The 71458-nt window shown below is 39.5% G+C and overlaps 4 protein-coding genes across 10 annotated transcripts; 2 read left to right on the top strand and 2 right to left on the bottom strand.

The window, feature by feature from the left end:
• Window positions 1–22909: 22909 nt before the first annotated feature.
• Window positions 22910–24883, bottom strand: LOC148861374 (uncharacterized). The gene is made up of 3 exons (XM_088984358.1): window positions 24038–24883; window positions 23669–23922; window positions 22910–23524 (listed from the first exon to the last, which is right to left on the bottom strand). The coding sequence occupies exons 1-3, from the start codon at window positions 24182–24184 to the stop codon at window positions 23086–23088; spliced, it is 840 nt and encodes a 279-aa protein (XP_088840484.1). The 5' UTR covers window positions 24185–24883; the 3' UTR covers window positions 22910–23085.
• A 260-nt stretch (window positions 24884–25143) lies between these two features.
• Window positions 25144–33894, bottom strand: LOC148861373 (calmodulin-binding protein 60 B-like). Of its 4 annotated transcripts, none has more exons than XM_088984356.1 (8): window positions 32676–33876; window positions 32506–32581; window positions 30232–30284; window positions 29438–29931; window positions 27745–27905; window positions 27446–27640; window positions 26567–26738; window positions 25144–25999 (listed from the first exon to the last, which is right to left on the bottom strand). In XM_088984356.1, exons 1-8 carry the CDS (start codon window positions 32759–32761, stop codon window positions 25476–25478), a joined length of 1761 nt encoding a protein of 586 aa, XP_088840482.1. In that variant the 5' UTR covers window positions 32762–33876; the 3' UTR covers window positions 25144–25475. The 4 variants fall into 4 exon arrangements, with proteins under 4 accessions (XP_088840482.1, XP_088840483.1, XP_088840481.1 ...); XM_088984357.1 differs by having other exon boundaries at window positions 25144–25987; XM_088984355.1 differs by having other exon boundaries at window positions 25144–25987; window positions 32506–33894.
• Window positions 33895–41676: 7782 nt separating this feature from the next.
• Window positions 41677–53591, top strand: LOC148861372 (uncharacterized). 4 transcript variants are annotated; one of them, XR_016113192.1, is made up of 12 exons: window positions 41677–42112; window positions 42256–42386; window positions 42513–42598; window positions 42722–42816; window positions 43854–43950; window positions 44459–44573; window positions 44799–44953; window positions 46003–46128; window positions 49974–50157; window positions 51278–51623; window positions 53108–53251; window positions 53319–53591. XR_016113192.1 is itself a non-coding variant. In XM_088985789.1 (10 exons), exons 1-10 carry the CDS (start codon window positions 41880–41882, stop codon window positions 51286–51288), a joined length of 1233 nt encoding a protein of 410 aa, XP_088841915.1. In that variant the 5' UTR covers window positions 41677–41879; the 3' UTR covers window positions 51289–51667. The 4 variants fall into 4 exon arrangements, 3 of the variants coding, with proteins under 3 accessions (XP_088841915.1, XP_088841914.1, XP_088841916.1); XM_088985789.1 differs by lacking the exons at window positions 53108–53251; window positions 53319–53591 and having other exon boundaries at window positions 51278–51667; XM_088985788.1 differs by lacking the exons at window positions 51278–51623; window positions 53108–53251; window positions 53319–53591 and having other exon boundaries at window positions 49974–50335.
• Window positions 53592–61975: 8384 nt separating this feature from the next.
• On the top strand, window positions 61976–66146 carry LOC148861371 (Ppx-GppA phosphatase). The gene is made up of 7 exons (XM_088940924.1): window positions 61976–63377; window positions 63603–63767; window positions 63952–63993; window positions 64084–64164; window positions 64274–64393; window positions 65656–65760; window positions 65857–66146. The coding sequence occupies exons 1-7, from the start codon at window positions 62277–62279 to the stop codon at window positions 65899–65901; spliced, it is 1659 nt and encodes a 552-aa protein (XP_088797050.1). The 5' UTR covers window positions 61976–62276; the 3' UTR covers window positions 65902–66146.
• Window positions 66147–71458: the final 5312 nt, after the last annotated feature.

The following is a 71458-nucleotide window of genomic DNA, read 5'->3' as shown; positions in this document are numbered from 1 at the left end:
CAACAATCAATCTAGCTCGCCACCAGTCAGCTCGACACTCTAGTAAGCTCGACACTTAATAGGCAGCTCGGCACTCTGGTCAACTCGGCACCTAATAGGCAGCTTGACACTCTGGTCAGCTCGGTGCCTAATAGGCAGCTCGGCCCTCTAGTCAGCTCGGCACCTAATAGGTAGCCTGACACTCTAGTCAACTCAACACCTAATAGGCAGCTCGATCCAGTCAGTTCGACACCTAACCTGCCCAGCTCGACCCAGTTAGTTCGGCACCTAACTTGCCTAGCTCGGTCCAGTCAGTTCGGCACCTAACCTGCCCAGCTTGGCCCAGTCAATTCGGCACCTAACCTGCCCACCTCGGCCCAGCCAGTTCAGCACCTAACCTGCCCAGCTCGGCTCAGTCAGCTCGGCACCTAATCTGCCCCCATCTCGACACCTAATCTGCCCCCAACTCGGCCTGGTCAACCCGTCACCCTGGTCCTCATCCAACAAAAGTTCTCCACTTCGGCCTCTGAGTCATCAACCACTTGGAAGCAGACCAAATGACGAGGTACTTACCATGAAAAATTGATTCATCAGTAACTAGAGGTGGTTGTCCAATATCCATAAAAACACTAGAGCAAACAACAAAAAAAATAAAAGAAATCAGGATTATGAAATATGAACTACCCCAAGAGCTAAACACCAAAAGGAGGGCATGACCCAACATTACCAAAACCAAATAAGGGTACAAGTCGAGCCGGGTTAATTCAGGTTGAGGTCAATCCTAACACAACCGAAGCTCTAGAGCCCTAAACCCTAACTCAACCAAAAAATTTCAGGTTTGGTTGATATCGTTTTGAGTTTAGGTTGGGTTTGAGTTGGTCCAACCTCTAATTCTTTTTGCCAAATGTTCTTATTTCCTATAGTCAAAGGATTGAGATTAATTCAGTTTTATTATTATTATTATTATTATTATTATTATTATTATTATTAAAAGAGACCCGTACAATGTATGGGCTGGTGCTGAAAAGCTGCTCATGTTACATTCAGTTTCTTAATTGAATTGGTTGTGGTGAGCTTAAACAGCCCCATATTTAATTTCTTATTTTAAAAAATTAAAACAAAACACAAAATTCTAAAGTGGTTGGGAAGCAATTTGAGGAATATGGCACGGACAACTATATTTTAGAATATATGTAAAAGGGCATGGTTATCATGCTTTTGAAAAATTTTGACTTTAAATTTAAAATTGTTAGCATACATATATACATACATATCACATGCATATGTACATATATGTGGCATATATATGCATGTTGTATATATGTATATGCGCAACTGTACAACTGTTAATGCATGAATGTAGGTATTTATGTATGTATTTATCTATATACATGTATGTATATGTGTATGTCAACAATTTTAAGGTAATTTTTTTTTCAAAAGCATACTAGGCATGTCTTTTTACATATCTATGCATAAGAGTTTACATACATAAATAAATATTATATAATACTTATGCATATAAGTAGGAAGTTAAAATGGGTTAAATTGGCCAAAGCCTCAACCCAACCTAACCTGACTTTTTTAGGGTTAGGTTTATGCTAACCCAGCCCAAGTTGCAGCCCTACAAATAAACGAAAGGAATATTATTTTGGAACCCAATAAAAAGACAAACTATAGGACATAGTTGCTCATATGTAGGATGAAAAAAAAAATAAAAATACAAGAGTTGCATAAACCAACATTTTAAAAACGACCCAGAAATGGAACTGTTCTGGCCACCGGTTTTTGGGCCGATGGTCTGACCATCCGGTTTGAATGGATGGCCTGTTCTGACAAACAAATTAAAAAAACAAAAAATGATTAAAAATAAAAAATGGTAAAAAACTATTGAACGGGTTGACAGGTTGACAATTCGACAGCCCATACCAACAGGTTGTTGACTTTTTCAATGGTTTTTAGCCAAAACCGGGTTTGAGGTAAAACGGAACTGGTTGCCTGAACGATTCCTAGGCCAAACGGTCCGACAATTCAGGTCAACAGCAGTTCGTAAACGTTGGCATAAATTAGTTGTTTATAGGCAAATTACATGGTATGATAGGCCCTTGGACTGACGTGCATGCTAAATATATTTTTAATTCAAATTAATTAAATGTAACGACTCCGTAATGGGCTGTGAAATCCATGATAACTTGGGAGAATGACTGTTCAGCCTAGGGTCAGAATTTTTAGTCTCAAAGTACAGTCAGGGTGGGTGTCATCTCGGAATGATGCCAATTCACGGGCGGGCATTGATGTATAAAATGCAAGTTTTTGATATTTTAGATGTTTATAGCTCTGCAGTGGAATTCAGAAATCTACATTGTGCCTCTCCCTATTTTTCCGTAACTTTTATGGCAGTGAAAATATATTAGACCTACATAAGGAAGTTGGATAATTATAGGCGAGGTCCCTTCTCCCCGGGTTCTGTTATAGCTAGACTTGGGTTTCACCTAGCAGATTCAGTAGGCAGTTTTTTTTTTTTTCTTTTTTTCTTTTTTCTTTTTTTTTTGTATTACATTGCCAAATACAGATTGGTTCCATTGCTTAATCTCATTTGCCATCTTGTCTGTTTTTTGAAGGAATTAAATTTCCCTTGATCCCCTGGTCTTTTACCATCCAGTTCCTCTCTATAATTTGTCCTGAGATCCTCATTCTCTCCCCACATTCTTTCAAATTTGAACGGTTTAAGTCCAATATTTACTTGATTTTCTATATTGACTAGGATCGAGCTGTGGTCTGAGTTATGGGAGTGCTTCAGCATAAGCACATGAGAATGATGTGGTCCATTCTATATTAGTGAAAATTCTGTCCAGTTTTTCATAGATTTGTTTGTTTGGCCAAGTGAAATGGTTACCTCTCATCTCCATTTCAACTAAGTTACAAACCTCAATCGTATTGTTGAAACTTGCTACTTGGCTTGGGGACTTGGGGTTACTCTCCTCCCCCCTACTTTGTCTCTGGGGGACCTAATAGCATTGAAGTCTCCCACCACCATCCTGGGAGGTTGTTCATATTAGCTATTTCTCTTATACATTGCCATGTTTGGGTTTGTTCATTCTTGTTCAGGTGAGCTTGTACACACGTGCAAACCCAATACAAGTTTAGGATCATTTGAAAATAGGGAAAATTTTACTTTAATACTCTGAACTTTGGGGGTAGTGTTAAGTTGGTACCCAAACTTTCAAACGTGTCATTATAATACTCAAATTTTCAAAAAGTGTCAAGTTGATTCAAAACCGTTAACGGATGTAAAGTATCATGTTAAAGGACAAAAATGCATTTCGCCTATCATCTAACCAGTAAGACAGTAACCACCTCCGATATCAAGCTGGTTATGGATTCAAGTATTCACGTCAACGGTAGAAATACAAAAATGAACAAATAAATTTTTATTGAAAACCATGAAGAAAATCTCATTCACTAAACATAATCTCCTGTGATAACTACACATGGATTCGGGTCATTTGTTCACTGCTAGAGCCGACAAGTAAGGTGTCTCCAGAAGAACGGAGAACAAAAGCTATTGAGCTGGAGAAGCATGCAATGCAGGGATGGAGAGCTGAGTAGCGAAAATTGGGAAGGAGAGAAAGTTTGTAGGATCTGTCACTTAAGTTCAGGTTCTGATCACCCAGCCGAGGTTTCGAATCTTATCATGCTTGGTTGCGGTTGCAAAGACTAACTTGGCATTGCACATCATCACTGTGCGGAGGGTTGGTTTAAGTTAAGAGGCAACAATCTTATCATAATTGTTTCTTTCTTTTGCTCCAAAAGAACCTTGGATTTTATTGGATAAAGTGAATCCCATCTTATTTCAGTCATAAACTCATAATGACCTGAAACTTTTTTTGACATGTTCTTGATTAGAATAATAAGTTTTGAATTTTCAATCCTTAAAATGAAGCTATGCTTCGTCCAATATTTCAATTTCTAAGTTATATGATAGAATCGCGATTGCTCATGTCATGTTGTTCCAGGAAAATCATCAAGGATGAAAACCAGTATCTTCAACTTGAATAGGAGGAAGTCCCTTGATCTCTGGCAAACATCTTGATTAGTAGATCATAAAATCACTCATTTTATTGTGAGCTTGTCAATATTTATCATCTTATTCAGTACACTAAACCTGGTGCCCTTTTTACTTAAAAACAAATTTGCAAATTTTACAACTGCTATTACCATCTGTACAAATTTTGAAAAGGTTCTTAGACATGCCCGATATTAGACTACTATTACTGGGGTGCACCGCATCCATCATTGATCCAAAATGGGTACTGGGGTGCCGCCATGTGTTGTCGTTTCCCCTTCCTTCTTTCCCGTTTTTTTTTTTTTTTTTTTTTTTTTGCAATAAACAGGATTACTTCATACATTACAGGGCAGGTGATCTAAATTTCCAACAAAAACAGATAGAACATCTAGCAACCAAATTTGGGGGTGCCCACCCATTCGCCAATGGGAATACCACTGCTAGGAAGAGCATGGGCTACCGAGTTAAAAGATATGGGAACAAAAGAGCAGATAACTGAATCAAAAGGATTTAATTCCTGCTTCCTTGATAAACCACAGGTCAGTCAAAAGGATTTAATTCCTGCTTCCTTGATAAACCACAGGTCACTCGAACACGGGGTATAGGGGTTGCTTAAACTCTTCACCAACTGCTTGCAGTCGTAGAAAACTTGTAGAGAAGTAAGATTGAGGGATGTAGCTAGTCGAAGACCTTCTAAAAGAGCATTGGCTTCTGCAAAAAGGGCTGAGATCTATGGACTTGTTGAGGCCTTCGCTACTAAGAAGTTTCCAGGATAGTCAATAATAAGGCTGCTAGAACCTGCACAATGCCCTGTGACAAAGCTTCGGCCTGTCCAAAGAGAAGCCACATCGCTATTGCAGCCTCTAGTGATGCCAACTCTTTAAGATTTAAGACTTTGAGACTTGGGAGGGTTCTCCGCTTTCTGCTATGTTTCCAGGATTTCCTTCCATAGGCTTTTTATGAATTCAAGAGAATGGTGGATATCAGTTAGTATATTCTCAAAAACAAACCTGTTCCTACGAAGCCAAATGCTCCAGCAAATTAGGAAGAATTGGGAGCATAACAAGTTCTTCTCTTGTTTGCATAGGCTTTTATTATCAAGCCAGGAAAGGACCCAATTTTTTATAGTTATTGGATTATTTCTTGATGCGGCACGATCCGGGCACTCCTAGCTGGCTGCTGACTGGCTCCTTGTCGGCAACGGACGACACCTGAGAAGATGGAAAGGAAGGATTCCCGGGGTAAGGATTTTACCCAGTGGGAATACTCTGATGCTTAAGTTAGAATGCAAGAAGGAAGGAAAAGAAGAGTTGGTAGCTAAGAGTGCAGGTCCCGCTTTATCACTATATTTGAGAGATTAGAGGTCTCAAGAAGAAGTTTCTCTTCCGCCGTGGGGCCTTTTATAGGGACGTTCTTGTCAGGTCGGGCATAATTGCCACTGGGTCCCTGCCACACCCGTTACTTGCCAGGGCTGCACAGGTGGCTGTTGTGGCGTACTCCTCGCCCGGGTGAGTGACACGTCCCCAAAGTGGCAGGCATGCCTCCACTTGCTAAGAGACGTGGATGCAGACTGTCGAAAGGACAGGGACTGCGCCGTCAGTAAGGGACGTGGCACAATCTGATCGATACAACCTATCAGATAGAAGCTTCCTGAGGAGTGCTCAGGCGGCTCGTTCGCGAGCTACTTTGTGGCGAGCTCGGAATACTTCAGGATTACGTTTAATAGAATTGGTCCTTGGGATGACTTGTTTGCTTGGGAGCTCGGGCGAGCTAGTTCCCCTAGCCCATGAGCTAAAGTTGCCTCGGAGTATCCCTTCAAAGGTAGCTCGGGGAACCCGGAGCTTGCGTTGCGGCGAGCTTCTCCTTTTGTGAGCTACAATGTAGCGAGCTACTTTATGGGCCCGTCACTTAGTTGCACTAGGCTGCAATGTTGAGTTGTTGCTCGTGCTGAGTTAGTGTTCACGTGTCACCGTTTCATAGGTCGGGTCAAATCGTCCTCCATCAATTGCCCCCCACTCCTTGAGTTGAGAGCGTTGCCTTAGTGTGAGGAGTTCATGAAGCATGATGGACTGATTTGACCAAAATTCAAACTTGATTGACTACTCACGTTAAATGGATCCGTGGGAATCAAGAGATTTCCTGATTTTTCTAACTTTTTAGATTCCCAAAACGTGCTAAAGTGGCTCTTAATTTTGAATGTTGTGCAGCCGTCATTACCTTAATCATGGAAGACGTGCCACCAATCACCTTCAGTTTTCAGAAGGCGTGCGGTCAGTGCGCCTGCGAGCCGTTGGATCTGCTTTGATATGGGTCGTTGATTCGAAGCGTGGGGGCTATAAATAGGAGGGCCCTCTGGGCCTCGTTTCCCTTCACGCCATCTTGCTGTCTTCAGATTCTGAGGTCGCGCACGTGTCAAGTCTACTCGAGTTCCTCCCGTCCCCTTTCGGTGAGTCTTACTTATTGTCAGTCATGTTGGGATACCCGTACCATGTCCGTCACCAGGGCAATGACCAGGATGATGATGCTCCCTCGAGCTCGGGGAGAGCTTGGGAGCAGGTTTCGGGGGCCAGGGAGGTCTCCGGCGAAGGAGCTTCCACTTCACGAGGAAGGGAGCCCGATTCTTTCGGCCCTTCCTCCATGACAGAGAGGAGACTTAGGTCTCTGATTAACTATTTCCACCTTCCGAGGGACCTTCTCTACTGCATCCCCACTGGAAACTTTTCGTGGGATCATGGCCCCAACGACATAGTCATTTACCAGGAACAGCTCGAGGATAGCCTACGTCTCTCCCTGCACCCCTTGATAGTGGAGGTGCTAAACCACTTCAACGTCACTATTAACCAACTCCATCCTAATGCCATCCGAAACTTATTGTGACGATATCCTTGTGTTGGGAATATTGTCTTCCCTTGAGTCTGGACATCTTATCCTCTATCCTCTATATAAAGAATGCCACTCTCGGGGCTCTACCGGAGAGGCGTCTCTACTACTTCTCTCCCCGTCGTGGCTACAAGCTCTTGCATGAGCTCCCGAAAAAAATCCCTGCCTGGAAGCGGGATTATTTTTTAGTTCGTAACCCCGAAGGGTGGCCCTTCCCTACTTCTTGAAGGGGCACCATCCAGGACTCTGGGGTCGAGTTGGACCCTGAAACTCAAAAAACGATGTTGTCTTAGGCATCAATAGGCTTCCTCTTTTCGGACTACTTGACCGAAGAGAAGCTAATGCAGGCCGGCCTGAGCCGGGGTAGGTTGTCCTTTTAGGTCACGTGGTTTTTGTCACGACATTGTGTTCATATGCATATATATTTCGTTCTTACCGAACTAATACTGTGGTTTCTTCTTGGCAGCCGTCATGTCTGGTATCGACTCACGCCGTCTTCTTTCAAGCAACTAGAGGCGCAAGGTGAAGAGGTCGCACCCCGACTGGACTCCCCCCTCCGAGGGTACTGAGTTCGGATCTGCTGAGCCAACTTTATCCCCCCCTTCGCTTGAGATCCCGCCACCTCCATTTGAGGGAACTAGTGGGGCTGGTCTCGGAGGGGGTGAGCTCCCACAACAAGGGGTGACTCCCCGTAACCCTCTCTAGCCATTCCTTTACCCTCCATTCCTAGTGGGGAACTGGGAAGGGGTGAACGACTACACCGTGGCTCGCTGGAGGATCCGGAAGGTGATTAACAACGACAAGGTTGCCCATTATGGGAATATGAAGCCTGGGGACCTCGCCACATTTGCCTCCTCCCACTGCATGGTGGTAAGTGATTCCTGTCTTCTCTCATTTTGCCTCCTTTTGCTGTCCTTTGATCTTTCTGTTGACAGGTGAATACCGCCATCCATGCTATGGCCCTCTAGACGCACATCCACCATGTTGACGCCCTCGACCAGTGGGCCACCAATAAGAAGCTCCAGGGCGAGCTCGACCGGATTCGGGGCGAGCTCCATCACACTCGCAAGGGGAGTAAATCTTAGGAGCTCCTCGTCCGCGATCAAGAGGCCCAAATTGCCCGGCTTTTTGAAGAGAGCCCGCATTACCAGGAGGAGTCATCGAGGGTGGTGGCAGAGAGGGAGCTCCTTCGACAGCAGGTATGGGACTTGGAGTCCACTCTTCTAGATCGCACTCGAAATTTCAACCAAATGGTGGAGGTTGAACGAGAGAAGGCGGTCTAGGATTTCAAAGACTCCTAGGAATACCATGACCTCCAGGTGGAATATGGCTTGAGTTTGTACCACTCTGGGTTTAAGCTCTGCTGGTGGTTGGTTCGGAAGTTCTCTGGGCTCAACCTCGACGGCGTCACTATGAAGGGCCTGTCTCCCGAGACTGCGGATCAAGTGGAGGAAGTGGAGCCTGACTCCCCAGAGGATGAGGATGAGGAGGTGGATCCCTGAGGTGGTGTTTTTCCTGGACTTCTGGTGGCTCCCGGGTGCCATAAACCTGGTCTTTCAAAGATCTTTGCTTAGGTCGGTTATTGCCTTGTCATTTTTCTTTTTTCTTTCTTTTTTTGAAATGGTAATGAAAGTTCTTTTTCTTCTAAGTATAGTGTGCACTCTTTATCTTTGCTAAAGCGATCTCAACACCTGAGCTATTAGAACTACATACCCGAAGTAGGACTTCTCGATAATCGTTATTTTGAACTGCCCCTTATATCATTCAAGGCATCTCTATGGTACACGACGAAGTGATTACCATGTGTGCTCGAACCATATACTTGCCGGTTATTCTATAGTTCAATCCACATACCAGAATGAGCTATGCTCGTCGGTGTTTAAACCTGAGCTACTCACGCTTTTCATACTTTACCCCCATCGTCGAAATGGCTAAGTCCTTCTTGATGCCGAGTGTTGGTTAGCTCGGTGCCTTAGCCCGTAAGCTTGGGGGTGACTTGTAGCCCACTCTTGGGGTTCGCCCATGACATAGAGGCAATTGGGTTCTATTGTGCTGCGGTCATGTTAGCTCAGCATTTTTGGCCCTCTGGCTTCGGGAGTGGCTCGTAGCCTACTCAGCTGTTATAGGTAATACTGTCTTAAGTTGACAATATTCTATGCCCGAGGTACCTGTCTTCCTTCGAGAGTTTTGAGCTCGTATGTTCCTTCCCCGAGCACTCGTTTCACTCGGTAAGGTCCTTCCTAGTTGGACCCAAGCTTGCTAGCGTCGAGCTCAGGTACCATAACTTTACGCAGGACCAGGTCGCCGACGCGGAGGTTCCGCTTCTTGACCCCGGTGTTATAGTACCAAGCTACTCCCTGCTGGTAAGCTACAGTCCTGATGTACGCCAGGTCCCTTACTTTGTCGAGGAGATCGAGGTTGGTATGCAACTCATCTTCATTTGTCTGGTCATTGTATGCTTCTAGTCGTAGCGTAGGTACTTTGATCTCTACGGGGATAACTGCTTCGGTGCCATTGGTGAGGTTGAAGGGAGTTTCTCCCGTGGTGGTCTTTTCCATGGTTTGGTAAGCCCATAAAACACTGGGTAGCTCATCTCCCCACAACCCCTTAGCTCGGTCTAGCCGTGCCTTCAATCCGCGAAGGATGGCTCCGTTTGTGACTTCTGCTTGACCGTTTGCTTGAGGGTGTGCGACTGAAGTAAAGTCCTGTCAGATCCCCATGTCTTGGCACCGGTTTTGGAATTTGATGTCCTCGAACTACTTGTCGTTGTCAGAAATCAGTACCCGAGGTAACCCAAAGCGGCACACGATGTTCTTCCAAAAGAAGTTTTGGACGTTCCGGGTTGTGATCATTACAAGGGGTTCAACCTCTACCCACTTGGTGAAGTAATCTACTTCTACTACTAAGAACTTCCTCTCACCCGTTGCTGGTGGGAATGGCCCGAGTAGATCGATGCCCCATTGTGCAAAGGGCCACGGGCTGGTGAGATACTTGAGGTTGGCAGCAGGTTGGTGGTGGATATTGGCGTGCTTCTGGCATTTGTCACATTTTTTAACGAGCTCAATGGCATCTTCCTTCATTGTTGGCCAATAATACCCCTGTTGAAGTGCCTTTTGGGCGAGAGCCCTGCCCCCCAAGTGTCCGCCGTACAAACCCTCATGAGTGCCGCGGAGTACGAGCTTGACATCGGTAGGTCATAATCAACGCAGGTAGGGGAGCGTGTAGGATCTCTAGTATAGTCGTTCGCCTATCATGACGTATTTGGCTGTCTGGCACTACACCCTTCTGGCTGCATTGCAATCTGCAGGGAGGGTCCCGTGTAGCATGAAGCTCGCGAGCGGGTCAATCCAGCTTCGCTCTGCTTGAACGATGGGAGTGACCTCTTCTGCTTCCCCGAGAATGCTAGGCCGAGGCAGTTCCTCTATGTACACGGTTCTCATGGTGATGTCGCTGGTGCTGGATAACCTGGACAGGGCGTCAGCCTCAGCGTTCTCTGACCTAGGGATTTGTCTGATGAAGTGTGATTGGAAGTTGAGCAGGGCTTCTCTGACTTTGGCTAAGTAGGCGACCATGGTCAGCTCGCAAGCTTCGTACTCGCCAGTGATCTGGTTGACCACGAGCTAGGAGTCGCTATAGATAACAATGTGCTTGGCTTTTCCTTCTCTGTCTAAAGCTAGTCCAGCTATCAATGCCTTGTATTCCGCTTCATTGTTAGATTCCTCAAACTCAAAGCGTAGCACGTACTCCAATTTCATGCCACTGGGGCCGTGCAAAACTATTCCAGCTCCGCTGCCCTGTTGGTTCGAGGAGCCATCTACGTGAAGGATCCAGGGCTCCTAATCCCAGCTCGCGCCTGGCCTAGCTAGGAGAGATACCACACTGGCTGCTACCTCACGGGGCTTAGACTGAACCGGCCTGGGAGCTTCCTTGTGCTCAACCGGCCTGGGGACTTCGGAGCTGAACGTGCACTCGGCGATGAAATTTGCTAAGGCTTGAGCCTTAATGGAAGTTTGCAGCTTGTACTAGAGGTCGTACTCACTGAGCTTAACGGCCCACTTCGTCAACCGACCAGAGACCTCGGGCTTAAGTAAGACTTGCCTCAGAGGTTTTTCGGTGATGACGGTAATAGTGTGAGCCTGAAAGTATGGGCGGAGCTTCCAAGTTGCAATTACTAGTGCATATGCTAACTTTTCTATCTCCGGGTATCTCGTCTCTGCTCCCTGCAATAATTTACTAACATAATAGATGGGTCATTGGGCCCGATCTACTTCCTTTATTAGTACCGAACTGACCACTTCGTCGCTTGCCGAGAGATATAGTTCCAAAACATCACCCTCCGAGGGCCAAGTTAAGATCGGCACACTAGCGAGGTATTTCTTAAGCTCGTTAAATGCCAGTTGGCAGTCTTGGGTCCATTTGAACCCTTTGCTCTTAATTGCCTTAAAGAACGATAGACAACGGTCCGCCGACTTGGACATGAAGCGGCTCAGGGTGGCTACGCAGCCATTCAACCTCTGAACCTCCTTCAACTTCCGGGGTGGTCTCATATCTAAGATGGCCTTAATCTTATCCGGGTTGGCCTCAATGTCGCGCCGATTAACGATGTACCCTAGGTAACACTAAAGACACATTTGTTTGGATTCAACTTCATGTTAAACTTACGCAAAATTTCAAAAACAGAATGCAAATCTTGAATTAATTCATGCAAAAATTGGGTTTTGACGACCATGTCGTCTACATAACATTCTACTTTTCTGCCAATTAATGGCTCAAACAATTTATTTACAAGCATTTGAAAGGTTGCCCCTACGTTTTTCAACCCGAAGGGCATAACCTTAGCAGTATAGATCGCACTTTGTGATGAAGGCGGTCTTTTCTTCGTCTGTCGGGTCCATCTTAATTTGGTTATAGTCCGAATAGGCATCTAAGGAACTCAACAACTCGTGCCCTAAGGTCGCGTCCACCAAGTGGTCAATTCTGGGGAGCGGGAAGCAGTCTTTTGGGCAGGCTCGGTTTAGGTCGGTGTAGTCGACACACATGTGCCACTTGCAGTTATCCTTCTTCACCAGAACGGGGTTGGTTACCCAGCTTGGGTAATGGACTTCTCTTATGAAGTCAGCTGTGAGGAGGTTCGCAACCTCCTCGTCGACTGCTTTCCACCGCTCCAGGGCTAGGTTGCATTTCTTCTGTCTAACAGGCCTAACTACATGATCAATATTGAGCTTTTGAGTTATAAGGCTAGGGTCTATACCGGGCATCTCTACCGCGGACCATGCAAAAATATCTAAATTTTGAAGTAAGAAACTTACCAATTCGGATCGTAGAGGTTCCTGGACGGAGGCAACGATCTGAAGTGTCCAAGCTGGGTCTGCTACCGAAGTTGGAACAATGACAATTTCTTCCGTGGGTGAAGCTCGTTCTTTGCTTGGCTCCGTAGGCCACTCCAGCTTGAGGTCATCGGCCACCTTGGTCTTTCCCTTTAGGGCAGCGACATAGCACTTGCGGGACTCGAGCTGGTCGCCTCACGCTACTCCCACACTGGTCTGTAGAAAACTTCATTGCCAAATGATAAGTGGAGACCACTGCCCGTAGGACATGGGTGATCGACTGACCTATTATGGCGTAGTAGGGGGAGGGGGTCGCGACCACCAGGAAGTCGTGGTTGAGTCTAACTACGTAGGGCCATGTGCTGACTTCCATAGGTACTGTCACTTTCCCAAGGGGTCTGACTTCTTCTTCGCTGAAGCCCACCAAAGGAGTGTTCGCAGGCCTCAAGTCACTTCCCTGCAACTGAAGCTGGTCAAACACGGCTTTGAAGAGAATATCTGTCGAGCTACCTGAATCAACGAGGACGCGCCTGACCTCGAAGTCGTTGATCCTTAGCTTTATCACAAGCGTGCCGTCGTGGGGGTACTGGACCCCTCACGCGTCGTCCTCCATGAAGAAAATTGGTTTTTCTATCTTTGGCCGCTTTGGAGGATTTTTCTCTTCCCGGGCAGCTTCACGAACTGACGTCCAAGCTACTGCTAAAGTACAACCCGCGACGATTGATTCTCCCACTATCACGTGGATGGTGACCCGAAACAACCTCTCTTTCGGAGGTCACCTCTGTGATTGTTCGGTCGGCCTTCTACTGGACTCGGGAGCATCCTTACCGTGCTCCCCTTGCCGACCTACCTTATTATTATTATTATTATTATTATTATTATTATTATTATTATTATTATTATTATTATTATTATTATTATTATTATGTACAAAAATTAAATATCCGCGACGGATGAGCTCCTCTATCTCGTCGCGGAGGTTTTTACAACTCTTGGTACTATGACCGTAATCTATGTGAAAACTACAATACAGGTTCTTATTTCTTTCATTGGGATTCCCCCTCAGGCAGGGTGGCCACTTCACGTACGGGGCATCCTTGATTGCCATCAGGATTTCGGCCCGCTTTGCGTTCAGTGGGGTGTAATCAGTTCGGTCCACTCTAGGAGCTCGGAACGGCTGACCCGGCTTTGCCCCTCGAGCTACATCTTTTTTCTTTCGATTGTCCCCCTGGCTGGAATGCTCTCCTTCCCTTTTCCTCTTCTTCGGTGCGCTTTCGCCCTTCTGGTTGATCACTTCCTCCATGGCTATAAACCTGTCTGTGAGCTTAAGGAATTCGGTTATGGTTGCCGGTTGGTTGACGACCATGTGCCATTTGAACTCTTTATGCGTCATGCCTTTCTTGGCTGCTGCGAGGTGCACGGCAGGGTCCAGACGCGGTATCTGCATGCACACATCGTTGAACCGCTTGATATAGCCTCAGATGGACTCTCCCTCTCTCTGCACTATGTTGAAGAGGCTTTCTTCAGTTCACGGGCACTGCTTACTGGTGCTAGGTTTCGGTACCATGTGCGGGCCACTCCTCTGAAAGTGGTGGAGAAGGCCACGCACATGCACGACTCACTAGCCCTCGCCAGGTGCATCTACGACTAGAAGGCGTCTACGTGATCATTTGGGTCAAATGACCCATCATACTTGTCGAGAGGGGGGAGCTTGAAGTCTTTAGGCATTGGAACTGCTAGGAGCTCGGGAGATAGGGGATGGAACTGAAAGGAGGGGAGCCTTGGCTTTGCCCGAGCTTACTTTTTCTTTGCCACCGAGCTTGGGCAGGTTGTGGGTGGTAGATCGACGAGCTCGGCGGCGTCTCTACTTTTTGGCGAGCTCCACATTCGTGCTGCTCACCTTCGTGCTGTTAGGAATGGTTTGTGCAAGAAGTAGCTTGGGCCACTGGTGATGGCTACAGACAGAGGGATCCTGCTTGGAGTCAGCAACCAAAATCTCGAACCAGTTCTCCAAGAGCGGGGTTTCAAACTTTGACTACTGAGGCGATGTAGACCTGGCGAGCTGGGGTCCTCCCAACCTGACCGCCCGCGGCGAGACCTGGGTAGCTGGTCTCTCTTGTCTGCCACAGGAGGAGGCCTGGCTCTTTTGGGGGTTCTGAGAGGCTAGGTGCCGAGGAGGGAGCTGCGGTTACTGAAGTTGAGGTTGAGGTAGCTGAGGGAATTGTTGTTGGTAGTGGTACTGGGAGACGTGGTGCAGCCCTTGCTGCTGGTAAAGCTAGTGTTGCTGGAGTTGCTGCACTTGGGCTTGCATGGCCTGCATGCACTGCATCCGATCATCGAGCTAGTTCTGGCTGGTCGCCAAAGGGAGAGGAAGGAAGAAACACCCACAGGCATCGTTGGTTGCGGCACGTTCAGACTGGGGACTCCGTCCACCAAGAGGGGAATGGTGAATTGCCCAATTGTCTCAAAGTTTCTCCTCTCAGGTGACAACCACAATTCCTTCCTCTGGATCAATTTCTTTGCCACCCTAATTGTTTGTCCACCGAAGAGAATGTGTCTTGGTTTCTTCGAGGGGTTGTGGGTTGACTTGGAGCGAATAGCCAGGGTCCGTAGACTTGCAGTCTCAATTTTGAAGCTACTTCGAACCTAAATGGTTTACCTTCAGCTTTTGTCCATTCTTCATCCTCAAACTTCTTGAGGCATCGATGTTCCTCATGACCTAATTTGCCACAGTAGAAGCAGAGGGGTTCCTGCAGCTAGCAGTTTTGTGATGTCCACTTCGACCTGGATTCTCAAAAATATCCCCCATTGGTGTTTGTTCTCCCTGTCCTCGTCGAGAGGGGTTCCTGCAGCTTCTACTAGGCGTCTCCCTGTTCTAAAGTTCATACAATTAACTAGGAGATCCAAGATGTACATCCAGAAGTTGCATTTGTCAAAGTTTAGAAGGATAACTGGGATATTCGGGCTCCATTCCTTCAGAACAAAGGGGAAGCCTTTGATGGACCACGGTCTCTCCTCCCAGATCGTCTTTTTATCAAGTCCATGTTTGAACTTGATCATTATTTCATCGGTAAGGTCATGATGGATGGTGAATCTTCTCACCGTGTTCTTGTTAGACAGTTTTGTATGCTCTTAGCTTCAATCAGAAAGATGCACTTTATGAGTTTTATGTAAATGAATAAAAGTGCATATTTGATTCATGTTCCCTTGGTATGTTTCTGCGTAATACCCTTAAATTGGACACTTAATGAGACTCGTGTTAGTTTAGAATGTTCACAGCCAATGTGTCGGTCTGGGGAGACCTATCCTGACAAGGCTGACACTTTGGTGCCACCAAGTCGGTCGGGGTGGCATGTCTTAGTTGCCAAGGTGAGACCCTAGGCACATATAGTGTAGGATTAATTGAATCTTTGAACTGGACCAGATTTCCAGTATTGCCCTAGACCTTGAAGATTGATGGGCAAAACTATAAAGTTACACTTGACCCCTAGACTCGATTATGATATTGCACTAGGTGTCGGATTGGGATGTCTTTGATATACCAATCAGTGAGATCCTTAGCAGGGGTCAAAACCTTGGTATGTTGGGACAGTCTGAGAATTCATCTAAGTGGGTGATCATAGTGACAGGATCAGCCCATTTGTCAGGCAAAGGTAATGATTGGGGGTGCACTCTCACTCATGGAAACCAAGACTGCCGGCAGCCGATTTCAATCGTTGAGATTTGTTTTGCAAAATATATTTTATATAAGATATAAAGGTATATATATCATGGTTTCGAAATGATTTGCAAAAGATTTTAAATTCCCGGGATCCATATAAAAAGAGAGTGCAACATTGTTCCTTGCAGTCGAGGGAAAGGTCCTCTTTTGTCGGGCAGTGTATGATCATTATAGGCTAAGAGGTTAAGTGTAAGACCATTGAGGATAATACCTGATGGGCTAATTTTGCATCTACCTATAGTCCCTGGGTGTTACAAGGTGGCTTGGCCCATGGACCACTTAGGGTAAGTGTTGGGCCCATAGAGCCCATAAGATGGATTTTAGGGGGTGCACTGTCCATAATAGTGTATCCAGTCAGGCCTTGTAACAAAGGTTGGGCTGAACCCATGTGGCTGATGTGTAGATCAATGTTTGGGTCCCATGCCATACAAGGAAGCCCAGTTGGATAGCAGTTTGGAAGGCTAAGTGAGTATATAACCTTAAATGGGCCTTAAGCCCATTTCGAACTGGGCTTATTTGATCAATCAATTAAAAAGAGGGTGAATTCTGAGATAGATCAGCTGATAGGATTGGGCCTAGACCCTATCCACTTAAAGGGTCCAACATCTAAATAAGATTTAGATCTAGAAGCCTCTTAATTAGATTAGGAGATGGCTGATCTAATCTGCAGATAAGATAAGGGTTATCCTTTATCACTTAAAGGGACTTCTAATCCAAATATGATTTGGATCAGCAACTCTTAATGGGATTAGGATCTGATCCCTTTAAGGTTATGAATGGAGAAAGGGGTGGCAACTATTATTGGTTGATGTTCAATTCTCTTCTGAGCTGAAATCACAAGAAGAGAGAATTCTGCACCCTGCGAATACTCTCTTGCCACCTCCTTCCTACAGCCGCCACCTCTAGTAGTTCGATCTCCTACTCTCTACAGGAGTAATCAAGATTTGATCTTTATACCAATCTTTTGGGGAAAAGATTGATTGGAGCTGTATTCACAAGCCATCATGTTGATTCTTGCAAAGGGCCAAGTTCTTTTGGAAGAACATTGCTGATTCTGCTTCATCCTGCACTGTGCCATCTTTAGTTGGAGCAGATTTTGGATCATTCCTTGGGCGTGAACACCTCCATTGGGAGATATTATTTCTCTGTATAAGGTACTTCCTCCCTTTTACTCCTTTTGGTTCAGATCTGGTTTGGTTAATGGTTCAAGATTGATCTTTGAAAAATATATTTTTCTAAAATAGGGAATACGATTCCCTACAAAGATGGGAGAAATTTTTGAAATTCGCTCAGTCCATTCCGCAAGATTTGGGCGTCCATGTGATGGATATCCTATCCCTTCAGTAGTATCATAGCCATAGTTCAAATCTTGAACCAATTTGCTTCAGATCTAAACTTGCGCAAATGGGTAGAAGGCGTTCTACCCGATTTGCGCAGATATGGGTTTTGGGAAATTTGTTTCCAAAATTAATGGGTGAATAATCTGAAATTAATTTTATATAAATCTGATTATTATTTATAACTATTCTTTATGATTTTCTTGATTTATGGGCTGTTGATACAAGAGGAGATCAAAATCTTGATTTGCGCAAGGAACCTGCGATTTTGCAGTCTTTGGATTATTTTGTTACATTTGGTGTGTAAAATATATATATATTTTTTATTTTAAGACTGAATGTATAGGTATTCGATCTGATGTAATCATTAATAGAAATATGATTTCTATTTATTTTTATTTTTGGATCGAAGATGGCAGTGCAGAAAAGGAGATTTCGCAGATGGGAGAACTAGAATCTGTAAAGTACAGTATATGAAACTGCAAACTGTGATTTAACCTCTGTTTTGCAGGATGGATTGTGCAAACAACCCTGATTGACTGATTCTTGATTTTCTTTTATTAGTATTTAATTTCAGATTATTTTCTTGAATGAAAGATTTAATTAAAGTTCAAAACCTAAACCCATTCGTACCAAGATTGGTTCAAACTGTTTGGACCGAATCTAGGATTTAATCAAGGCTAAAAGTCAGCCCTTTTTTTCCCACTAATGGGCCTGAGGATTGATATTTAATTAAATGGTTAATTTGGCCCAACCTGTAAAGGCCCAGTTTTAAATAGTTAAAACTGCTAAAAGCCCACTTAACACTTAAAACTATATGGGCTGAACCATTCTGCCCATATACCTAAATAATATTAATGGTTAATATTATGGATTTAAAACGGGCCTCAAATGGGCCTTACAGATGATTAATTGATTGGATCAATTTATCCCTGCATGAGATGTATGGATGTGTGATGTGCTATGTACATGGGCCATAAGTGTTTGGCCCATACTCAATCGACAAGGGCTCTTGCGCACACCATGGCTCAATGCACATCATTGCCATGGTGTCCCTTTTGGTCATTGGATGACCTCCCTCAGTGGTGGGCCCCACACCTCATCAAGAGTTTTCGTGTGGAACCCTAGCTGACTTAGGCCCACTGAAAACTGACTTTATGAAAGTCAATGGGAGCCACTTGGGTTTGACCTAGATCAAACTAGGGCGTAATTAATTGTTCCCTCCAGCTAATATGAGTGCATGTGATAGGGAGATTCATATGATGAATTCTCTAAAGGCCTTCCATCATTAGCATGAGGATGGGTCTTTCAGCAATGAGGAAATGCACCAGAAAATGGGCTATCCATTTGCTATTGGGCTTGTCTAAGTGTTTCATAAGATGATAGGGGTGTCATAGACCGATGTGGGAGGGGCTTCACCAGAAAATGAGAACTCTCTCATGGTACCTTGGTGTTCACGAATATGATGGGTAGGCACTCACTGGATAGAAAGGTTTACCTAAAAACGGCTCTGAACCTTGTCTGACAGAGGCCAAAGGGAAAACTCATATGATGAGTGGATGTGATCATTCACAGAAAGGTGGTGGGGTTATGCAGCTGAAACAGTTGGCTCCATGCACCCTATGTGATTTCCCACATTTCCAGAGACAACCCGTAGTCTCCGTCACTGAGAAAGGAGGGGAAATTCAGAGATGAATAAATGGAAATGGAACGTAGATTAAAATCCATATCTATGTAATGAACATGAATCAAATTAGGTTGTGGACTGATGTTTGCTCTTTTATCGGAAAATGGCAAACGGATCATTTGCAAAGTTTCTTGACGACAACAAGCTTAAGGGCCCAAACTATGCCGACTGGTACAAGAACCTTATGCTAGTCCTAACTTCTGAAAAGATAGACAAAGTGGCAAAGAATCCTGTCCCAGAGCGCCCGGGTGATAGGTCTTCTAAGGTTTGAAGGAGAGACTATCAAGAATGGGAGGAGAAAAACTCCCTTGCCTGGTGTTACATCATTACCTCCTTGGACAACCGATACAGAGGCAGTTCGATCAGATCGAACTTGCCAAGGACATATTGGACAGTCTTAGGACGATGTATGAAGAGCAGAATCGTTCTACTCGACAAAAGGTCTTGAAACAGTTCATGACCGCACAAATGACCAAGGGCCAATAAGTTCATGACCATTGTCTTCGGATGAAGGGATCAACGAACTGAAGGCTCTTGGATCTGGGCTGGACCTTGCGACCCAGATAGATGCTATCCTTAATTCTTTGCCTCCTTCCTTTAATCCGTTCATTATGAACTGTAACATGAACAAACTGAATGTCAGCTTGCAAGAGCTCAGCAATATGTTGCAAAGAGCTAAAGAACTGATTAGAAAGGATGAGCATGTAGTTATGCTTGTTGAAGCTAGCAAAACAGGCAAGAGAAAGAGGAAGGCAAAGAAGCCTAAGAAGAAAACCACTAAGGGCAAGAAACAGAAGAAAGATAAAGCATCGGATGCCTGTCACTTCTACAAGAAGACTGACAATTGGAAAAAGGAACTGTCCTACCTACCTAGAATCCAAGAAAGGTAATTTCAAAACTTGTGTTATAAAAACCAATCTGTTGGTAGCTTTTGCATCCTAGTGTATTGACTCTGGGGCTTCAATTCATGCGTGTAACTCACTATAGGGGTTCAAGGTAAGCAGAAAACTGAGTGAAGAAGAAGTCACACTCTACTTAGGGACTACTGCAACTGTTGTAGCTGCGGCCATAGGAACCGTGGAGTTACTTTTTAGAGAATGGACTATTGTACTGAGAAATTGTTCTTATGTACAAAATTTAAGGAGAATTTTGATTTCTATCTCAAAACTGTGTGCAGATGGTTATTCTGTATTCTTTAGTAGTACGATTACTATTTAAAGAAATAACAGATTCATCGCATACGGGGAACTAGAGATTGGTCTCTATGTTCTACATCATTCTCTAGAAACTATCCTTAAAATGACCAGGATAGTTACCTGGTGGAAACCTTGACTAGTGAGGAGGATCCCGTGACTTACGTAGAAGCTATGTTGGACATAGATTCCCAGAAGTGGGTGGAGGCTATGAGAGCAGAGATAGACTCAAGGGAGACCAATGGAGTTTGGACTCTAGTAGATCCACCCTCTGGGGGAAAAAGCAATCGATTGCAAATGGATTTACAAGAGGAAGAATGGTCCCGATGGTAGGGTTGAGACCTTCAAAGCTCGTCTAGTGGCAAAATGGTACACTTAGAAAGAGGGCATCGATTATGAGGAAACCTTTTCGCATGTGGCCATGCTTAAATCCATTAAGATCCTGCTAGCTGTAGCAGCATACCATGATTATGAGATTTGGCAGATGGATGTCAAAACTGCATTCCTGAATGAAGATCTTACTGAAGATATCTATATGCAGCAGCTGCAAGGCTTTATTGCTGCAGGTCAGGAAAACATGGTATGTAAACTTAATAGATCCATTTATGGACTTAAGCAAGCTCCTAGAAGTTGGAACATCCGTTTTGACTCTGCTGTCAAATCGTTTGTCTTCGTGTAGAATCCGGATGAACCCTGTGTCTATAGGAAGTACAGTGGAGATAAGGTTACCTTCTTGGTTCTATATATAGATGACATTCTACTCATTGGGAATGGTGTAGGAATGTTAACTACGGTGAAAGTATGGCTTTCACAACAATTCTCCATGAAAGATCTTGGAGAAGCCTCCTATATACTAGGTCTTCGACTCTATAGAGATAGATCGAAGCGGATAATAGGATTATCCCAATCTGCTTACATTGACAAAATAGTCAAAAGATACAGCATTGAGAACTCCATGAAAGAAAATGTTCTTTTCAGGCACGGAGTCACTCTCCCCAAGAAGATGTCTCCCAAGACTTCTGAGGAAATTGATGGCATGAAAGACGTTCCATATGCTTCTACCGTAGGAAGCATCATGTATGTCATGTTGTGCACTCGTCCTGACATTGCTCACGCAGTGAGTGTAGTAAGCAGATTTCAGGCCATCTAGGACATGAGCACTAGACTGCTGTGAAAAAGATACTTAAGTACATTCGAAAGACAAAAGAGTTTTGTCTAATATTCGGTGGTAGCTCACTATAGATCCAATGGTATATAAATGCCGATTTTCAGTCGGATCCAGATGATAGAAATTCTACATCTGGATATGTTTTCACGATAGGATTGTGTATTGTTTGTTGGAAAAGCAGCAAACAGGGGTCCACTGCAGATTCCATGACCGAGGCCGAGTACATTGCTGCAAGTGAGGCTGCCAAAGAAGCCGTGTGGATGAAGAAGTTTGTTCACGAGTTGGGAGTAATTTCGTCCAACACATCACCCATCCCATTGTTGTGTGACAACAATGGAGCCATTGCTCAAGCTAAGGAGTTACTATCCCACTCGAAGTTGAAGCACATCAAGAGGAAGTACCACGTACTGCGGGAGATTATTGGTAGAGGAGACATCTTGATTCAGAAGGTAGCGTCAGCGGAAAATGTAGCAGACCCATTGACGAAGCCACTATCACAGAAAGTATTTGAGAAATACGTGGAAAGCGTGAGACTCCGGCTTGTACCTGATTGGACTTAAGTGCAAGTGGGAGCTGTTAGACAATTTTGTATGCCTTGAGCTTCAATCAGAATGATGCACTTTATGAATTGTAAATGAATAAAAGTGCATATTTGGTTCATGTTCCCTTGGTATATTTCTGTGTAATACCGTTAAACTGGACACTTAATGAGACTCGTGTTAGTTTAGAATGTTCATAGCTAGTGGGTCGGTCTGGGGAGACCTATTTTGACAAGGCTGACACTTTGGTGCCACGAAATCGGCTGGGGTGGCCTGTCTCAGTTGCCAGAGTGAGATCCTAGGCACATATAGTGTAGAATTAATTGAATCTTTGAACTGAACCAGATTTCCAGTAACGCCCTGGACCTTAGAGATTGATGGGAAAAACTGAAAAATTACACCCGACCCCTAAACTTGATTATGATACTGCACTAGGTGTCGGATTGGGATGTCTTTGATATACCAATCAGTGAGATCCTTAACGGGGTCAAAACGTGGGTATATTGGGACAATCTGAGAATTCATCTAAGTGGGTAATCATAGTGACAGGATCAGAGCTGAGTTCACCTTCTTCTTCTTCATCCAGCGGGACTTTGTGAGTTGGGATGTTTAGATTTTATTGAATCATACTCTCAATCTCTAAAATGTCAGAGTTGGGTTCACCTTCCTCCATAAGTAGCAATCACGATGGCAAAAAACACCTACATAGTGGAGCAACGAATTCAATCGACAAAGAAACCTTCACGGCAAAGAAACAAGAATTTCAGACAAAAACCCTACTGATTCTCCCCGTTTTAGTTAGAGGTGGGCCTACCATCTAAAAATAGAAGATAATGAATGATATTTTTATCAATCTAAAATCTCAATACCTTAACTGATTCATTTAGAAGAAGACAATAAACAATATCATTCTTTTCAATGATAGTTTTAACATTTTAAAAAATTTTAAATTGCACATGTCATCATATGACCAAATAACTAATATTGAGACCAACTTGACACCTTTTGAAAATTTAGGATATTAAAGTAAAATTTTTCCTTAGAAACGTAAACCCAATAGTGCTATTTAAACTCTGGTCCAAAATGGAAGGGTAGTATTACAAACTATATATACAAGTTTCAAGGGCATTATACAGTGCATGTCGTGCGCATTGTGCAATGTTCAGTTCGAATCACCACCTTACAAGTCTATACTGCTGGAACTGGATTCGTAGTTTTATTGGTGGAGGGTTGTGGGTCCCGCTGTAAAGGACGATGATGATCATGCTGTTCTTGCCTGACGTGAGGGTTCCCAGCACCAGCACCAGCAGCAATGGCAATGCTGCTCGCAGCAGCGATTCCGATTCGATTACGAGGCGACCTTGGGGGAGACGCATAAAGAAACGATGCGTTCAGTACCTCCCGGCGCACGTTATCTTCCTGTTCTCGAAACCATTGGGCCCGTAGGGCCGTCAAATATAAGCCGGAAGCGAGGAGTACGGTGGTTAGTCCCAGAACTCCGGCGGCCGAAAACAAGCCTTCACGGATAATCAGGCAACTGGTCCTCGGTCGCCTCCACTGCTCCAGATGCTCCGATTCAACTCCCAGCCCTATCAGCAATAGCACCTCCGCCACCGCGAAACATATCCTGTACATAGTCGTTGCCATTCCATTGTCTGAATAAAACCTTCTATAGTTTTCACAATTTGGGAACTGAAACGTAAGAGCCAAAAAGAGAAAGGGAACTCTGAGAGTACTGAATCGATAGATTCAATGACAAACAAAAACTTACCAAGTTGTAAGAAAGAAAAATCCGGCTTGCCATGAAAGGGACTTAGCTAAACGAGAGTCCGACTCGCTCAAACCAATCAAGACTGGGGGTGTGTACTTGCTAACTGCAACCAGAATATATGCATGTTGCACGATCATGGCGATCGCTAGGCTCAGAAACGCACCGCCCGCGCACAACAGCGTGGTTCTTCCGCTACCACTGTAAATACATACGTATCTGTGTCTTTTATCACTGCTTGAGGGAACCCATGTCACCTGCAAGGAAAAACGTCCATTGCCATAAGATAAGAATGAATACAGTTCTAACGTAGAATTGGAATCACAGGAGCCGGAGCTTCTTTGCTAATGATATGAATCAAAAATCGCGTACATCCGATCTAGTGGTTTCTGCAAGGAGGCACAGAATGAAACACACAAGTCCGCAGAGTATAGAGACGATCAAGAAGAAAGCACCGGTTTTGCTACCGAGGTCGGTGCTTGGGCGACTTGGAGCGAGATCAGCATGCGTAATCGCCATTATCCGGAAACTGTGTCGAAATTTGGAAACTGTCAGAGTTCAGGCAGGTTCAACATGGAGGATGGGCGTGGGAGTATTCCGAACGCTCTGGTGGGGGAATAAAGAGTGGGAAAAGGATAATGAGACAGAGGTGAAGAAGGAAAGACAGAATCGAATTGCTTGCAAGTTGCGACAAAGGAAGGAGTAGAAAGTTGCTTCAAGAGTACAGATTCGTGGCATTTTTTCTCACAACTCGCATGGAAGGTCGTGTATTAAAAATTAAAACTTTCTTTTCTGTGTGAACTATGGAGATGGAGAGGCATATTGAAGGAAGGAAAAGAATGAAAAAAAAAAAGATTTAGGAGAAAAAGGTTGATTTTATAATTTTAGTATATGTTACTTTGTGGTGGGGTCACAGACATCAGTACTACTCCTGAGGAAGGTTTCGCATCTTCACGAGAACGATCGAGAGAGAAGCTGACTTCAGCTACAGACCAGAGATTCTACCTTTAGACTAGATTTTAGCCCAGATGATCTACAAACGGTTGATCCTGATTCTATAGCTTCAAACAAGAGACGGAAGAAAGGCAATTTATAGTCTATCTTTTGATAATGCTGTGTCCCCAAATCCAAGAATCAGAAGGTGAAGGATCCCGTGACATACGTCGGTTGGTTGGTGGAACGTGCAGAGGAAGATATCGTGATGCTCTTCACCTGTTTGGTAATTGGCTTAGACGGAGGAAGATTTAAATGCAGAGGACGGTAATGTACAACCTTTACAGAATTACAGTACAGCCCAAAGGTAAGGTACCATAGCAGGAAAGGTATTTCTGTACCATTCAAACGTTAAAGCTCAACAATAACAAAACTTGAAAGTGATGAATTGGGATAACAGTAGATTGTTAATATGGCCTTAAAGCAAGATCCCTGCAAGACAATCCAATGCATACACGATATAAGTTGGGTTTTTGCACCATACATTCTCAGCGACCAGACAATCAACCTTTCATTTATTTATTGTCAAATCAGAATTCCACAGGCGGAATAAACCGACTCCAATACACGGAGTTCAGAAGCACACAACACAAGATACTTTGCACCTGAAACTATGGATACCAAAGGAAAATGAAACTTTCACTCTATCAGTGACTCATCAACTATTTACACTTTATAAAGAGTTTGCATTTGGTACAACAGTGGAAGGGCCACTCAAAAAAACAAAGCAAAACAAAACAAACCATTTATTCTAAACTAGATGAACGAATTTACAGGTTCTGTCCTTAAATTGTAGAAACATTGGTTACTGCTACGCTTAGTAACCAAGTTGCAAAAGCCTTGCCCTCCTTTTAGCAGCTAAGTCTCGCCTCACTGATATTCCCCACTTAACTGCAGCCCTAAGCTTAAACCACCCCATGTTGGGTTTGCAACTCCTAGAAACATGAACACTTAAATCAGGTAGAGATGAAAGAAAACTGATGCCCGTTTCATCACCTGAGCCAAGAAACAACCCATTCCCTTGATCCCATGTTGCAGAAAGTGGAAACCAATTCTGAAACTGAAATTTAGGATTGCCTTCCCCTACTAAGTGCCCCCCTGGCATAACAGGCCCAGATGATCCACCTGTCGCCCAGTCACTCATGTCACTTCTATATGGTCCAGTGGAAACATCTGTCGTGCTCAGATCATTCCTTTCAATTGGAGTGAACAATTGTGTTGGATGACACTCCTGCATATCACCAACTCCTTTTGACTGACCATGATCTTCCTGAATGAATGTTGCTGGATTAGGTAGATTATTGAACCCAGACTGTTTTACCAGTTGATCTGCAGCAAGTTCTGACCACATAAAAATTTAAAAAGGCAGAAACGGAGAAAAAAATGAAAAGAATATAAAAAAAAAAAAGAATCCAGAACTTGAAGGCATCATGAAATAAGACACACGATGTACCAGTCTGGGAACATTGTAAGAGATTCCACAGCACATCAGCCCGGACAGAGTATTTACAATTAAAGAGAGAATCCAGGACGAGTAAACACTACCCGCTAAGTCAAATTAGGTGCATATTGATGAACCAACTAGAATCAACAAGAATGCTTACCAAAAAAAAACAAAAACGAAACTAAAATCAACAAGAAAATTAGTCCTTTATGTGCATGTTAAACGAAGCAAATGCCTAACATCAAGTTTTCCCAGGCAGTCTACTGCCTATCCTCGAGAAGGGCAGAGGATCTCTTGTAGGGATAACCTGAAAGAGGCTTACTTTATGGCCTTCCACAAGTCAACCATTCATAAACAGCAAACAGCTGGATGTACCCCTGCATCCATAGTAATGCTAGGCCAATGGTGGAATAGGCTTACTTTTCTACCTAATGGGTACCTAAGATGTCATCTTCTGGAAGTACCTTGAAGTGAAAATGGGAGGTCAGGATGCTGGACATCCAAACTCGATCCTTGAATGGCCCCAACTTGCAGCAGGGGCAGAGGCCTCATAGGACCATCAGCTGGTGTTTCCTTCATCTCAACTATATCATTGACATTCCTGTATGCTTGTCGCTTCAAACCCTCCACCAAAATCTGCCAATAAAAGGTGGGGTTAAAATGTTAAATTAGTCTCAGATCAAGGCAGCAACATCCCCACAAGGGCCACAACAGAATGTCCCAGGAATAGATGAATGAAAAATATAAATAAATCATGTTCACATGGATAGAGGCCATTGCCTGGTGGAACTGTAAATTCTTGGGATGACAAGTGTGGGTTAGTTGGGACCAACATTGGATAATAGCCTTTTTATCATATTCAAAAGGATCCTTAAAATGATAGGCTCAGATTAAGAGTATAAAAATATTGGCATTCAGAATGAACAGCTTATTCAGATGTACCCTTGGATTTCTAATTATAATAGAATTTTTTTCTGCACGCAGCAGCGGTTCTTAGATTCAAACCCACATTCTCATACTCATCAGCCTGAGATTTTATATTTTATCAGTGCACCAACCAACAGCCCATTCTTGTATTCTCATATTATAAATTTCAAGCTGTCACTGATCAAGAGATAACATGTACAGGTTTGAAAGTTGAAACTTATCCACCAGGTTCAATGATCTGTAGCCAAAAGAATACAATTTAAACATATTTGGAAAGAAACAAATTTCTGCTAGTAATGCTAACTCATTGAGACCAAATCAGGCAGATGAATGATAACACTTCATCCAACAACACTGTTGGAATATAGGTCATTAATTGGTTTTATAGAAAGATTTCCTGGATTAGAGGTACATACCATCTGCGATGTGTTGAGGTTAGCTAGAGAATGGTAATGACCTTCAAATGTTGCACCAATAACCTCATAGATAGAATTAAAAAATAGCTCAACCTTCTGACTGTAGTACGTATAAAATTTATCATCCAAAATACATGCTGTAGCATGTTGCACAATGGTCTCCCAGGTCTTGTTTGACATCCCACTGCCAAGGATCTGCAATTTTCACAATGGGTGACACTCATTAGAAGAAGCCTACTTGATGAAAAAAGAGGACTTTTTTCAGTGTTGTGGTTAAACCAAAAGGAATTGTTTCTTACACTGCGCAACAAGGACTGGTCAATGACATACAACCGGAGGAAATCCTGCACTGTTTTGACTCCCTTAGAAGCAAGCCGGGTGTGAAATGCACCATCTTTCCCTATCCTCTCTAAACGCCAGACTTCATCATTGAAGCTTGGAGGATGATGTTTTTTGTACACTGAATAAACAGACTAAGCTTCAGTCTTGGAGTGCTAGTTACAAGTATCTATAGGCAAAAAGGGATGCTCAACAAATAAGACATCGCAACAACAAAATGTACTAAAATATAATGCAACAACTCAGGAGAGAACAAATATGGACTTTGAATTCTATACCCCTCTCCAAATAGGTAAATAGAAGTCCAAATTTAAGAGAAGTTGCAGTATCAGTTGAATGGACAATAGTTATCTTCTCTTTCTTCATTCTTATACCTTTCTTTTTGATGGGTAACAATGAGACTTCATTACATTTAATTAAATGATATACAAGTACATATAAGTCTATAAACCCCCTTTGTTTGGACTTACCTCAACCACCCACCCAATTTATACCTGTTATCTACAGGTTCACCCCCCCTCCTCCTCCCAACACAAATGAGATCTTTGACCCCTTATCTTGTAAGATGTCAGCCACATCATTGGCTGATCTCAGTATCTAATGTAACTGACTGTCAGTTCCCTCACCAACTGCTTTACCTCCCTAATTACATGTCTATGTCTCCACAAGTTCCCACTATCTATTTTGAGCGATTCCACAAATCCTTATAGGATTTAAGTCATCCACAATAGTCCAACTCTTTATTTCTACCTTTCATGTGAAGAAACTCCTACCAAATTCTAGACAAGGATACGGAATGCCTAAACAAAAGTAAACTCAATAATTGGAAAGTGATCATAGAAGCTAAATCATTGGCATCTAATCTTAGCTGCTTGTTAGATGGGCAGCTCAAGCAGTTGATACAATAGCAGATACCCTTGCAAGGAATGGTGTAAGTAGGGACAATTTTTTTTGGGGTATTAATGTAACAAAAAGAGCTCTTCAAATCATTCCACAAAATTAGTGCTTCTTGCAGTCTTTGTGTTGTTTGTATTGTCTCCTCTATAATTTCATGATTACTGATAAAAAAGTAAACTCATCATGCCATATCGTGGATATACATAAAAGCAAAATTAACAGAACCTGATGGTCCTGATACATTATTTGAAAGACCTAAAATGTTCTAATTAAACTCACCAGATTTCTACTATGCTCATTAGCATTGAGAAACCAATATTTGACTAAAAACTAGGGGTCAATGTTCTTAAATAGGCATACAGTACTGCAAAGGTTTGAGAAGAATGGGATTAGCAAACAAAGGTAATCTTAATGGAAAAAAAAAAAAGGTTTTGGCACGCTTTTGTACACATTTCATTCTGTCTTTCACAGTCAATAGAAGGTTGACGTAAAAAGATAATAATAATAATAATACAAGGGTAAAACAACCCAAGTAATGATAACAAAAAAGTATTGTGGCATTTTATTCAAAGAAATGCATACAAACTTTTCATAAAAAACAAGTCTCTTTTTTTTTCTTTTGAATTTGGGAGAATACAGATTTATCAAAAAATGGCTTACTATAAGCAATATCCTAAATAAATCAACTCAATACTTATCTATTCATCTTATAATGGTTTGAGGTTAAAGTTGATCCTAGAAAAAGATTGAACTTACACTCTCCACGGTGATCTTTTACAATAAAAGCTGCACTTCTTGCTTCCCTAATTCTTTCTTCACCACAAGTGCTTTGCACAGCTCTAGCTCCTAATCTGAATTTTCGACTTCGTATCCAGCTGGAGTTATCTGTAAAGGCAATTTCACCAAGAAGGCCAACCCCATCCTTCATTGTAATTACCAGATCTCCTGTCACTAATGGCCTTTTCCCCTCTCTTTCATGGATTACACTATTATCAAATTCCTTCTCAGTCCAATCTTCTTCTTCATCAGCACCAAAATCACCATCGAGGACAAGAATCTCTATCTTGATTGAAGATAGAGGGCCATATGTGATTATACTCTTAGAACTAGCATCAACAATTACTATCTTAAGTGGTTCACCGTTCTCTGCTTCTATCCGGCTGCCCGTGAAAAGTGTACCAGGCAACCTGTTGATGAAATGCAACTGCCAGCCTCTTGATCCAGATTCTTCAATCTGATTAAGTGAAGGCCTAGAATAAAGGCATAGTTAAAACAGAGATTATTTTTTAAACTAATAGATTTGAAAATCTGAAGAGAGAGAGAGAGAGAGAGAGAGAGAGAGATGACAATGGATTATGGATAAGGAGAACACATAGACCTAAAGGTGCAAAATATAATGTTTCCCAGGATTCAGCTCAACAGATGAACCTTAGAAGGATCATGGATATGAAGTACATGATCCTTACAGTTTGTTGTGTTCATATAAACAAACAAAATCAACAGGGATGCCCTGTAAGTAACATCATTGAAATTTGACATTAAACACTTACTTCGGAGATGATTGCATATAAAGCAGCATTCCCCGTTCCACCTCTTCCCGTACCTGGTAAGCAGAAAAAAGTATAGTAGATTTAAGTCATAGACTTCAGAAAAATGGTTCAACAATCAGTTTACTAGAGTTTTCTGACGCAATAGCAACAACCAATTAGAAGATCACCATAGACACCAAATTAATTTAGTAACAGAAAGGTCATTTTCATATATTGGTAAGGAAAGATTGAAGCAAAATACAGAGACCATGTAACAATGCATAAACTCATAAATGATTATCCTGCTTTATTCAATTTCAAACAACTTTAACTTCTTTAATACCATCTTGGATTGCATATAATCAAATAAAATACAACACGAAAGAGCTTTCCTTTGGAAGGAACCTATTTAATGTCTACAAAGGTGTACAACTAATTAAGTGGCTAAAAAAAAGTATATGATTAAGGCTGTTTATAGTCAGAAGAATTGATTTGCTGATTCCAATTAAGGTTATCTGTCATAAGACAAATCACTCTAAGAAATGAGTTTTGTAAGAAAATTTTCTCAAAGATTAGTGAAGGAACCGGTCTCTCAAGATTCTTGTGTTTAGGGGCAATTCTTAAAGCTGAAGGAGATAGCTTCTATCGATCAGGGGAAAATCTCAAAGTGATTTCTAACATGGAAGTAGTATGTACATGCTAATAATGTGCAAATCACTAATTTGGTAATAATGTATTTTTTTTGAGAAATTGCCATGTTAGCCCTATTTTTACCAAATGTGTCTTTTATAGAAATGGGTCATTAACCGTATGCCTCAAAATTGGTGATTCCTGAGGGAGTGATTTGGAGGAATGAATTCCTTTTTCCAAAATATAATTTGTTCAGAAAAAGTAGTGCACGGTATGTATATAAAGTTAAAACAAAGAAGCTAAATGTCAATGGCTTTTAATAAGAATTTATAATAGATCCAGTATGCAATATTTCTTTACTAAAAAAGCTGCAGAAAAGGTGAATTCTAAACATAAACCAATAAATATGATTGCTGTACATAAGATTAGTAAATATAGAGTATAGGAGAAACCATCTCACAAGCATTTTAGTCAGAACATTACCTAGGTGGTCAACTAGGTATTCTAAGGGGTGTTGCTGATAAAAAATAAATAAATAAATAAACTAGGCAAGCATACTTTGTAGGGACAAGGCTTTGGCTGTCCATGTTCAACAGCCTGTACTGTCCATAGGCTCTCTCCATGTGAAATGTTAGTCCACACAGCCATGCCTCCAGTACTGTTATGGTTGCATGGAGTCCATATTGATTAACATGTCACATCACACAGGGAGAACCCTGGTGACAGTGCAGGCTGCCGAACATAGACAACCAAAATTTTCTCCTTCCTAGGTAATCATCCGGTCATTACCTGGATGACTAAGTAACTTTAACTAGATGATTCCTTGAACATTGAATTATGTAAATTTAAGAAAGGTAGGTGACCATTTCAATAAGGGAGCAAATAAGTAATTGTGCCTTTTTATATGTTTAACACAACTGAACAGATATGTGCTCAATGGAAACTCTTCCTGGCCCAAAAAAATAGGGTATCCTAACTTTTTGGGCCCTGAACACTTCAAGAAAGGAAGAATCAAATAGGAGAGAAGAAAGTAGTACCTGCTTAATGACTAAACGTCTCATTCAAGTAGTAGGTATTCTTTGATTTGTTTCTTGGGTTGGATGTTTTCTATTTTCCCACTTCCTCAATGGAATGGAACTCAGCTATGACCAATGTTGTTTCCAAACCACAGCAAACTGTTGCGTTCTTATTTTTTTCTACTTTTATTTTGATTTTATCAAACCCCATTCTCTCTCTCTCTCTCTCTCTCTCTCTCTCGGAAAGAAAAGGGAGGGAGAGCATAAATAGTCAACCTTACACAAGAACAAGACAAGAGTACACTACTTGGTTGAAATTTTTGGAATGAAAGAGCTCAACTTTGAACTTTAAACTTTAACTGGATGGAAAACAAAGAGCCAAGTACAAGGATGCTTCATTTCTATAGACAACTAAATAATTGTAAAACACAACTTCTACATTTATAATCAGCAGTCGGAGCAACTACAGCCTCCTGTCAGATGGAGAAAAATGAAGGTTGGGTTCAGGCATTCAGCTGAGTTGCATCAAGATACTAACACCCTTTAAACTGCAATTTTATCTGTACTCTTGAATACTCTAATATATAGACTTACGACAATAATAACATTGGTTCAATGAACACTGGAATAACATGAAGAATTGTCCTACCACACTTCTCAGAAAAGGTTCCAGTTTGGATAAGAAATCATGCATGGAGAGACCCCTCATCACCTCAACCCCAGCACTGCCAAATAGCACAAATAATTTAAGGAACAAACTTAAAGAGCTAAAAGACATAACAGAAATACTTATTGACCAACTGCCAAACAAGTACAGACGTTGGAAGCGTATGCGGACGCTTTGGTGCCTGCACTGGTACTTCCAAGGCGTCGTTCTCCCCATGAAAATATCTTTTGGGCACCATGAGATAACTCAAGATAAGACAACTGAATCAACTAGAAAGCAACCTAGGCTCTGAAACTCTAATCCTACCAACTCAAAACTTCCACACTCGAACCAGCCAACCCACCAACGAACATATAAACGACTCAACTGTAGCGAAGGTGCATGGAAGCCTCACTTGAGGCGTAAGTAACACGCTCATAAAAGTCTAGTAAAGATAAGTTAAGTAGTAAACCAACAAGAATCCTAAGACATAAATCAATTTTCTATAGCCAAGTAAAGCAAATATACAGGGATACGAATATACGATACATAGATTTATCATCATATATACTTGGGACATTGAACGAATAATCCCAGTCAATGATTTTCCGATCCCGAATTAAGAATCAAAATTAACCCCTCAAAAAAAGAAGTTAAAATTCAGAAAGGGTTCTTGGGGAGTAGAAATTCAGAAAATTGACCAAAAAAGAATGAAATGTATAAGCAGGTCATAACTACAACTACACGAAAATGGAAACTAGAAGAAGCCCAGGTGATTCTGGATTTGAATTTATGCAAGTCCAGGTGATTCTGGATTTGAAGCCCTAAATCAAAATACAAAACCTAAAATAAAATGGAAAATATTTAATGATGTAATAATTAAGTGGAAAAAAGAAGAAGCCCAGATTCCAGCTCCCGATAGCTTTGTTCGTTCTTGAGGTCATAATCCATGTCTCCCGCTTCCTTTTGCTGTAAAAAAGCGACTACACTAGGTTTTCAACCCTCCACTGCTGGCTGCTGCGCATAGAGGATATGAGATGCTGAAACTGAGAGAATAATCCTCCCTTCTTTCTGATAGAAAGGCAAAGCTTCTGTAAAAGAAAGAAGAGAAAGAAGGATTCCCCTTCTGCGCACCAGCCACGTGCTACGAATATGCCTTCCAGTTGACAAAATCTTTGGTGCATCAGTCAGTGCCTTTGCAGGCGCCTCTTGCTTTGGCCTTTCAGAATTTCTGTAAAAGCAATTGTTTTTCTGTCTGCGTTTCCAGCCTTGCACACCTCTCAGACAACACCGGACGCAGAGGTGTCTGGTTCAGTAGTTCTATATCTGCTTCATTTACTAACTGGTTAATTGAATTAGAACTGCAAATTGCATACCCTTCCACTAAAACCCTCCAAACTTTACAGAATTACAATACTTATCATTACCGCAGTTTATACCTCGCAGATTGAAATATTTCAATCAAAAATCTGTTTGGATGAATTCAGACTTTTTTCTATGATGAATTCATAAAAAAAAATGAAAATATAATTGGCTCTTTATTTATTCTTGATATTTTAAATGAAATAATTTTAAACTGAAAACTGTATTTAAATATATCAATCATAAACTAAAGATTTTATTCTACTGTGTAAGTCCAGTCAAACAATGACTTGAAGAAAAAAGTCAAGTCCACGTGGCAAATCTTAACATGTATTTAAAATGCATATACAACATTTCTCAAGGCAAACTAAGCTTGCACAAAATGTATTTGTTGTTTTTAATTCTGGGGGATGAGTTATTTAAATAAGTCTGAATCAGTTTAGAGTATTGTTTGTATAATTTGAAAACCAAAACGAGCAATCGGAAAGAGGATCACTAGGAGGAAGCAGGAACCACCCTTAAATTAGTTGACCGATCTTGATATAGTAGAAGTCGAACCTGTTTTTGACTCCATTGAACATGTTCTCTTTCTAGTTGATGTTCAATCCTTTTCTAGTAGTTTTTTTTTTTTTTTATTTGATGAGGACCCAACGACCTTACACGGCTCCTCCCTATCATGATGTTCAACCAATTGAAGTGCCAAGATTTAAGACTTCAGTTTGATATATACCTTGTCAACAGTGGTTGTTCTCCGGAGTCCGGATCTGCTGACCATGATACATTGCTGTCCACCTTCACGCAGCCACGTATGGAATATTGGTTATGTTGTGATCACTGATATTATAATGTGTTGTGGTCACTGATCAATAAATCCGAACTTTGTGCTTCAATATTCCAATAGGATGGTCCGGCCCAGTCCGTTCTTTGTCGAGTTTGGATATAATTTTAGGCCGATGGGCACAGGTTTGGGCCCAAAGATGTAATGTGGGTCGTGACAATCCTGCAAGGTTCACTTTTTTGGACCTCAACACGAGCCTAGGCCCATGGGCCACCATGATTTTTCTTTTTTTTTTTAAGAAAGCTTGAAAAAAAAACAAGATAGACAATGAATTGAAAAAAAAAGAAATTTATTTCATATGATTTTTAATGTATATAATTGTTTATATATAAAATGATAAAATAAAATTGAAAATTTACAAAAAGATTGGAAGAAATATTATAATAAAATTGAAAACAAAAATTTATTATTTATGTATAAATAAATAATATATGTGGATCATGCTAGCTCAATCCAGGTTTATGGGCCATGCCTGGCACAGCCTGATATTTGTAGCACATGGACCATGTTGGGCATGACCCCAGTAGTGTCGACCCGGCCCACATTACACCTTGACTCAAAATATTAGGCCCAACTTTTTTTAGGCTATGCTTAGGCTATCTCAAAAAAACTTGGACCGAGCCCAAGCCTCGTCCATAATATTTTATATAATAAAAAGTATACAAAAAAAAATGAACAGGCCCAATGCAGATTTCTGAATTCCACTGCAAAGTTATAAACATTCAAAGTGTCAAAAACCCCCACTCTATACACCAATGCCCGCCCATGAATTGGCATCAATTCCGAGTTAGCACCTACCCCAACTGTACTTTAGGTCTAAAAATTCTGACCCTGGGCTGAACCGTCATTCTTCCCAAAATATATAATATATTTGTTCTTTTTTTTTCTCTTCTCTTTTATCAAGCCATAATAAGATCTTTCAATATTTGTTAAGTTTTGAGGCCATTTAATATAAATAAATCAGTTTTGCTATTGAGTAAAAAAATCTTGTCCAATTTTCATGGAGGGCCTTGGGCTTTACATGAGGGTTGGGCTCGAGCTCAAGACCTAAACCCAATGGTCGAGCTAAGCTCAGGCTCAGGCCTGAAAGGCTTTTGTTAATATAGAGGCAAAGCCTAGCCAAAAACCTGTCCCAACTTGGCCCATTAACAGGTTTAGTAGTCAATAATAAAACCATTAATTAGGAGTGCAAATAGATTGAGTTGATTTAAACAGATACAAAACTGATTTGTTTGTATTTGAATTTGAATATGATCTTATCCATGGGTTTATATAAAGATTTGAATTGAATTTAAATTGCAATAGGATACTTAATAGTAGGATTCGACTATTATACATGGAAAGAAGGTTCAAAATTTGACAACATATCAGACCATATTCATCGATATGTATCAGTCCAGCAAGGTATTGATATGTGGAACGCATTGAGAAGGTGAGTTTCGTTCTTTTTCATTGTTTTAAGATGTGTACCGGAATACGTATAGTGTGCATTGGGCCTATATTAACCGTATCAATATTTGTATTGATGGTGTATCAGTCGATATAGTACAAAAGACAGGGAGGCAAAAATAGATTTTTAAGATTTAGCAAAATTGGGGTTTTAACCCTCTTTAGAAGTCTTCTTTCATGCCCAAGCTTTCTAAACACTCCCAACCACCAAATTTACAAAAAATAAATGAAAAAAAAAGATTAAAATTCAAAAAAGTTTTCAACATAAAGGTGCAAACATATATATGATTTTTTATTTCGTTTATTATATGTACAGTTTTTTTACCTTTTCTTTTGCTCGAATGCATGAAAATACTTGAATATGAATTTATATACTCTTTTTATCTTAAGAATCTATTCTTTTTTGTGCTATAAGTAAATCCATGTGACATTGTAGGGAAAAATGGGGAAAATTTAAAATAATAGAAAACAATTATATTTTTGGTATGATCTAATAATAAAGAGTAGTATATTGTGAATCTATAGATGGTCAATCATATCATGGATCCATTAAAAGTTCTTGTTAAAAATTGAATTTTTGGAATAAAAATATAGAAATAATTATTTTAATAACAAAAAAAAATATTAATTATATATCCACTTAAAAGTTGCATCAATGTATCTTGGATGGTTGTATAGGATAATTGGACTCTTCTCCTAGTTATAATTAGACATAAGATTTGTTTCATGAAAAATTGGAAAATAAATAAAATTCCATAAAACCACTAAAAATTTATTTATTTTTGAATATTTTGTTATTTTAAATAAAAGTAAATACAAGATAATTACTTTAATACCAAAATAATTACCAACTTGAAAACTGAAGGTACAAGTTTGGTGAATAATTTATCAACATATAAGCTTGTAGTTATAGCTTTGTTAGAAAATATTAATGTATTCCCATATGTTAATTATGATGTATTTCTTCATGAAACCATTAGAGTATGTGATTCTTATATATGTATACCTCATTTAAGATTTATATTTAATGTTATTAATGTATATTTATGATTTATTTGAGTGTTTTTAGCTTTCCATGTGTTTATATATATATATATATATATCTTGATTTCTTTTCTTTGCATCCATGTGTATTCAAAATATATCACAATACACCTTTTAAAATTGTTTTTCCATACACATTGTGTTTCTGATACTTAAAATCTTGCATGGAAAGGTGGATGTTGGAAAAACTTATAACCAATCGAATAGTATCATAAAAGTGGTAACCAATCAAGTAGTACCACTAATCAAAATTCATAGATTTTTTGATTGATCAAAGCCCTTCAAATATCATGTTCTTTTTCTCTAGCAACATAGGTTTTTCATTAATAATAATTAATAAATAAAACTGAAAATGTTCCAAATACTATATATTATTATAAAAAATATAAAATAAATTAAAAAAATACTTAAATATTGTATTTCATTAACAAAAAAACTCGGACCTACTACAATCTAGTAAAAATACAACATTTAGTCATTTAAACCAACTTTACGATAGAGACAATATAAAGTTTTAATATATATGATATGAGCATATATGTTTAAATCAAATCCAATTGGGTATTATAAAGATCGGATAGGGGTAGTCTATATTCGATCCAGTTATAAATGGACTGAATTCACAACGTCCATCATGGATTGAAATTGAAATTTGGACACTATTCGTAGCCCTACCTACAAAGTGCTACCTTTATTTTTATTTGTCCAGCTTTCAAGTCTGTGGCTCATAGATTACCAAAACTTTGCTTGTAATATTCTCGATATCTTATCATTATCATTTGAACCACCTTTTATGTATTTATCATCTGATTGACTAAAAGATGCTTTTACTGTTAATCCAATGTGTTTTGCTTTTGGATGTTTTTTTTTATGAAAAAAACAAAGAAAAACATTAGGCTTCAGGCCCCCCCTTACTTTTTTTCTTTCACCCACGTAAATGGATGATGGACCAAGGTTTTAAACTGCCAGCTAGGCCATATTTGGAAACCCGTGTATTGTTTGAGAAGAAACCAATGGAGTATAGCGCTGGCCCAAAGCCGTGATATCAGGGCCCTTGATGCATTGTGGTGGCCCCATTTTACGTCGCTTCATCCAATTCAAGGTGCCATGGGCTACAATGGCTTTGATATCTCTTCCCCAAAGCCGTGATATCAGAGCCATTTAAATTATGGTTTAAATTCGGAGCTTCAATTTTAAACGGTTGAACCACGCTTTTAATGTGATTTTGGATAAAATAAAGGGTAAAATACAAAAATCTCCAAAAAACGAACCCTTGAATTTTTAAAGATTTTGACAAAAACCTCCCTTTCATCAGTGGTTTAGATGAAAAATTAATAAATTTACAAAATTACCCCTGATTAATTGTTAGGGAGTCAATAAAATATTTCGAAGTGTTAACGTGATATCCTTCCCCCGATCTCCCCTCACTGGTTTTCTCGTTGATTTTTTCTTCTTCTTTTCCACTGTCCCCACTCTCTTCCATCGAGTCAATTGAGTTGGAGCAACCCAAAAGGCACTGTTTATCTTCTTTACGGTGGCGGCAAATAGAATTTCGACAACTATCAACAGCATCCTCCTTCAAGCTCACTCATTCTCTGAACTTCAGGATTTAGCTAAACCTATGAAAAATCAGTTTCAAGCTGCCGCTGAGTACAAAGCAACAAAAATGAGTAGCGAATGAAAAAAAACCTACAATTGGAAACAATGGCAATGAGTCCATCAGTAGTGAAACCTTCACAAGACGAGAGGACTAAAACTTAGCCTACTAGAAACCTTTGCCCAAGGCCCTCCCAACTTCTTAACAATATACGAGTCCTCATTCCCAAGACTCTGTTAACTCCTAAAGCATTTCGGCTACAGGCTTCAGAAATCCTTTAACCTAATCCTTTAGGTTCTCTACTTGAGCACCGTCACCTTCGATCCCCTCGACACCTATAAAATCCGCCCTTCTCGTTTCCTAAGTAGCTGGAGTGGTTCCAGTTCCATCGCTTTAACTTCTGACATTTATACAACATATACCCACAAACACCTAATTACAGGATCACAACATCAGGTTCTTAGAATCCGCTTCCATGAATTTAACATAGAGACGAGGCAGAGATGCAAAATCGATCTCTAAAACTCATTTTAAAGCAGAAGTTGTACATCAATCATCGTAGTAGTTCCATTGGCGTGATCCAAAAATACATATAGCAGAAACCCTAGCCGACCAACAATTAATTAACAGTCTAGATCCCTCCAAGTAAGTCAATACAAAATGGCTAAAAGGCAAAAGTATCGACACTCTTTTTCTCCCCTTTGGACAGACAGACAGGGTCTATTTGCATAGAATATCGATACGAATGGGCACTTTAACCGTCATCGTCATTAATGGTCATTTAATCTCTTCAATACTCTGATGATCAATTATTGAAATTCTATTCAATGCCACGAAGAAGAAGAAGAAGAAATCAACGAGAAAAACCAGTGAGGGGAGATCAGGGGAAGGATTTCATGCCATTCCCTTCTATTGCGAGAGTAAGGGGAAGCGGGGGCAAGTCCGACATTTTGAAATATTTTATTGACTTCTTAACAATTAATTAGGGGTAGTTTTGTAATTTTGTTGATTTTTCATCTGAATAACTGACGGGCGGGAGGTTTTTGTCAAGATCATTAAAAATTCAAGGGAGGTTTTTGCCAAAATAGAACTATAGGGAAGGTTTTTATATTTTACCCTAAAATAAATAGTAAGTTGGTGGGGTGGAAGAAGAAGACTCTCACATTTGTTGGCAGTGACTCTCCTGAATTCAACAATTAGTTCCATGCCTCAATTTATCATGAGGTTTTTCAATATTCCAAATAGTGTTATAAAGAATATCGATAAGAGTCAAAGAGATTTTTTGTGGTCAAAGAATAATGGCAAAAATCCATTCCATTTAATGAGGTGTGACAAAATATGCTTACCCAAAAGTTGGGGTGGGCTTGACCTAAAAAATTTATCGTGGGTGAATGAAGCTGGCTACCCATAAATATTTGGAATACCCCTATTAAGAAAGGTATTTCTTGGGCTTGGAGAGTAATTCTTAATGCTAGAAACCTACTTAAGAAAGTGTTTTTCTGAAAAGATAAATAGATCGATCTTGGCTTTATTGAGGAGATAGTGAGTAGTGATTCTCCTAATTTTAGTAATAATATCAAAGTCGAGGAATTTATAGATCACGAGAGAAAGGTGTGGAAAGAAGATAGGATCCGTAGTATTGTTCCAAATCATGTTTAGAACAATATTACGCCTATTTTGATTCCTTCAAAGTCAAAGGATGATACCATTAAGTCAACTTATAAGGAGGTCTATTGCATGGCAAGAGGTAGTGGGGGTGTAAATCAGGTTCTCAATAAGGTATGTGGGGCCTTAGGATTCCCCCAAAATTGAAAATATTTATATATTTTTTCTTAAATAATCACCTTCCGACAAAGGCTATGCTCATATCTAAGGGCTTACCCATTAATGATTCCCATTGTTTTTGCAGTGAAATCGAGTATTCTGAGCATATCTTTCTTAAGTGTACCTTTTCTCTACAAGTGTGGCAAATGTTCAACCCTTCTCTGGTTGGTGCAATTTAAGTAATAATCCAAATATTGTGGACCATGTGCCCTATGAAAAAATTTGTTTTATGGTTTTTATGGAAGAATAGAAATGAAAGAATGTTCAATAATAGGTCCCCCCTGGCTATTATCGAAAAAGCTCATCAAAATTTCAAGGAATTTCAGTTAAGCTCTTCCTTTGATGTTAAATAAGATAATCCAAGAATCTGGAAAGTAGTCATGTGGAAAGGGCCAAAGGAGGGTATGATTAAGATAAATTTCAATGCCTCAAGAAAGAATGATGGTTCTTACGCTATTGCTTGTATTACCATAAATTTTGGTGAGGAAGTTTTGGATTACAAAACGTACTCAGTGGGCTGTACTACAATCAATGTGACTGAAGTTTGGGCTGCATGGGAAGCCCATAATATGGCCCAAAACTTCAAGTCTTTTCTTATCAACTTTTATAGTTTTCTCATGCTTGAAGAACCGTGCATCCTTTCGTGGAGACTAAAGAACATTCTTTTTTCTTATCAAAAAACTAAATAAATGAACCATTTGAGAATCATTCTTTTTCACGTGACCCATTAATAACAAAATATGAATATAAATATATTTATTAAGACCCACCAACCTATGAGCTATACTCCCAATTAAGACATTAGAATTAAGTCGTTCTTAATTAATCAATAACAGTAACAGTCAAACGTTGGGTCCAAGCTCCTGTTACCATTGTGACGGGATCTGTTTCTCACAAATGGACGCCTCACAGGCACATCTCCCGTGAATAATAGCTCAAAAGTACAGGAGATGTTTCGATGTGCGTGTGAGGCGCCAGGAGGTCTTTCGGCCACGTTATTAACAGGTGTCCCATTACATGTGTATGGATATTATACGTAAGCGGGCATCTGTCACAGACTGTATAGAAGGTGTAAATCTATGATACGGCAATAACCTTGACCAATCAAAACCCTCCCTGAATTTTGATGAATTCCAACTGATCGGATATCACTTCTATGATACCAGTTGATGATTGGTTATAACTCATGAATTCCAACTGTTCAGCCATTGTGCTCCTGTTACTCCAATTTTGAGTATAGATTTGAATTGAAATGAAACAATCATGCATCCGGATAAGCTTTTAGTCGCTTTAGACTTTGGGAACAGAGTAGAAATGGAGGAGAAGCTGTCCAGAGTTGCTCGGACTCTCAATCCTTCCCCCATTCAACAGATATCACTCCTTGCCCAGTCATCCAATGCAATCAACCTTGCCGAGGGCTTTCCAGATTTTCCTGCACCTCCGCATATCAAAGATGCAGCCATTTCAGCTATTAACTCCGACTTCAACCAGTACAGGTTTGCTGCAGCCAGCTGCCTCATATCTTGTAATCCAGTTCAAATTCCACAAGAAAGAACAAAAAAATTCCCTCTCTTTCTGTGTTTTTCTTTAATGTCAGTCTAATTATTAACTTTGATATATTTCTACTTGTAATCAATAGGCATGTGCAGGGAATTTGTGACTGCTTGGCAATAAAGATGAAGAAAGAGCATGGTCTGGATGTAGACGCTCTTACTGATATTGCTATTTGCTGTGGTCAGACTGGGGCCTTTGCAGCTGCGGTGTTGGCCAGTAATTCTCTGTTTTGTTTGTTCGATTTTTCTTTTTTTGAAAGCCAGTTTTGATAGCTTGATTAGGGATGCAGTTTTTTATGTGATTTTATGTATATTATTTCTTGCTTAAATTGTTTTGTCGCAGCAATAGATCGAGGCGATGAAGTTTTGCTTTTCGATCCTTCCTATGAAACATATGAAACTTGTATCGCTTTGGCTGGAGGTGTCCCAGTAAGCCAGTGTATTCTCGTTTACCAAGAGCAATGAACCTTTGTTTTATTTCATTTGTGTATTTTCAATTGACTACTTGTATTCTAAAGTCTAATTCCCCTTGCAATAAATTTAATTGATCAGGTCCGTGTTCCTCTGGATCCACCTCACTGGACTTTAGATCCAGACAAACTCATGAAGGCTGCTACAGATAGAACGAAGGCTATAGTATTGAACAGGTTTGAAACAGTCAATGAATCTCTTAGCAAATCGAGTTATGAATTTAAAAAGTTCTTGTTTTAAAGGCATTGTTGATGTGTTATAAATTCAGAGGAGTTGAAACCCAGAAAAAAAATGTATAAAGTCTAGTATAACTATGGACAATTTACTTGGATAGACTTTTACACACAAAAAAGGTCATCCAGTTATGGTTAAGGAGAAAACTCCATCTGATTATCACAGGATGATGCTGATTGGATTGGAACCGACAAGCAAACTTGCCTTTTAAATCAAATTATAGTATTATTAGCCATCCTTAGTATAAATTTCTTTCTTATATTTGAAACTGAAGTAAAAATTGAGCTAAATATGCATAAAACATGCTAAGTAATGTATATATAGTTCAATCATACTTTTAGAATAACATTGGACCATGATAATAAATGTGCACTGTTTCTCGTCATCTAGTTTCATGATGTGAATCGTGTGCTTGTCAACTCATGTTGCCTTTTCCTTGGTTCATTACCTGCAGAAGTAGGGTATTGCTCAGAGGAATGATTTGTTCTTTTATCTGTTTTCTTTGTATAGGGGCCATTACTTGGTGTAATGATAAAATTTAATGCGGGTTCAAGTCTGAGAGTAGATACTTCGTGCAAAAAATGCCAAAGGTCATGTTTATATCCAATCCAGCTCTTCCAAGACCACAGATAGCTGGAAATGGCCTCTTTTTATCTGTTATATTTGTATATTGATTGAGTGGTTGAGATTTGTTTGGTTGTAGCAATTTAAGTTTTCATGATGACATGATCAAATATTCCTGTATTCTGTTTGAACTTTATATGGCATCTAAAACACACTACTTACAAAAAAAGGGGGTAAAAAGCACTTCTTAAACTATAATCAACTTGTGAAGATTATCAGGTTGCCATTGCAGTTATATAATTACATATATTTCGTATTGCTTCTGAATCTCAAGTTATGCTTTCGGGATTATCTGTATCAACAAATTGCTATCTATTTTTCCAAACATTTCAAGTATACTTATATTAAATGGCAGTCCCCACAATCCAACTGGAAAAGTTTTTAGCAAAGACGAGCTTGAAGCCATTGCTGGAGCTTGCTGTGACATGGATTGGTTAGCTATAACAGATGAGGTATGGATATCCTTTTCCATGGTGTCTTATGTCTAAGATGAATATCATCAGCTTGACTCATCCGTGGAGTCTTACAAGCTTATCTAATTTGGTGGCTCAGTTGGTAAGGTCCCTGGCTCGTTGTAGCAGAGGCTTGGGATCAAATTCCACTGCCACCGGGGTTTTGGGAGTTATGGGTATGGGGGATGGGCTACCCCCTGTAGTGTATCCCCATGAAGGCATGGACAAAAACAAGTGCTACAGACAAATGTTACTTGTTCCCTTTTTGTTTTTATTGGAGTTGAATTGAGAATATCAAAGTGTTGTTCTTAGTAGCCACTAATTTTTCACCAGATCATGTAATATTGGTTGTATTGCATACTGAGAAACAAATCCAATTGAAGTTCCTTTTTTGGGGGGGGGGGGGGGTATTCTATTATGATCTTCATCGTCATCATTATTATTGTTTGGGTTAACTCTAATTTTATTCGGTTGTTTCAGCTGTCTGAGGTTAGAGGCTTAATTGCAGGTATACGAGCATATAACTTTTGACATGGAAAAACATACATCCCTTGCCTCTCTTCCTGGAATGCAAGAGCGAACCATTATCACTTCATCATTATCTAAAACTTTTAGTGTTACAGGTAAGCATGACATCATCCATACCTGGGCTTAAAATAACTTAGTACAAGAAGATCTATATGATATTTTTTCCCCAAAATAAACTGTTAACTTTTCTACTTGTCTTTTCTCTCTTTTTTTATTATATCAAATGATCCTTTTTTGCCCTTGCAACTGGTTCAGAGTTGATGTCTATATTTTCAGTTTTTGGATGTCTGTTGTTTTACTGTTGTTGCAAAGCCTTACAGGTTGGAGACTTGGATGGGCCATTGCTCCAGCCTGCATTGCCTCTGCAATCAGAAACATTCATATAAAAATCACAGATTCTGCTCCTGCACCTTTCCAAGAAGCTGCTGTAACTGCTTTAAGAAGTCCGTCAACATACTTTGAATCCTTGAGAAGAGTATGCTTTTCCATGATCTGAATGGATTTCGCATATGATAGTTTAATTATTATTAGTTATTACTATTATCAAGTATCAATGATTTAAAAAGGTGCGCCTAGACACACAGGCGAGGCGCATTTTAGTCCTAGATGCAGCCCTTTCAAAAGGCGCATGCCTAGTGCGCCTAGGCGTGTGCCTGATGTGCCTTGTGCCTTAGCCCTGGCGTGCGTCTTTTTAAAATTCTGCGCTTTTTGCTTTTTTGATCCTAACGGCTGGGAGCCCCCGGCTCCCCGTGCCACGCTCTCGAGGCAAGCCCAAACAAGTCCATGTTAGGGTCTTAAATTCTTAGTTCTCACACAAAAAATAATGATTTTTATAGTTTTTGTTCATTCATTCATCCTACTAAAATATCTTCTTAAAAGCAATTAAAATTATAAAATCATTATTTTTTGTGCGAGAACTAAGAATTTAAGACCCTAACATGAACTTGTTTGGGCTTGCCTTGAGGGGCGTGTCACAAAGTCGGCTCGTAGAATCAGGAATGTAATATGTTTTACGTCACATTAGCTACTTTAAGTAATGCAACTGAGGAAGAAAAAGAGGTTGTGGGGTTTACATGCTTGAAAATGTTTTATATGTTTGATTTTATTTTTAAATTCACATTTGAATATGCTTTACATGTTATGTTTATGTATTTTAATTTTAGATAATAGGTTTTTTAAAACATTAATTTTAAAATTTAAAGTTTACATTTTTAATAATTATTAATATTATGCTTAATATATTTTTATTTTTTGCATTTTTTATTTTTCTGACATTTTTTTTATTTTTTAGCTTTTTATTTTTTTTAAATTTTTGAGCCTTGATTCAAAAAGGTGTGTGCCTCGCCTTGCGCCTTGTGCCTCAGGCGCAAATTGACCCCTGCGCCTTGTGCTTTTAAAACACTGACTATTATTGCTAAGCTGGTATTCTTAGTAAAGTTGTTAACATTTTCACCCACTGATATTCTTTTTGCCTGAAAATAAAGTTGTCATCATCATAATCACTGTATCTCCTTGATGTTCAAGGAGTATGAAATAAAGCGGGACTACATTGTCAAGATGCTGGTTGGGCTTGGTTTTCAGATACATTTCAAACCCCAGGGCTCGATTTTTGTGTTTGCAGAGCTTCCCAAGAAGTGCCTACTTTCTGATGTATGTACCTTCTCAAACTGCCTTTGTTTCCTATGGTTATTTTCATCATGAAGCAAATTTATAATAGAAGTAAATGAACCTTTTATATATGGTCCCGCTTGGGATGACTTTTGTCTCATTATAACGATACAAAACGTAACATCTCTAGGAAATAATTTGGGCCCCTGATGTTACATGGAATTTTATTAATGAGATTGCATTTTCAAGTCAATTTTTCTTAAAATAAATTATGGATATTTCCTGATTTTGAAGGTTCCTGCATGGCTGTATGCTATATTGGTAAAATATGCAGCATCACAAACCTAAGCAAAATACTTCACCTGTAACTCATTATTCATTTTCCTTTACCCACTAATGCTATTTTTTTTTCCAGATAAACCACACTATTGTTTCATGGAGTTGGAGTGTAATAAGCCTTGTTTAACTTGAAATAACGATCTTTCTTAGCATGGTGCATAACTGATTCCAACTAGCATGTTACTTCACTCACGGGATGCTTAAATTACTTCTGTTTCTCATGAATAGTAGTTATGCTACACCCTTAATGACAATTTTCATTTGGCACATCTGATCCACCATCATGAACGGATGTTCTTTTGAACATACTGCTTTGCATTAAATCCTTATTTTGTATGTATATGGCAGAAATTTCCAGTTGTGATTTATCTGTCTCCATCATTCATTTACATTCATTAAGCATGGCTCGTCTAGACATTAAAACTGTCAATTTTCATTTTCTATGTTGATGCTTCCATTTTTTTTTTATCTCATACTAATTAATTTCCAGTTTGAACTTGTATCTTTGGGTTTCGATTTCCAACTGTTATCATGTAATTGAAAATGTCCCACGGGTATGTGGTTGCCCAAAAAAGTACCATTTTGAATTTCAAGCATGATGATAGTTATGTCAACATAATAGTACAGTATGCCTTAATCTCTTTATGAAAATGGTTAGCAAGTTTCTTTGATTTTTCTAGTATTTACATCCTATACAGTCCTGTATGGGCATCTTAATAGGAAAAATAAATTCATATATATGATTAAAAATATTTTCCAAATAATCATCTATTCTATTTTTTTTTCTAAAACAATGACTAAAAGAAATGGATTCAAAATAGCGAACAGGAGCCATAATCATCCTTGACAAGAACCTTGGTTCCCATGACCAAGCAATCACCATTCAGAAAGCCCATAGCTAGTGATAAAGCAGACTGAACCACCCACAGTGTCACACTCTTATGAGCCATATTCTCAATTCCACAATAGATTTTTGAAAATTCCTGAATTAGAATAGAGGATAAAAGGAGAAAACCACTTGTGGGACCAACCTAACAATCACCAAGTAAAGTTGAACTTTGATAGAAGTAGCATTGGAGATTTGGGACCTCCTGAGAGGACTGAACTTGTATTTAGGTCCAGTTGGTTATGGAGACTTTAAGAGCTGAGTTACTAGCAGTCCTGCAAGGACTGATATGGGCAAATCACTTAAAAAATAACAATATCCAAGCATTATGGCAGTACAGACACACCGTGGGGGAAATTGGATATTTGGCGAGGGAACCAGATGCAACATTTCACTGGGGTGCAATATGCAACTCAATCAATGGTTTAGCTGTTGCATCGGCTAAACAAAGGGTAATATATTTGCTAAGAGTGGGTTAGGTGGAAGGATTTCCATCTTATACCTAGGGATATTTAGCATATTGTACATACATCATTCTTTTTAGGATCTAATAAAGCTTAAAAGCTATTGATCAGAGAGAGACTGATGCAGGAGCTGAAGAGTTAAAATTGGAATTTGGTGATATTTTATGTATTTCTGTATTTTTGGACAGTAGGGGTATTTTTGTCATTTTACAATTTTCTGTGGGGTCCAATGATAGGGCTTAAATTGTCTAGTTATAGTTAGGTTATATTTAAAATTTCAATCATTGCATAAGTAGGATTAGAGTTATTGAGTCTTCTTTAAATTGAAATAGGATATGACAGCTTAGTTTGAGTCCTACTAGGATTATTGAGTCTAACAGTTTGACTCCTAAGACTATTATGAGTCTAACAGTTTGACTCTTAGGAATATTATGTGTTTAGAGTCTATAAATATGTATGGACGTTTTACACAAAGGCAATGAATTATATCGAGTTTTCTTCAGCTTATGCTAACTATGATGAGTGATTCCCATGCCCTAGAGTGATCACCCTGTGAGTGATTTCAGGTATTTTCTCTCTTCTTTCTCTCCCTATTTTCTCGCTTATTCCTTCAAGAAGGCAGTACAGCCATTGACAGCCATAAAACTCTGATCAAGAAGACCATTCAAAATTATCCAAGGACTATGGGCTGGTCCTACATCAGAGACCCTGCTATTTCCCGTGAAGAGGTTGATCACAGAGCTGGCTGAATAAAAAGAAAGTTGAATTTATTATGCCAACTGTCAAGATATTCTTTAGCTTCAGTGAAACCAACATGATGCTCTTGTGCCTTTTTGTCCCTTTGGTCATTTTGATAAATTCTTCTGGCAAACAAAAGTTTTCAAACACCCATAGTTTCCTTCCTTCCATATACAATGCAGCCAGCTTAAGTGACACTCCCTTAGCTTTGCTACATAAAGCCAAATTCACAAAAGTGATTACATAAACACCTAATTTCATCTAGCCAAGAGATACTTGAAGAAACTTTCAAAATAGAGTAGACTTGAAATGGAAGTATAGGTGATTATAATCTTCAGGTGCGAAATGACAAAATAGGCAAATAGATCTAGACAATTAGACATCATCAGTCCAACACCAACTACTTAGCTGATAATTGAGTAGGATCCTTCAGGTGAAGGAATCTAACTACTTAATCCCTTATTTGATCTGCATACAACCAAATAGGCGCTGACTAAGATCCAGGACAGTGACATGCCAATTTCCATATTGGATTAAAGACTGAATCACACTATTGCGAGGTTGATAGGTAAAATAACATATACACATTTTAGGTGTCATGAATCTAACCAGAGCTTTATTTTACTACCATTAGCAATAAGATGAAGAACTGCACCCTCGGCTAACTCCCATGGACACCATACTCTTGCACGGATTGCAATTATCCTTACCAGCCAACCTGTCGCACCTGGGGGGATATGTACGATGGATCCAGCTACCTCATTGACATTATGAGATTTTCTTAGCATCTAGGTGCAAAACATGGCAAAGAAGAGCAGAATTTCCAATCTACATTTCTGAAAAAAGGTCAAGACAACGTTCATCTTTCAGAGTGCAGACTTGGCTACTCAGCACCATGGATCTTCCCAGTCAGATAAGCTTTTTGGGTATCACGCAATATAGGGGATTCAAGGGTGGGGATAGATCAGGATGCAGTTCCGTGGATTTGATCCTGTGCCTCCATTTTTGGGAGGGACACCGAGTAGCCATCTCACTTCTGGTTCATTGGTCATTCAGATCAACTCAAGCCCATAGAAATCAACCAAACCTTTTCAATACTTACAGATGTTAGCCATAGATTGTGTATCAATTATTACCTTCTATAATTTTCAAAGCAAATTTCTAAGAACTTATTATCTTACATCACTCAAGTACAACTTACTGAGTTATTCTGACATACTGTACAATATATGTATTGTCAACTTAGCTGGTGGTTTGCTATATTCTTCTCCAGAATGATTGAACTCTTTGCTTAGTATTTAAATCTTGATTTAGTGATATATCTGATGTTGAGCTACTTGCTATTCTAGCTTCTGTTTTAATGTGTTGTGGGATTTTAATTGATTATGAGATAACCTCTTTTCTTAACATTTGCCAACGTTTTTTTCTTATGGATTTAAAATACATTTTGTGCTTTTCAGATTGATTTCGCTTCAGAACTAATAAAACAAACAGGGGTGGCAGCTGTACCTGGATGTGGATTTTTCCATAAGAATTTGCATTCAAATGAATTATCTGAGGATAATCAATCATATCAGAATAGATACATTAGGTTTGCTTTCTGCAAAAGTGATGCTACCTTGAGAGATGCTGCAGAAAAAATGGGTGAGTTTGTGGATCACAACGGGCATCTCAAGCTCTTTCATTCTCTTTGATTCCTTATTTTTCCTTTTTGAAAAGTCTCTTTGGTTCCACTGAAGGACAAAGATAGTCTCTTTGACTCTTATATGACAATTTGTTCCTTGAAGCACATATGAAATTTACCCTTTTTGTTTCTGTTTCACCTTTTATTAGAACATTGTGTTAATTGTGCACTAGACAACTAAATAACAAAGTCACGGAACACAAGTTGGCATTGAATGGTAGTGCTAACGTGCTTAAGAGGAATATATAGTGGTTAAAGACTTAAAGTATATATACTATATCTCAATGGAGACTGACAAATTGCTGGTTAATTTGTTGGGTTTACATAGAAAAGATTGCACAAATATCAGAGAATAAAAATAATGTTTTGAAAACCAGACAGGAAATGGTAGTTAAACTTAAATCAGAAACCAGAAACCAAAGGGGTCCTCGGCAAGGTTCAATGTGTTAATACCAATATCGCAAAGAGTATAGGAAGGAAACTGTAAATCCAACAAATGCTCAGAGCACTAAATCTAAGGTTCAAATGACTATAAATGAGGTTGAATGCATATGATACACATTTAATAGTTTCTGTGAAGTATGAATTACCAAGACATACTTGGAAAAGATTGGGGAAATGGTGAAATGATCAAGTACGTGAAGATCCATTTTCTTTCTACATTCCTTTTCTGGTTGATATGACACATTGACACTAAATTTTTAAATACCAATTAGTAGCTATATGAACTGACATATATGAACATTTAGACGGAAAGAGAAAGTTCAAAAATATAAGAACATCATACTAGATTTATGTTTGGTGGATTGTGTTGTTTAAATTGAAGGTGGCTAAGCAGTTAAAACCTATGTTGTTTCTACATGTAGTATAATTTAGTGGTAATTCTTCCTACTTGCCACGTGAAGAGCTTCGGTTTGATTCCTAACAACATCATAATTGAATTTGAATTTGTAGGTGGACTTCAAATTGAGGCTTTAGTTTGTTTGCAATGCTGATTTCATCTGCACTGGTGCATAAAATTGGAATGCAAATTAAAATATATTGACGATTCAAAGTTTACTTTGTTTTGCTTGGTTGCAGTGTTAGCGTAAATGAAGTAAAAAGAAGTAAAACTCGAAGCAAAAAGTGAATCTCTCTTGACGTACACTCTTATGCAATTTGTACTGGTGCAAATGAAATTTCACTACAAGCAAATGGAGTTCGAGTATCAATATTGGTTTTTATGGGCCAATACAAATTGATACGTTGCTGATACTGTTGATAATCAAACGTACGAGTGGAGTGGTATTGAAATTGAACTACTACAAAGCTGAATCACACGTCTCAATTTCTTGTCTATTCCTCTCATTTGATTTTTCAAAAGGGTAGAGGACTGTGTGGTTGTTCAAAACTTCAAATGGTGGATGGTGATGTTTTATATATAAGGGTAAATTACAGTTTACTACCCTGAACTTTTCATTTGTGAGGAAACCCTGAACTTTCAAATGTGTCTGTGATGGTGGAGGGGAGGCGGGACTGGACCGGTGCCGGACTGAACACAAAACCTGACTCCATCAAGCTGTAGTTGGGATTTGATAAGCAATGTGAGGACTGGACAGAGAGAGATGATTTGGACAACTGCAGCCCTAATTCTCTCCCTCCGGGTGTATTTTCTTTTTTATTTTTTTATTTTTTTTTTGGGGTGGGGTGGGGAACCTGAGCCCATATCCATTGATAGAGTGTAGAGGTGTAAATTGGGCCATGCTGGGCTTGGGGTTTTAGGTCCCTGGCTGGGCCGGCACAGCCTGCATTCATGGCCAGCGGGCTAGTATGGCTCATATATATTTTATATATTTATATATAATACATAATATATTATATAAATTATAATTATATAATAATATATAGTATAGAATATATTAATAGGGCAAATTTCTTAAACTACCCTTAAGATTTAGGAAATTGATTAACTTTATTCCTACTGTTTCACTTTGTCTTAAACTACCCTTAAGATTTAGGAAATTGATCGTAAATGCCCCTTATAGATAGAGAGGTGACAGCCAAAAGATGTTATGGTGGTCTTGTTTGGTGCACCCACACCAAGGAGCCATGTGAATAGCATTTTGGTCTCTGGTCTGATGTAGATTAAGGGCATGGGAGTGACTGTGGAAACCATGGGTTGGGAACAATGAGATTTGCAGTGTGAAAAGACATGTTGGGTATTGACGTCCCTAAATAAGGAGTAGGGAGGACAGGAGGAAGGAGGAGGGAGGAAGTAGATTTCCCATGTGAACATGCATTAGACCATCAAACCCCAACAAAAAAGAAAGAAACCAAGGAGGGAGAAGGAAATAAGGCTATTTTGGGTTGGGAATAATGATGGAAAGGAGGAAGAAATAGGGTTGGAAAGGAGAAGGAAGTAAGAAGGAGGAAGGAGGAAGGAGGAAGGAGGAGAAAGGAGAATTTCGACTTGCAGATGTTCGATGAAATGCGTCACCATGCTCATGCACACACCCAGCCCCGCCTCTAGCATAGCATGCCCAATCTCATGCCTACCCATGCCCATGCCTATGCACACACCTGCCTAGCCTCGCGCCAGCCCACACCCACACCCACGCCCACCCAGCCTTGTGCCTGCACGCACATGCCCATGTCCACACCTGCACCCACACGCGCATGCCCACCCTGCCCCACCCCACCCCATGCACCTTGCACATCATCCCCATGCACTTGAGCACCCCTCTAATACCACAGAGGTTTTTTTATCATGTGGTGGTGGAAAGTGTGTACTTGTCGTGGCACTGAATGGGAAGATTGAGAATATTGGGCGGAAGTTCTATGGTTGTCGCTACTACGTAGGTTTTACATTGTGTTGTGATTTTTCCGATTTGATAACATATCATCTAACCCAATTCTTGGTTATTGTTGTAGTTTATCCCTGATAGAAGATGTAATTTCTTCTATTGGAAGGATGAGACAAAGAGTTGTCCATGTGGAAATGGGTTTTGTAGGGTCTTCACTTCTAAACGGCCCGATCCACAAGGGAGACGATTTTGGGTTTATGCAAAGCCCCAAGTAAGATTTATTTGTTTCTATAATTTAGTTGAATCTTCAATCGCTTAGTCCACAATATTTTTTGTAGGATGCAAGTGGGTGTAGGTTCTTTGCATGGATACCAGGGAGATCACATGTCCAACATAGCATAGAGTGCATAACCATCAAAGGAGATGTGGTAGGGCCTTCTAAAGACCCACTAGATGATGTTGAACTAGTTGTCGAGTCAGAGAAGGATAACTTCGATCGAATGTCTAAGTTTTGTGATAAATTGTTGGGTCGTATAAAAAGTTTGTGAATCAAAGATGTATAATGCACTATTATGTAATCTTGGTATTTGGAAAATTTAGTTGAATTAAAAGCCATGTTGATGGTCTACTATCTATTATATATATTAAAACAGGAAGGGCTGGGGTCTAGGCAACGTGGTCATTTTTACGTGCAGGAAATGGTATCCACATGTAAATTTGATTCAATTGTGCCAATTTTGCTCAAATGAAGGTCCATTTTATCTTTCACTTCTCCCTTAAACAATCTAATTACGTATTGCCTACTCTTTCATCTATTAGTACGTGTTGCCCATTCAAAGTTCTACCGCGCTACCAAATCAGTGTTGATTAGGTTAAGGAGTATCAGTACGTGTTGCCCTCTTTCACCTGCAAATTTACCATCCAAGCAATGCCCTTCTATGATGGGGGGATATGTTGGCACACACTAGACCCAACAGTGTAAATCCACTTCAACTGCCACCATTACTTCCACTGCCTTCGCCCACAGTTATGAGAGTGTTGCTTCTGATCTCTGTGCCAATGGACGATAATACTACAACTCATTGAACCAGAATTTATGGATTGACGTGGAGAATTCAGCAGCTCCAATGCCTCCACCTGTGCGTGGGCTCATAGTTGGCCGAGCTGTTTGTACCGCTAGTCTAGACGGGCAAAATCAAGGGACCCCGTTGGTCTTCAACTTGGATTTAGAAGTTTCAGCAAACAAGCTTAAAGAAATTTCCAAAGCTTTTAGTATGAATTACCAATGAATAACCAATTACCTACCCTTAGTATTTACTTGAAATTTGCCTATTTCTGGGTTTTGATTGATTTAATGTTCTCTTTCTCTAAATGTTTTAACATATCTTTTTCAATGGAAAAACAAAGCAAGAGTTAATCTTTTTCGTTGGTTGATGGTGATAGGGTGGCTTATTTATTTATTTATTTTTAATTCACAATTTTCTTATTGAATGATTTTGTAATAATTTAGGGCTGGGAAGAAATTGAGAGAGATGACATCCAAACGGTTCATGGAATTCTTTGATGTTAGAGATGCAGTTAAAGCTCCTTTGTTCTGTTGGTCATGGAAGAAGGTTATTGAACGTTGTTGCTACCAGCACCACCAGCAACAACAAAACTACCACCACTTCTAATATTAACACAAAAAGCTCCAACCACACAAGAAGTAGGAATTACTCTCAAGCACCAACACCTCCACCATTGCCCCCTACATTTTTGGGTCAGTAAACCTCCGATTCTTCTCTAATACAGCCTTCTCAAACTCAACACTCGAATAAGAAACAAGGTTTTACTAGTACAAATATTTCTAATTGAAATAGCAACTCGAGATCAAATTATGGAGCTCTAGAAGCCTTAGTTGGTCCCATGGGTCCATAGATTGATTCAATCGATGAGAATCTTGGACAGATAAGGGTTTCAAACAACCAACTTACAGGTTCTTTTCGATGATCCATTGACAACTTTTTTGTCATTCAGAAGCTCCTCCTGGATGCGGATTGGTTCTCCAATAACATTCCGACTGAGATAGATAGGTAGGAACAATTTTATGTTGGAGTTGGGCCTAGGGACTTTTATTCATTGTAGTCCTTGAAAAAGGCAACAACGAAGAAATTTCAGCAATTAGTGTCACTCCCATGCTCAACACGGGTTACTTTGCTAGTTTAGTTGAATTCAAATACCTCAATTTCTTGCTTTTTCGTTGGGGTTTGATAAGTTTACAAAAAACACAAGTCCGGTGCATCATTCAGCTCCACAGTTTTCCTTGTACGAAGCTTGGTGGTGCATAATTCCATGGGATGTGAATCCAATGGTGGCTATCCAAATTCAAGTGCCAAAAGGGGAGACTCAATAGTTGTCAAAGATTTGGTGCCATGTTGGATCATGTCAGGTACTGGAAAATCATATGATCTATCAATGGTAACATAAAAGAGGTGACCAATTAGGTGGTATTCATCAAAGTTATGGGTTCCTTTGATTGGTTAGTTCTTTTGAGTTTTTTCCCCTCTTCAAGCCTATTGTAGTCAATCAATTCAGAGGAGAGAGTACTAAGAAGGAATTTAGGGGAGAGAGTACATGGTTCATATTATGTGCGTAACAACTGCACTAGCTAGACATCCTTATCGCTTACTCTTGTATCATTTTGAAGATTCTCAACACCTGAGAATCTTCACTCAATTAGATGGTTAGAATCAATGTACAATTAACAAAAACTAGATTGAATTCTATGGCCAATTCCAATTCTACTTAGTCCTAGATTTGCTGAAAACCCAAAAGCTAAACCTTACACAGAATAACCAGTTAAGAATTACTGGGCTAAACCTTACACACAGAACACTAGGGGCCAGTCATGAGAAGCCAATTCGATAGGTCAGTTTCTAAATTTCAATTTATATTCTTTCAGTTGAATAAGACTTACTAAAAAACCATAATCTAGTGATGTCTAAGCTATGTTGTTTTTTCAAAACAAAAATAGTTGTTCCAACAACAAAACTATATATGGTGAATTTAGTGATGTCCAAGCTATTTTAGTGTGAGTTTTTTTCTCCTCCTTAGGCATATTGCAGTCAACCAATTCAGAAGAGAGTACTAAGAAGGAATTCAAGGGAGATAGTGCATGGTTCATATTATGTGCATAACAACTGCACTAGCTAGACAGTCTTATGGTTTACTCTTGTATCATCTCTTGAGCCCTAAGTCATTAGATCACTTCTTTTAGATCATAAGATAGTTCTTCAAAAAAAAAAAAAAAAAACAAGGGTGGATCTATAGTCCACTGGTTTGTTCATCTACATGTACAAAAAACATGTTTCCTACACTAAAAAGTGTTGATCATACTAAAAAGTTAAGTGTTGTGTGGGATATTATCCACACAGTCCAAAAAAATATCAGCATATAAAATAAATACATAAAATTTTGTGTGTGTGTTGATCATCCACATGGTTCATACACCAAAAGTGGGATTTGTGTCCATGCACATAGTAGTTAATATGATGGGATATGTGTCCAAATGCACACTTTCCAAGTGTACTATCAACAAAAAAAATGATCATTCTTAGGCTCCCATGCATCTATCAAGGTTGGGAATATCTGATCTCTTGGCTACTTTGTTCTTCAACCTACACACATCAAGAAAATAATGTCAGTTTTCTATTCATGGCACAACATATATTAGAGAGCAATGTGCATATGGGTATTATTACCTGTCTAACTGGTGGGCTAGTGTGAGTATGGTACAACCTCCCCTACTTGATGAAGAACATGCTATATATGCTGGTATCACCTCATAAGTCCTTTGAACAACATGAGTAGTTGCACCACCCCTCCTAGGATTCAATAATTTCCTCCTAACAACCTAGAACTTCCAGTCTGATCAAGATTAGGCCTCTACAACTGCAAAATCAACTTTAGACATTAGAGCTCATCAATAAGGGAATTAACATTAGTGGGGGGTGACTCAATATTACCTCTGCATTAACATTAGTGGCACTGGGGGGTGGAGCACGACAGTTCTTTCACATATGTGTCCTTGTGAAATACTTTGTCACAGAACTCCTCCACTCTACCCCTAGTATAGATTAGCACTACAAGAGCGTGAGCACATGGGATGCCATTGATGTCCCAAACCCCACACATGCATGTCTTGGCATCCATCTTTGTGACATTCTCCACCAAGTCACTCCTTAAAGTCTAATACTCATATTGCCCACACCGGAAAACTCTCATTGATTTGCAAATATAATATACAATAAGTATCATGACAAAAGACATAAAAGATGGAATTAGTGAACTTGTCATCATTACCTAGCTTCCCTCCTCCTTTTATCAATGATGGACTGCACCTTTGGAAGTAGCTCACCCCCCAATGATCTAGCTATATCAAACCTTTCGAATATTTTCTACATCCATCTCTTATATCCTCGAACATGTCAACAATTGGCATTGCTCTAGCCTCCCCTATCCATTTGTTAAATAATTCACTCCAATTGTTAGTGATGTCATTTGACTTAACAATCGGATCAAACCCATGCGTAGACCAGGTGTTAGGGGGGATTTTGCATATCCAATCATAGGCATCTCTAGAGTTCCTCTTGACTACTTCCATGTGGTAATTAAGATCATCTTGTGTATATGACTTCCCGACAGTCCATACATCTTTCAATGTCTTTCCCTTGTATTCTTTCTTGAAGTTGCTATACAGGTGCTACAAACAGAAGCAATGGTTTGACTAGGCATGCATATTGAAACATTATTGAATATACCTTGCCAACAATCAAATGGGTTTGTCAGAGATCAATATAATACAATCCATTAATATAACAAATATAATGAAATTATAGCTCAAGGCATCCTTTAGTTCATTCAAAAACCTATCCAAATCTCCTTGTTCTTAGCCTCTACTATAGAATAGGCAATTGGGAATATACTATTATTCCCATATAGTTCCATTGCTGATAGTATCACCCCTCCTATAGCATCAGCTTTCGTGTGACACCCATCCAATCCAACAAGTTTCCTACAACCCTCTAGGAAACCAATTTGGTTATCCAAGGCATATGAACACTATCTTGAAAGTTCCAAACCTATCCTTTGCTATAGCCATTGGAGCATGCAACTTAACAATTGACTCAAGATTGTTGTTGAATAATGATGTGCAATGTTGGGTTAGCTTTGCATATGATTTGGCCAAAGATCCCCTAATCCTATCAATAACTTTGATACGGGCTCTATTAACCTTCCTCCATGAAGATTCTATCCCATAGAGTTAAGGTTCTAAATATTGATACATGTCAATATGCCGGTAGGGCATATCAACCTGTATTGGTGCTCTTTTTATGTTTTATTTACTTTTTTTCAAAACTGGTTCAGAGGGGTCGATTTAAGTCCCATGTATACTTTGAACCATGGCCTTACCCGATACACCCCCTATAGGGGCGTATTGGGAAGGCCCTGATATAGACCGATACGTAACAATATTTTGAACCTTGCATAGAGCCGTCTGATCTTAGATCTAAGTACTTGGACTGACATGCTAGGATCAACCCTTAAAAGACCCTCTAACTTGGTGGATTGCCAAGTATTTGTTGCCTCCTATTTGTGGTCACCCTTAAACAAGTATTGTGTCATTCAGGGTTTTCACTATGAAACTACCCCCATCATGATTGAAGGAGGCATGTATCCTCCAATTACATGAATCACTAGCACAAACACCGGTTAACCTACACTTCTCATTATTCTTTCTTTGGATTTCAACGCCCTCCACCACACAGTATAGCCTCAAAGCCTCCCTAAACTCCTTAACATTTGCAAATGTCATGCCCACCAAGAATTTTGGATTGGAGAAGTCAAACTCATGCGGACTATCATTGTCAAACGGACTATCATACTCACTTGATGGTTCATAGTCTAATAGGTCAGTTGTAACCCCATTCCCACCTCTGTTCCCTTCTCCATCCACAGATGTACCACATTTTACACCAACACCTTGTATAACCCCACCATCATCGTTAGGTACATCCTCAACATCCAAGTCATCACACTCCTCACCATATTCATCACCATGAGCACCATCATCTGAACAAGAATCAATAAGACAACAGTCATCACCATACTCAAAATTTTCCTTCTCCTTTCCACTGCTACTAGCACTTACTTTTTACATATTACCCCTATCATCCACACTTAGACATTTTGCATCAACATATGTAACATAGAACACCATCTCACGTAGACCACCATGAATAGAAAACATTTCCAACATGTCATTTTCACAACCCAACAACCCAATTTGTTCCTCTAATTCACACCCTGGTATCTTATAATTGATATTCACCACATTGCCATTAGGTACCTCGGTCAATTTGCAAATGTCCTCAATAATGTCTAGGAAACATATCCCATCACTATCAATGTTTTCTACATATCCCACCTCACCATCCACATATAACAACTTCCAATTGATGGTCTTCCATTGACCACCATGATTCACAATGAACAAATACCTACCTTTATACATTTCCTGCATCAAAACCCATTAAATAGTACACAATATTTACATATCAGATGCCAACGAAATGGTACTTAGTCAATTGAAAGTTATTCATGAAAACCCATTCAAGTGTAAAGTATTCACATGTGGGCACTGTCTAAACATCTAGGCCCTGGGATTCCTAGTCTAGGGTTAGTGTAGGACATGTTGGGGCTAGGGAAATCTGAGCAAGGCTTGCCAGCATGGCAGCTACCCATTAGCACTTATCTATTGTCCTTTGGAGGCATTGGTTAAATGCTATACAAATATACATGTAAACTTGGTGGTTTAGGCATTAAACCGAACACCTGATGTTGTGTACACCAACAAATGTGTTTCTTTGAGCTACCCACGTGTGGAACCCATGTGTGCATTGTAGCAAACACATGGGTTGCCACTTGTAACCCTCTGAAACACTGATGAAGTGGTCAGTCCCCTAACCCTAGCCACTTTGTCCAAACCAAAACATGAGGTTTGAAAAAGACAGGCACCCATGTCTATGAAATGGTTCCCTTAAGAATGAACTTCAGAACTAGACGTGTCAGATAAAGAATGTACAAGAATCTCTCTGCATACCTTACTGTTTGAATATTGCAAGAGAAATATATATGATTGTTGACTTCTAAATAAAAGAGACAAAACTCATATTTAACTAAGTTGGTTTTAGGGTTTAGCGCCATTGAATATAATTTTAGGGTTTAAATAACATCATGGATAGAAGTTGTGCCATTGATAGGTCAGTTTTAGGGTTTCAAACAACATAAATTTAGGGTTCCTCATTGTTGAACCGCCAAAGGGAAGTTCTAGCGGTGTCCATTGCAGGCGACGAAGACCGACCTTCTCTACTCCAACAGGTGGGCTTAGCTTCTCTATCTAATCGGAGTTTTGGCGCATCTTGTTATTAGATAAATGGCCAAAATAGTAATTTACTATTTCATGACCTTTCTTATCATAAGGGAAAAACAAACTTTTCGTATGCCTCAGTATTTAACAATTGTGGCAATTTTTATGAACATTAGGGATACTTTAAGAATTAAGACCATAGTGGAACAATAGGGGTAGAGTTGGTCAATTTCCTAAACCTTAAGGGTAGTTTAAAAAATTTGTCCTAAAATGACCAATTGTTTTCAATTTTATTATACTATTTTATTTAATTATTGTATATTAAATAATTGTATACATCAAAATTCATATAAAATAAAAGTTTTAAGATTTTTTTTTCAATTTTTTTAAATAAATAGCTTTGTCCAGTCCACGGCTCGGCTTGGCCTAAGGCTCGGCCCACAGATCAGCCTGGCCCGTGGCACGACATGACACAACACGGGCTCGAGCTATGGGCCGTGCCGGGCCTACCTCCCAAAATATCCCAATGAAGGGAAGCATGGCCCGGGACAACCTGCACTTTGCGCATACTGCACAGCTCAACACGACTCATTTTATAGCTCTACCCATTCGTCTAAACTTTTATACGGGTTGGGTTTGGGCCTATTTCATAAATATTCCAAACTAGAGTTGACCTCAATGCATCAAATTATGGTACGAGTTGGGTTTGAGTTAGAAAGATCGAATTTAACCTTAGGCTTTGTTTGGACTTAGACCTTAAACTCAAATCCTAAGATTGGGCTTGGATTGAACATAAACCCGACCTAACCCCCCCACTTCACGTGTGGTGCATAGATGTCAATCTTCGCGCAGAAGTTTATTCTTTTTTGGAAAATTGTCTAAAACTCATCATGAGTTTTCAATATTTCTCTTAAACTCATCACAACTTTTCAAAATGTCTAAAACTCTCTATGTCAGTAAATTTTTATTTTCCAAAACTCACCTTATTTTAGTGCACCGTTAATGCTTCTTAACAGAGGTGTCCATGTTAGCATAAATAACTTCCATGACCAAATTACCCTTAAATGGTGAGTTAGAGGAAAAATAGTTTTTTTTAGTTTTCAATTTTCTTGTTTTTTCATTTTTAATGTTTTGTTATAATTCCCAATTTTTTTTATAATTTCCAATGTTTTTATAATTTATTTATTTTTTATTTTCTAAAATCTATAAGTTTTTGGCGTTTTTTCTACAATTTTTATTTTCTGATTTTGTTTTTCAATTTCTATAGTTTCTATAATTTGAAAATAATATTTTATTTTGTTTGCAATCTCTATAATTTTTATATTTTTGTAATTTCTATGTTTTTACGTACTTTATATTTGAAAATATTTTTTTGAACTTTTTACTTTTTTCATGTCTAAATATTAAAATGATAATATATTAATACCCATCAATTTATTTAATATTTTTTTATGAAAGTTAAAAGGATAATATATTGATACCCGTTAGTCTGTTTAAAGTCAAGTTAGTGACATAGTAAATTTTAGATATTTTGAAAAGTTATAGTGAATTTAAGAAAAATGCTGAATTTTTTGGACTGCAAAGTGCAAACTGAAACAGTAGACAGTAGAGTGCAAACTGGAACAATAGAGTCACAAACCCAAACCGTTTTCCGGACTGCAACAAAGTGCAAACTGGAACAATAGAGTCACAGACCCAAACCGTTTTCCGGACTGCAACAAAGTGCAAACTGGAACAGTATAGTCACAATCACAAACCGGTCGGCATCAGCTATGCTTATTTTTCTTGGTTTTCTTCACCACAATCCACAATCTCACAATGAAGATTCAAGAATAACAAAGGCATAAAACTGGGGCTAGCCAAGCCGAGCCCCATACCAACAAAATCAATGGCGATCGACCTTCCAAATCCTATGAATTCCTCAAAGGTTCTTGCTGCAGTCGACATGGGAACCAATTCATTTAAGATGTTGGTCGTTCGAGCAGAACCCAGTGGCAAATTCCTCGCAATCGATCGCCTTAAGGAGCCCGTCGTCCTAGGCCAGGGAATGCTCGCCGGTGGCGGTACAATCTCTCTCGACGCCCAACGCCGAGCCATTACAGCGTTACAGAAATTTGGGCAGGTCTTTCAGAGGCAGAAAGTCGACCAGACCAGGATCGTCGCCACCTCGGCAGTAAGAGAAGCAGCCAACAGAGGTGAGTTTCTGTCTAGGGTTCGAGAGGAACTAGGATTCGAGGTAGATGTTTTATCAGGGGAAGAAGAAGCTAGGCTTGTGTATCTTGGCGTTCTTCAGTTCCTAACGGTTTATGACAAAAATGTTCTCACTGTTGATATTGGAGGGGGTTCAACCGAATTCGTTATAGGAAAGCAAGGGAAGGTGATTTTTGGGATCTCGTTGAAGCTAGGCCATGTTTCTTTGACAGAAGCATTTATTAGGAATGATAAAATCGTAGATATGCAGAACCATATTCGCTCTGTCCTGCGCCAATCTGGATTGGTTAAGAAGGTTAGGGAGATAGATTTTGAGATTGCCATTGGTTCTTCAGGTACGATCCGGTCTATTGAGAAAGCCGTTTTCCTTGGTTATGCTCGTGATCTGATGAATGCCGTCACATCCTTTGGGGAGTTCCGAAGGGATTGGAAGTTCCGTAAAGATGAATTGCGTGATGTAGTCAAGAGGCTGGTGAGTCCGGATAAAGGAGGAGAAGAAGAAGAGGCAAGGAGAGTTGGGTTTTTCAAGAGACGTTCAGAATATATTCTTGCTGGTGCAGTTTTGTTGTTGGAAATATTTGAGATTCTTAGCATTGATGAGATGGCCGTTTCTGGGTATGCATTGGGAGAAGGGGTTATCACGGAAATTCTTTCAATGACTTGTCAGGGCTACAATGTCAGGGTGAATGCGAGGTGGCGATCAGTTGTTCACTTAGCCACAAGGTTTAACAGTGAGAAGAAGATGAAAATGGCTGGATGCTGTGCGTGTATTGCAAAGGTATTGCTACTTCATATAATAGTTTCTCCAGTTGCATTGCATATGGTTCTTTTTCGAGTTTTCGTCCTTATCCTGTGTTCTGCTTAAAAAAATATGGGATTACTTTGAAATTGCATCTTATTTTCTGGTAAGTTGCATGTAAGAAAATTGGGTTTTATTAAACTATTATATTACCATGTAAAAAGTAGAAACACAGGATGTCTCATAATTAGTGTCTTCCAACAGGAGATTTTTGAAGGTCTCAGATTATCTGCTGATCCTGCTGCTGAACAATGTATCTCTTTGGATGAGAAAGATCTTGAATATCTTGAAGCTGCATGTTTACTCCACAATATTGGAATGTTTGTTGGGAAAAAAGGATATCATAAACAGTCATACCATATTATCAAGGTATGTGCTCTTACATTGAAGGATATTTGAATATCCATGCTCTTAAGTGGGTATGGGTTTAGAATTATCTTGACAGCCAAAAATTTGGTGTTTTGCATTCATAAAAAATCTAGTTAGTCTGTGCTTCTACTTATGGTTCTATTTCCTGTCCTTTGTTCCTGATGATATTTCTTTTCTTGTATAGAATGGTGAACATCTCCATGGTTACAATGCTGATGAGGTCGAGGTACGTCTGTTTCCCCGTGGCTGAGCTTTATCCATAATTGTGGATATTTTCAGCATGAACCCAATGCTGATGACTTTTTGAAGCCTGCAGCTGATAGCCCTCCTTGCAAGATATCACAGGAAGAAGTTCCCAAAATTGGGTCATGCTTCTCTTCAGGACTTTCCAAAGGAGGTAATTTAAAGTTAAAACTTATGCTTTGCAAGATATTGTTATTATTTTTCCTAATACATGTATAAAATATATATAGGTGTTTCTTAATGTCTTCCTCCCATTTTTCTAGGTAAAACAAAAATTTAGAATCCTCTGTGCAATTATAAGAATTTCTGTTGCGGTACAGCAGTGCCAGTGGATGACCTTTCAGAGGCTGGAAACTTCAAATTCTGATGAAGGTTTTAAACTGGTTAGTGTTTCAACTTTAAGCCACTTGGGGATTAAGCTAAGCCTGGCCTATGTGAATGAAATATTTCCTCCACTTATGCTCCTACATTTCTTTCTTGCTTTTATCATTGTTTGGTCTTTGGTATTGTTCTCCACTGAATTGAAATGTTCGATGTCTAATTTTCACCTCTCATTGCCAGTATCGTGTTAAAGTAAACATGTACTATTATACTTTAGAATATGTGGTTTGACATCAAAGTAGGCTGTCAGTTTGCACGAAATCTGCTTTCTCTATGAATTACTTGCACAAGTTTGTAAATACCATATGTTAGAGATTATATCAGCCATTTCTTTTCCATGAAGAAGATAATAGATGTGATGATACTAGGACTTCAATTTTAACCTTACCAATCTTAGTCATGCTAAAATCAAGCAGATAAGGGTATGTGGCCATATAGACATCTTTGCAATTTTGAGACTTGAACTAGTTACATGCATAAAGGGAAGTAGAGGCAATGGTGGAGTTGCTGCAAAAATTATATGATATTCAGGTGGACATTCGGGAGTGCTGACAGAAGAGCATGGAAATGGGACAAATCTGGCAATTTTTCAGCTAAATACTTCTATAATGCTATCTCAAGATTGGAAGATCAGAACATTCCAGTACAGGTTGTCTGGTGTGAGAATGTTCCCACCAAGGTGGCCTTCTTTGCTTGCCCGAATAGACTCTTAACCTGGGACAATTTGGTGAGAAAGGGGATGCAGGTGGCCTCCACTAACTGTGTTTTCTGTGAGGCTCAAGAGGAATCTGTGTATCATCTGCTGCTACATTGTAGTTTTGCCCAAGAGGTTTTGTTCAAAATCTGGAACCTGTTTGAAGTAAAAAGATGCTGTTTGGAATCGGTTATGGATTTTGTAAGAGGTTGGAGCATAGGGGGTTTATCCATGAAAGGAAAACTGGCTTGGAACATGGTGCCTGCAGCTGTTTTTTGGTGTATATGACAGGAGAGATGCAAGAATTTTCATGAACAAGAGCAGCCCTATTGACTCGGTGTTTCAGAGAATAGTGGGCAAAGTGATGTCTTGGCTATCTGTATACAAGCTGTTCATGGATAGGGATTACAGCACTTTTTTTTTGTACATGAGAATCTATTTTTGTAAAGCAGGGCTGCAGGGGTATAAGTCTGCTTGGGCAGCGTTTAGTAAAGCATAATCTGCTTTGATTGTATTAGTCTTTTTTGTCAAATTTTCATTGTTATTGCATTGGTCTGAGATTATTGACAGGTACTTGGCAAAATAATGGATCAACCTCTACCCCCTGGTAGTGTGCATCAGACAGTGGAGGATGTTGAGGAAATATTAACACCAGAGTTGGAGTACTTTAGGAAGGTAAAGAGTTTTTAGATCTTTTTTAATATCTTGATCAGGATTATTAGAATCATAACCATTTCATCATTTTCATGTTAAATTTTGGTTTTTCTCCAGGTACTTAAGCAGAAATTGGTGATTGTATTTCCTTCAAGCATTTAAATGAAGACACAGAAATCTTGTAAAGAGACAGAATTTCTTCTTTTAGCTTTTACACAAATTCTTTGTTAGACACAATCAGGTCCATCATGTGGTACTCTTCAGTCCTCTTGATTATAAATTTTAGTAATAAGTAGGCATGTTCTGCCTTTTGTTAGTCATGTAAAGAAGATTCTACAACCTAGATAATATGTAATGAATGTAAAAAAATGCATCTACTGCACTTTAATGTGATTGCATTCTGATCATCATCATTTGAAGAAGATAACATATTTTCTTGTATTTTTCTTTTTGTTTAGAGGTTGCTTAAGTGGATGATAAAAATTCAGTTACTCTGCTCTCTCTGTCTCTGTTAAGGGCCCGCGAATAGGATCTCGTCACAGGTCAGTTAACGGGGAAAACTTCTTGTTTTCCCTTGTTTCTCCCTTTTTTCGAGGAACCTATCTTTAGTGCCTTTATGGTGATTTGTTAAAGAGATCACCAACTCTCCTCTGCTCTTTCTTGACTGAAATTCTGGATGGGTTTATTGAATAACATCTGCTCCTTAAATAGGAATTACAAGAATCCTTCTTAAGGAAACTTTTTAGAAAACATTAAGAGACTTTCTAAAAGCATTAGGAAACTTTCTAAAAGGGAACTTTCTAAAAGAAACATTAAGAAACTTTCTAAAAGACCTAGGAAATAATAATGCTATGTTAAGGGCCCGTGAATAGGATCTCGTCACAGGTCGGTTAACGGGTAAAACTTCTTTTTTTCCCTTGTTTCTCCCTTTTTTCGAGGAACCTATCTTTAGCGCCTTTATGGTGATTTGTTAAAGAGATCACCAACTCTCCTCTGCTCTTTCTTGACTGAAATTCTGGATGGATTTATTGAATAACATCTACTCCTTAAATAGGAATTACAAGAGTCCTTAAGGAAACTTTCTAAAAAACATTAAGAGACTTTCTAAAAACATTAGGAAACTTTCTAAAAGGAAACTTTCTAAAAGAAACATTAAGAAACTTTCTAAAAGACCTAGGAAATAATAATGCTACTGCCTAATTAATAGGAACACTGAATCTAGCTAAGAGATAAGATAGGAACACTGAATCTAGATAAGATAAGATAGGAACACTGAATCTAACGCCCATTACTGCTGATGTCTGCGGCTGTATTCCTTTCCAACTAAAGCATCCACAATATTACTCCCCTCCTGGACAAGAGCTTGTCCTCAAGCTCGAATTCAGGATGGGTGTCTTGAAACACAGTCAAAGGAATCTAGGATAGGTGGAATGATTTTGCCCTCCTGGATCGGGTTCCAATGAAGAGGGTCATCCTCATCTTCCTCTTGTTCCACCAGGAGGCAGAAAAGTCTCTTGCACTTGTGTCCTGCTGAGTAAAGTTCATCACAATTAAAACACTATCCCTTCGCCTTGCGTTCCGCCATCTCAGCCCCAGACAAGCGCTTAATAGGGGGTGCAACAACACTGCTTCCCACACTGGATGCCGATCTGGAATTGTTGCTCTTCTGTGGTTTTTGTTCTTGGCTGGCTGCTGAAGATGGAGCCATTCCGAGTGGCTTCGGGGCTGCCCATGTTGTTTGAGGCCACCCTATACTGATACTTCCGCGGTTGAGTTGCAATTTGCGTTCAAAAGTGTGAACCAAATTCATAGCAGTAACCAGATTGGGGGGATTTTGCATCTCCACATCCACCCTCAAAGTTTTCGCTAACCCCGCGGTCAACATGTCAACCTGTTGGTCTGGTCGTACCGAAGATGCTCTTGTAAGGAGGGTCTGAAACTGGCACTGATACTCGGCCACAGTTCTAGTCTGTTTGAGGTTGATTAGTTCGCCTGATGGATTGCTTGTTAATGGGGGCCCGAATCTGAGAAGGTAGTAGGATTTGAATTGGGTCCAACTGAGCCCAGGTTCCTCCTGCTCCAATATATAAAACCAGAGCTGCGCCTCCTCTGTCATGTGGAATGCGGCTAAGCCTACCTTGTCCCTGTCCTCTGTCCATTGGTTGCAGAAGAACTGCTCACATCTGTACAGCCATCCCAAGGGATCTCCAGTTCCATTATAGGAAGGAAATTCCAGCCTGTTGTATTTGGGGACGATCGCGGTTCCCTAGGCAACGACCTGCTGCTCGCCAGATGATTCTGCCATGTCTGGTCGGCGGCCGTCTGTGGTTGCAGCCCCTTCTGAACTCTTTTCCTTGCTGGAAAAATATAATTCCATCAAGCGCCCCTCAATTCTCGGACGTCATCCTTGATCTCGCGCACCTCCTTGCTGTTTTCCACGAGTTTGTGCTCCAAATCATGAACCCTAGTCTTCAATTGCTCAAAGTAGCCCATGACGCCTTGCTCTGATACCAGTTTCTTAAGCAGAAACACTACAGAAAAATCCTGATCAGGGGGATGCCCTGGATCTAGTCCTGAGATATGGCCAACCACTAGAGAAGATCAGGATCACAACCAAATTTACTGTGGTTATTGCTTTGTATTTTATTCAGAAAAATGGAAAAAAACATAAATAACCAAAGTTTTGGAAAAAAGAACTATAGTGTTGAAATGAAAATTACAAATTTCTGATAAACATATTTGACAGTCAAAAGGCCTTTGCAATCATAGGTATTAATGTAAAAGGATGTAATCCTGAAAATTCTATTCAGTTCGTTTATTGTCATTTTAATGGCAAACCAACAATTATTTGAATTATCCCACAATTAGATTATATTCATTCTGGTACTACAGGTTAGTTGGTCAATGATGTAACTTTTCAACATTACCCATCACAGAAAAATGTAACTTCTCAGCATTTCAGAACTGAGCACTCAACTAGCAATGGCTCATTTGGTCCTTGTGTAGTGTAAACACTTGTGGTTGAGACTTGAGCGACAATTAATTTGTTCGCTGTCTGTGTTTGGCAAACTCAACCATGACAGGTAGTATGCCAGTTTGATTCCAATGTCACATGATATGAATGCATCCAAATTGGGTGAAAGTAAAGAAGAGGAAAACAAATAATTTCCCTGGCAATGATAATCAATCAGAAAATGAATATTTTCCCTAATTTTCCTGGTGTTTTACTTAACCTGGAAAACAAACTTGGATGGCCAAGAAGCATCTTAAGTGGCCTTTGATAATGGATGAAACCAGAGTTAAAAGTGGAATGCAAAATAATATAATGTGTCGTTCAGTATTTCAGCAACTTGAGACCTACTCACTTGCTGAATGATGAAACATGGGCATCTGATTAATTATTTTACCCCTAAAAATTTTATCTATGCCAAGGACACTATTGGATTTAAGCCATTTAACTTTGGAATCTTTTCAACATTCCACTTTCTTATTAATTATAAAAAAAAAATTCCACTTTCTTGAGTTTCTAATCAATTGAGCTTCTAATATTTGTAGAATTTGTTAGAATAAACCATTTGTATCTTTTTGCTGACAAAAACAGGAAAAAAATAGGAATGAACAGAATATGAACAAAAGGTTTTGATTTACACCTCTGGATAGGAGTATCCAGTAGTAGTTATCCTGCCATGTTGAATTGTCCACATGGCTATATTCAATTATCTAGGCATCATTGAAGGAACTACAGGTTCCAAACTTTAAATAGTCTTCTCCTGGGTGCTTTCTGGATTATTCTTAATGTTTGATATTGATGTATTTTTGCTTTTGTTTGAGGTCTTTAATCCTAGGGCTAGTTTTAGTGTTTTATATAGTGGAAGAGATAGAATAAAGGGCTCAACCCTCAAACATTCCCTCTTGCACTGTATTTTCTGTCTTGGAGGATAGTCTTACAAAGCTAAGTTGCCAGTCTACTGTTCTATAGTCTATACAGATCTGAATATCATAAGTGCTATTCACCAAAGTATCATATCTATCTTGGACAGGCTATGTGCTATTCACCAAAGGCTTTCTTTTGATGTGTGGAGGAGACATAGCCAAGATGTCACCAACCATGCAACTAGGTCTTTATAGCCTGATTTCAAGATTCTAGTATTGACTATTCCCCATCTGTTTCTCTATTGTAGTCCCACATGTAGTAGTTCCCTCCTTTCTATTTTTTGGGTAGAAAATTCCTATCCAAGTTAATAAACCTTTAACTTATTTAAGATTTAGACTCCAAAATTGAGGAACAGTGGAATATGGATTGGACTAAAATGAGGGATCCTTGTATTTCCGTTTGAAAATCTTTGTTGTCCATGAAGAGGTGAGATGTTTTCCCTTTTATCTTAGTTACACAGATGGGATATGAATATCATTTGTACTGGCTTTCAGATGGGAGCCCTTGGTCTTGGTGCAACTTGGAGTTTCCTCCGAAGATGGATAGTACAATGAATTTTATTGGGATGGCATCCCTTTTCCTTGATAATTAATATGAATGATGGTAGGAAAATAAAAACCAGTTATGTTGTTCTAATACAAGGATTTCGAGTACGGGGCCCCCATTGGTCAATGAATATGTGTTGCATTCTTCCTGGTGCTATTGTGAATATACTTACATAGAAAGTTCAAAATCGTGGAAAAGAATCCAGTTGAAGCACATTTTCTTAGTATTAGCAATACTAAATGCACCTTTTCTCTCACATGCAGTGGCCACTGCATCTGTATCTAAAAGCGTTAGGCTTCTGTATTTCTTGTAACCAAAGGGCATTCTAGCAATACTTGTGCAGACAATTCACTCGAAATTACAAAATTAATAGTTGATATGAAAAATGACCACTGAAAATTACGATTACTTGCGTATAATTAATCAAGCTTGGCATATCCCTCAATGAATGCAAATTGACTACTTAAAGCAGAAGTTCATCTGCAGGTATTCTAGATCATATAGTTTGTAACTTTGTATTGCTACTGATCCTATGGCTATTTTATGCCTTGTTGCATGCTTGCTGTATATGAAAGGCATCTATATAAAAGTACCTCTTTGATATTACCTACAAGTATAGTCTTTTTTATTTTTGTCGAATCTATATTTTCTTGTGTTCGCATCTGCTTTAACATTTCATTTCCTCTTCTTATTCTTCTCCACAAAATTTGTGTGCCTAAAACTTTTGGTAGGGTTCTTTTTTGTTTGAGTGCAAATCATCTGAACCAAAACGCAAATTTTGCACCTATTTGTTTGTAATTATGATTTGCACTTTTATCTGATATGATTTTTGAGAAACTAATGCAAACTTTGCACCACCTTCCTCTTACCTCATTTCTCTTACAAAGTGGAAATCACAACATTTTACTTCTTACCTCATTCTCAAATGGATAACCCTTGTTTTCTTTCGGGGCGGGGATGGGTATACATTGTATCTCACAAATAAATAAGACAATCAAATCCCTATTTGCACTCCCTTCCATTTACACTGATGCAAATGAAGTTCGCACTGTTGGTGCTGTTCGTGTTCATTTACCTGGGTATGCGAGTTTACCCGAGCAAAGTGTTTCCCAGGTAAAACTTGCCTGGTAAATACAGATTACCTGGGTAAAGGGAAAGGCGGGAGGGAGGGAATGTTATTTTAGTGTGGATAAGTTGTTCACTCCCTCTAGGCTGTGGGACCCAAATGATCATGCAGTC

This window comes from Nelumbo lutea, chromosome 4 (assembly GCF_056320005.1).
Source record: "Nelumbo lutea isolate HS-2025 chromosome 4, American lotus-T2T, whole genome shotgun sequence".
NCBI classification, from domain to species: Eukaryota; Viridiplantae; Streptophyta; class Magnoliopsida; order Proteales; family Nelumbonaceae; genus Nelumbo; species Nelumbo lutea.
This window is presented reverse-complemented; position numbering and strand designations above follow the sequence as displayed.

Bases quoted from the DNA above. Each gene is read 5' to 3' on its own strand.
- LOC148861371 (XM_088940924.1), top strand. From the start codon at position 62,277: ATGGCGATCGACCTTCCAAATCCTATGAATTCCTCAAAGGTTCTTGCT. The intron at 63,994-64,083 runs GTACGTCTGTTT...TGAAGCCTGCAG, and splicing joins ACAATGCTGATGAGGTCGAG to CTGATAGCCCTCCTTGCAAG. The intron at 64,165-64,273 runs GTAATTTAAAGT...CCATTTTTCTAG, and splicing joins TTCAGGACTTTCCAAAGGAG to GTAAAACAAAAATTTAGAAT.
- LOC148861373 (XM_088984354.1), bottom strand. From the start codon at position 32,739: ATGGGGAGAACGACGCCTTGGAAGTACCAGTGCAGGCACCAAAGCGTC. The intron at 27,906-29,437 runs GTAAGTTCAATC...CTGTTTATTCAG, and splicing joins AAAAGATCACCGTGGAGAGT to TGTACAAAAAACATCATCCT. The intron at 27,641-27,744 runs GTAAGAAACAAT...TGAAAATTGCAG, and splicing joins ACCAGTCCTTGTTGCGCAGT to ATCCTTGGCAGTGGGATGTC.
- LOC148861372 (XM_088985788.1), top strand. From the start codon at position 41,880: ATGCATCCGGATAAGCTTTTAGTCGCTTTAGACTTTGGGAACAGAGTA. The intron at 42,113-42,255 runs GTTTGCTGCAGC...TGTAATCAATAG, and splicing joins TCCGACTTCAACCAGTACAG to GCATGTGCAGGGAATTTGTG. The intron at 42,817-43,853 runs GTTTGAAACAGT...ATTAAATGGCAG, and splicing joins AAGGCTATAGTATTGAACAG to TCCCCACAATCCAACTGGAA.
- LOC148861374 (XM_088984358.1), bottom strand. From the start codon at position 24,184: ATGGCGATTACGCATGCTGATCTCGCTCCAAGTCGCCCAAGCACCGAC. The intron at 23,923-24,037 runs GTACGCGATTTT...TTTTCCTTGCAG, and splicing joins CAGAAACCACTAGATCGGAT to GTGACATGGGTTCCCTCAAG. The intron at 23,525-23,668 runs GTAAGTTTTTGT...GACTATGTACAG, and splicing joins TTTTTCTTTCTTACAACTTG to GATATGTTTCGCGGTGGCGG.